At 42.3% G+C, this 60948-nt stretch overlaps 2 protein-coding genes across 2 annotated transcripts; both read left to right on the forward strand.

Annotated features, from left to right (window-relative positions):
- The first annotated feature begins 33678 nt into the window (after positions 1-33678).
- si:dkey-191g9.5 (rap1 GTPase-GDP dissociation stimulator 1) lies at positions 33679-50319 on the forward strand. The gene is given in 17 exon segments (XM_034131950.1): positions 33679-33898; positions 36429-36533; positions 36819-36941; positions 38111-38236; positions 40210-40338; positions 41528-41653; positions 42150-42293; positions 42561-42692; positions 43426-43442; positions 43444-43488; positions 43490-43565; positions 43636-43756; positions 44308-44371; positions 44373-44453; positions 44537-44666; positions 45187-45315; positions 47921-50319. Coding segments are annotated over 17 exon segments (1689 nt in total). The 5' UTR covers positions 33679-33885; the 3' UTR covers positions 48049-50319.
- Positions 50320-51017: 698 nt separating this feature from the next.
- Positions 51018-60555, forward strand: galm (galactose mutarotase). Its single transcript, XM_034131981.1, is given in 10 exon segments — positions 51018-51096; positions 51414-51606; positions 52294-52448; positions 54254-54367; positions 54697-54789; positions 56248-56329; positions 58873-59023; positions 59113-59212; positions 59214-59285; positions 60180-60555. Coding segments are annotated over 9 exon segments (1032 nt in total). The 5' UTR covers positions 51018-51096; positions 51414-51419; the 3' UTR covers positions 60258-60555.
- Positions 60556-60948: the final 393 nt, after the last annotated feature.

A 60948-nucleotide genomic window follows, 5' to 3' on the forward strand; every position in this document is an offset into this window, starting at 1 on the left:
CAGTCTGTGGTCTGTACAATACATGTTTAACTTTTGTACAGTTTCTGAACAGATATGAGGATCTGTGTGTGCTAACAACTAACGGCTGATGTTTTGGTTTTCTGATTCAACGTCAGTGACGGCAGGCTGAGATCCTCACCGCTGATTGGCTACCGCGCGAACGCGGTGTGAACGCACCAATGGTCTATGCACGGATAAAGAATGTTGTTAGAATTTTGAATTTGTAAGAATTGTGTTAAAATAACTAGTTTTAATGTTAATGTTAAATGTTGCACTTGCATGACGCTTCAGTGGATAAGCCTCACAGTTAAAATGGCACTTTTTGTTATCTGCTCACTGCAAGATGTTATTTTTTTCTTTGTTGTTGTTGCTGTCAACAAAATAATGTTCTCATTCACTCAAACAAATGGAAAATAAGCTACATACATTTATATTTAGGATTGTAATGAAGGAATTAATTCAACTTAAAATGATAGGTATGATGTAAATCATGGGCGTCGCAGCCATTATATGAGAGTGGGACAAGTCCCGCCCACCTTTTAAAATGATTAGTTTAGACCAGGCATCCTCAAAGTCCGGACTCCGGTCCGGATCCGGACCAAACCACAACTGTCTCTGGACTCTGAGCAAATTATACTTTTCATATGTATTATCTGTATTATCTGTGTTATCTGCGAGACATCGCCACAACGCAACGAGTCAAAATTCTCCGCTATGTCCACTGCATACAGCGCTCTGCATGTCAGACTGTTCCACACTGTCTGTGTGTATCCACCAAAAGTCTGCGAATCAGAGGCACAGTAGGGCGGGTCTTCGCGGAATGCGGGTGGGAAAAATGCGTGTGTCGTCTCTTTCAACCTGTCTGAGATTCTTCCCGTTAATCTGGTGCTACACATTAATAGTTTCATAAATGTTAAGCCCTGAGACATTATCTCGAAAAAAAAAAACGGTGGGAGGGGTCCAATGGGGGGACTGCCGTGCTCAAGAGGTTAAGGTGTGAACAATCAAAATGGAATGGTTCAAATAACCGTCATCAAAAATACAAAAAATACTTTGGCTGGTCTTCAAACCTAAAAGTTTTCCCTTGTGCATAACTTCTAGTTTTAACATTCAATATCACTTTTCAAAATAGCAGCAATTAGCTTGGTATCAGAACATTTCTTTCTCCCTCCTTTCACAGAAACCATTCTCATACCGCATTCAGTGTTAAGGCACTTGTTTTACAAAGTATAAAGAAACATACCATTTGAGAATCGCATCAATAATAACAGTATAAAACATAAAAGTTAGAAACTATTTTAGAATAGTGCAAAGTAATACCACTTTGTAGCTGGTTCTTCATTCTAATGATTTCATCATTTGAAGTATCACATCATTTGGACATTCTTTGAACAATCACATCATTTATCATCCATATCATTTAACATCATTTACACACTGTCATCATTTTCATCAATATCTGTATATGGGTTGGGTCGTCTTGTTCTGCTAGCAATTGAAACTGTTCCCTTATGAGAAATGTACCCTCCCTCCTTTCATACCTTTTAAAGTATGAAAGTAATATGTTCTCTAGAAAAGGCTGTGGTGATCAATCGGTACGTTAGGGTGCGGGTACATGGAATGGAACTACAACATCTAGCACTCCCCTGGGCACCCCTATGCTATCCTTCTACACTGTGGAGCCTAAACTCTCTCCTTTGACTGGTCTCTTAGCCCTACTGGTTTTGGGGTGTTTCGCCATGTTGATTAACTGCCCCACTGTCATTGGTACTGCATATAAAACATCACTGGCTGTACAAGTGCACAGGTCCCAGTCTAATCCTGTGGCAAAAAAATGCGTGTGTCGTCTCTTTCAACCTGTCTGAGTCAGAGCGAGAGTTTAAAAAAAAAAAATCAGAGCGAGAGTTAACAGCTCATCTAGTTGCATCTGTACTGTAGCTAGTAGCCTAGTTTCACCTACCGGGGTGGCATGGGGTGGTAACTGCCACCCTAAAAATAGGCCTTGCCACCCCAGCTGCCACCCCAGTTGGCAGCTTTGTTTTGAAAGAAAAGTTGTGGCTCATCTGACATTTATTAGAGAAAGTCTCTAATGTCCGAGTGCAAGTGAATGCAGCACAAGATGCACGTCTTGTAACCCCTCCCCCGTCCCTGGCGCGAGCGTGGAAATATGATTGGTGGCGATTTCATTTGAACGGGACGGCGCAAAACGAGAAGCATTCGGACCCAAGTACTGAAGGAATGAGGTATTTGCGGTCTACAATGACAGAGAAGAGACTGTCAAGTTTGGCTGTACTCAGCATTGAATCAAAACGCACTAAAGCTGTTGATCTTAATAAGTTTGTGAGGCGTTTTGCTGAACAAGATGGTAATCGCCGCATTCAGCTGTAATAGACATGTCAACTTGATGCTCTGCTCACGGATGAGCATACAAAACTGTTAAGATGATGACCTTACGTGTATATATTTTTTTCTTTGTGGGGGTCTGCCCCCAAAAAACAGTTTTAAGTCCTGAGAAAGTCAAATAAGACGGTGTGTAAAACTACACTGCCCAGCCAAAAAAAAGTAACCACTGTAGTGATCACTGATTGACATAATTCACGCATGGAACTACAGGTTGGGGGTATTGTTTCCGCACGGACATATGTGTTGCCGACAGTATTTATTGTGTGCCCTCCTGGCTTCTTTCTCTTCTTCCTGGGCTGCGACCCGACAACATGTCCGTTTCTGCTGCTCATTAAAGCACCACTTTTCACCTTCGATGCACCGCCTCCGACTCCTATCTTTCGGCACTACACCACTTTGATTGAACTAGGCCAGTAGGTAAGGACATTCCACTGGATAATAACTGAAGTATAAAAGAATGCATGACTGAAGTGATGGAGACCATGTTTGAAGGCAAATAAAAAGAGGAAATAACAGGTCAAATCAAGCAAATCCCCCTCTCAGATTCCACAGCAACCAGAAGAACATAAATACTGGCTGGTGATTTGATGAATCAGCTTTTTGATGGAATAAAAAATGCACAGTGCATTTCCTTAGCTGTGGATGAGTCCACTGACACCACTGACAATGCTCAGTTGCTGGTGTTTGTGAGTTTTTATGATGAGGCAAAGGGGGAGTTTGTTGAAGATGTGTTGGGCCTGACGAACCTCAGTGGACACACAAAGGGGCAAGACATTTATAAAGCAATAATGGGAATGCTGAATGAAAGAGGGTGCAGCTGCCTTTATTCATAACTGTGCAGCTCTTACACTGCGACTCTGAGGGATCAAGCACAGACACAATAACAATGAAAACTGCTGCATACAGATTATTTTTGTTTTTGCAACCTCGTGTTAAGAATCTTGTTGCAATTGTTGTAATAAACGGACCTTTGTCTTATTGAACATTTTTTTTTGGACCTTTAAGATTTGTATTTGAGTACCCCTGGTTTAGACCCCCTCACTTTTACTATGCGGAAAGTCCGTGAATCGGTCTATCCACTCGCCGCTCTTTGTAGAGCGCTGTGTCAGTGCTTCATTATCAAATCCATTCCACTTGCTTATTGTGAGAATGCCCAAATCAATGAAATTCCATACCATGTTTTCACTGCTACTTGGTACCAAGGCAGATTCTCAGAGCCGTAAACATGAGCCGTACAAATGCTGCGTTTTTTGTGTAGCGGTGTCTTTAGTTGTAAAATGATGCACGCCACAGTTTCCACGCTGCGAGGCTCCGGCGCTAACAGTTCACGAGCGTGCTCCACTAGCATCCGGATATAAGGCGCTGTTAGAGGTGGAGGGAGAGTCCTCTCCAGTCATACTGAGAGGCTGATAACTATACAGCTCAGTGAGTTAAAGGACTCTCTTAGGGCTTTCACACCAACGCGATTCCCATTCTAGCTCCGTGCTAGAGCTTTTCTGGTTCGGAACCGGTTTTTCTTTTCAGCCCCCGTTTTGTTCACACCGCCCAGAGCCCGACTGGTGCTGCCGCTGCTGCGTCATGACGCCACCGTTTACGGCGCTTACGGCGCTCACTACAACAACAACAACAATGGGGGACTGCGTCGGGTCGATGATCGTGTTGCTTTTAATCATACGAAGCCAGATTAAATTAAATAACGACTTCTCCAACCTTATACTTTTCTCCAGAGTGCCGTGGTTCATTGTTTATTAATGTGTTTCAGCGGCATTTACCGACCGCTGCAGTGCTGGCTGCACTTCCACGGGAGTTTATTCTCCCGTTAGCTCCGGGTTAGCTCACACGGCTCTAAAGTATTCACTGTCTGACTGTCACACAAGCAGCTGATACCAGAGTTCCCGTTAGAATATTTTTTTGCCGGTCAACATGTCCGTTAAAGTTGAAATCTTCCGGACAAAATTAGATAAGTGCCGGTTAAAGGTCTTCTTTGTTATTTATTGAGCTTTAAAACAAATTGATATGATTCGACATTAAACAAACTAATTATAGTAGATTAACTACATTATTCAAAAGTGTACAGTAATTTACAAAAACGCGGGAATAATAAACGGAGCGCTCTCTCCTTCTCCTGACAGCCCGTCAGTATCATGCAGCTCGCGGATCCAGTAATGAGTGACCCGACAGTAAAACTAAACATATCTATAACTAGTTTAGGTAGTTTGAGAGGTAATTAAAATAGCTACGTGTGATTTTCTAACCTGAAGTGTGTTTTGCTCTGCTCGCCGCTGCAGGGGATCATGCAGAGCTGCGTGTCGACTCGTCAGCAGCAGCCGATCTCTCTCTCCTGTCAGATTAGACTTTACTCGCATTTATGTCCATATCGATCAGATCTAGCTAGTTCTAGCTAATGATATGACTACCTGCTTGTTAAAAGACACCTAAACAATAAGCGTCGCTATGCAACCGGATGAGGCCACAAAGTATAGCGCAGCATTATGCATTTGTTTACATGCCCACCGGAACCCCGAGGCATTACCAACAGATCAACGCACAATCAACCCATACAGGACATCTCTTTCTCCACATTAAGTGTTAGACATTAGAATTGACAATTTTTGTCTGTCACATACTCTTTTGTCTGTCACATACTATTCTTGTCTGTCACATAAGTGGCGCAACTGATGCGGTATTGCGCTAAGGGAAAATTATTTTGACCGGACATTTTGACCGGAGAGATTTAGATTTGCCGGACTTCAGCATATTTTACCGGTCATTGTCCGGTAATTACCGGCTAACGGGAACTCTGGCTGATACATATCCCCAGTTCCCCTTAAGTGAATGTGTGTCAGTCTGAATTGACACTGTTTGGCATCACAACGCTGTTATTAAAGTTTCTCTGGTATAAAATGGGTGATGTTAGCATAGCAACCGAAGCTAAACTGAATATCTTGACTACTTGTTGTTGCTATCCTATTGTGGCATAAGCCGTTTTCTACAGGCACATTTTACGGGCGTATTTTTCATTATGATTCTACTTGTGATAGTCATGACAACCTGTGCAGCCCATGTATTGATTCCATCCGATAGCTGCTATAATACAAAACAAAACGTCTGCCTACTCTCCACAAGATCAATAACAGCGAACGGATGGTCAAAGTAAGGTACAAATAAACAGAATCACACGAAGCCTGGTTAGTGTTGCCTGACTTTATAAAGTGTGTTTTTTTTTTACAAGTGTGTGGTTGCGTTCTAGTCACTTTGCGCAGCACTACTGCTTGTTACAACTTTTATTTGCCGTACTCGCCTTTAACTGTTAGCTCAGGTTAATCTCGCCCCCCTCCGACGTAAGCATGACGTATGCGGTTCTTGCTTCTAGACCAAGCGGCAAACTCTGGGGAAGAGCCGGGACGCCAATACGGAAGTGCCACAAACTGCAGTTCATATATTGGCCGATAGGCGCTGACTGCAGAAAGGAGCAATTTCCATAGACCCCCATGTTAAAATGCCCAATTTTACAGCCTAAAAAAACATGTTTCTACCCATGGATCCAATAAATATTATTATAGATATAGTTAGATTCCACCTTCATGATTATGGATCTGTGAGTGAATTGTTTTCTAACATGACCCTTTTATTTATATTAGGTCTTAAAGTTTTTGCATAAATTAGGGCGTGGTCACATTGAGTGACAGCTCTGTCAAGTGACTGCTGCTGTTAGCTTCTTGTCTCTCTGCTAGCTGCTCCGTCCGTGAAGCTACAGGGACTCTGCCTGCTCAGTTCATCCAGGGAACACAACTTGACCCCGGCCGTGTTTGTTTGTTCTTCATGCTTATATATCGGACTATTGTGACTCGCTCTGCGGTTAAAACAGACGGTGCATGAATGCCGTTTTGCGGTAAGTGAAATTCGAGTACTTATTTTACGTGTTTTTAATCAGCTACGTAATGAATGTTAAGGCTTGGGTTAGCATGTAAGCGAGTGGTAGCTACATCGGTGCTAACGATGTTAATCGTATCCTCCAAGTTAACTTAAAACCATAGACTGTATATATAAAGGTTAAAATGAAATAGACAAGTGTTAAGCGTTAAGTGAGATAGTACTGTAGAACAAAAGGCTTCTGTTTGAGGTTGATAAAATAAGGTCATCCTTGTAACTTAGAGAGATATTTTATTATGTAGGTAGGAACTGTATGCATCGCTAAGGTTAATTTAAATTGGCTATGCTCAAGTATGTAGACAAGCTAACGTCGAAGTAGTGTATGTGAAATCAACCTCACAATAAGATGTGTGTATATTACAATTATTAATGTCATATTTCAAGATGATTACTTAGATATTACAATATGGTTGGTTGAGCTGGAGTTCATTATTGAGCTTACACGTTAACGTCACAGTCATCTGAAGAACGAACCCAAACCTTGTTGTTTTTATTAATTGCATTACCAAATTAGTATCAAATAAACAGTAAGCATTGGTAACACAACTTCCAAAGTTACAGTAAAATAAAAAGGACCCTGACTCGGGCAATACACAATCCAACATGTTCAACAGAAGAGAATAAGTTATATTGTTTGTACACATGGTTCTTTACATATATATTTGTTTGTTTAAAGTTTCCAGGTGATGCAGACAGGCTGGACCAGAGAGTGAGAGACAGAACTGGACTCCTCACAGCAGTGAACTTCAGCACAGGTACAAATACTCTTTTTTCATACTGTACAAAGAATCAAGAAAGATATTGGTTTAAATAAATGAAGTATTGACTTTAATACACTGATATACATTCCATTAAACAATATTAAATACTAGATCACCTACACATCAGTGAAGTTGAGGGTTTTTTCCATGCAAAGGGTTACATGTTAACAAGCAATATTACTTTGTCAGCTTTCTAATTTAAGGTATTGAAGGCAAAGCTATTAGTGAGAACTGCTACTATTTATCTCTCAATATTGTCTGTAAAAAACGTGGTAAAAGTTATGATTTCAGTGAGAGAACAGAGCAAGCTTCTACAGTTGCACTAAGTTTTGATAACAGTTAAATATTATTTTGATAATAAAATATATTTCAATGTTGATGAATGTCATACTGTTCATTCATAATCTGATTGTCTTTGTAGCTCACTGTTGAAATAAAATAAAACATTACAATTACAAAATAATTATATCTACAGCCCCTAAACACAAACACACCTCTTTCATAAATAACACACTTGTTCTGCAATAATATGTTTTATGTTTCCTGTAATTTCTGTTAGGAAAGGACATGCCTGAAAGACACGACTCAACATTTTCTCCTTCTCTGAGGGTCAAGAAGAACATCCAAGAGAAAAATTAAAAGCTGATGTTATGAGATTTTAAGACCAGTACAGGACATTCACTAAGAAACTACTTTTATTGTGAAAAGACAGTCAGCTGATCGAATGCACCTATTTCCACATCTACACTCCATCAGCTGATTAATTCTATTTGCCTCACTTTATGAGCTTCACAACACATGTACCTTGTACCGCAGAGATTGCAACGTCACAAATAAATGGGGCCAATCTTCAGTCAGATGTGAATGTGTAATCTAACATTTTCAGTAAGAATAATGGACAAAAGGAGTGCAAATACAAATTCAATTTATTGAAATCTGAACCAAAAGTTAATCAAACATGTTTTAAATAAAAAAGCACATATGGACAGAAGGTGTAAACCTATTAAATGTATAAGTAAACACATTTAGTCAAATAAAGTGACAGACAAGGCCTGTGCAGTTGGTATCAGCTATGCCCAGCATGGGCTCCTCCATCAGGCCTGGTCCTCCTCGCAGAGGAAAGACCCTCAGTCCTCTCCAAACCAACAGACAGGACATCCATCACACGGAGGTTTCTCCCTGAAGTCTCTGCAGCTCTCTGGACACCACGCTGTCTCAATCCGTCCACACTGAATATGAGTGGGGGAAAATGAAAATAATAAATGCTTTAGACAATAAGAAATATAAAGTTGACTGTTGAGTTGCTCAGTTTTTTTAGATTGTCAATACTATTACTGTATAACTAATATCTCAGGTTAAGAGGCACCTTCAAATAAAGATTGGTCTTTAAATACATTTTGTCTTTTGAATTGTTTGTCTAAAGTCAAGGATCTAGAACTGGTACTTATAGTTTTAATGATACAGTCTGGTTATAATGCTGTTTGGAGGAGGCCTCACAGGTAAGAGCACTAACTAGCTACCATCACATGTACTGTACCTTAGCTTGACTTAAATGTATTAAACGTATAATTAAGTGATAGCAAAATATAAATAACTAATGTCATGCAAACATATTCATTTGCTTGATTCCAGTGTTGCATTTAGCACATTGCATACAAACGTTAAGGGATTTTAAGATTCTGAAGTATTATGCTAAACACTCAATAATTTAGATTATTATTTATAGTTTTGCTGAATAGTTTCATGTCCGCTTACCTTAGAAACGTAAAATGTGACGGCAGTGTGCAGATGGGGAGCATGTTAGCTTAGCTTCTTAGCTTGAGCTAGCTCTGTTACTTCCCAGCTGGAGGCAGCAGGTCCCGCCTCGGCTCCGCCTCTTTGTCCTTATTTGGAGCAGGCTGGAGCAGGCGGGAGTTAGACTCAGACGTCACTGTCGAGCCGTTAGTGGCCGACTCCGCCTACTAAGGGCTTCTCGGCAACTCTGCAGAATCCTATGGGTGACGTCACGGACCCTACGTCCATTTATATATACAGTCTATGTTCTAGACAGACAATTTTTTGGTGCTTGAAACAAACCGGATTCCGGAGCTTAGAGCCGGCTCCGCTGCGGTGTGAACAGGAAAAAACTGTGCTTTTCAGGCTCTAGCTCCGAACCGGCCCTGGAACCGCGTTGGTATGAAAGCCCCAAGAGTATTTAGATAGTTAACTTTAGTCTAAGTAGTGGGTCTCAAACGGTTTGGTAATCATTTATGTAAATAAGTATTTCCAAGGCACACCTTTATATGATCATTATAGTTATAAAAAATAAGAGAATAACAGGTATGAAATAATTCCAACTCATACTATAGGACAAAAATACAGTTTAAAAGGGGAGGGATTTGTAAATTATGCATAAAGAAAAAGTAAATCTGTTTACAGTTCTGTTTATTGATGTGTGCTGATTCTCTCGCGTCCAGGAAGAAGTTTAAAGATTAAGAGACAAATTAGTCTCTGTAAGGGTTCAAATTGGTTACTTTAATTTAAGCAGCGTGGTAGTGAAACAAACAAAGGGTAGTTGGGGAGACAAAAGCAGATGTTGTCTCTCGGGAGGCTGCAGCGTAGGAAAGAGAGCGTGTTGTCCCCCGCGATCTGCTTTTATACTCCTCCGGTTCTCTCCCACTGTGTAGATAGGGGGACCGCCCTCCTCCGTCTTCAATGTTCGACATCGCGTGAAACAGAGGATTTCGACATTTTGTATTCATTGCTTACTTCCATAAGCCTTTTCTCCTCCTTATCTCTTTCATGACTTTTTATTTAATGCTTTATAACGGCTGTAATAGTTAGTTTAGTAATCCTAGAAGTACTTTTACGGTAACTCCTTCTGACGTCATGGCTACCTACGTCTGTAAACAAAACTTTACAATCAACTGTACCTTCATTTAATATTCAGCAGTAATAATATCTCGACGTCTATAGATGTAATGTTAAAGTCAGTAGGTTTTGGTGTGCAACACTCCGTGTCATTTTCACTTTACACTCACATTTCTAGAAAACGTAATATTAGCCACATGCTAAATGCTAACTGGAGATGAAGGATTTTCAGAATAAAAGCTTGCCATTGAGCTTTTAAACTGATGGTATGTTTAAACTAAATTATGCCATAAAACATTAATTTTAATTTCTAACAATCCCTCCTTACACACCTTTTAACCTCTTAAGCCCTGAGCCTGTTTTTCAGGTCTCAGGCTCGAAAATGCCATTCCCAGAACAAATGACCATATCTTCCCTTCTAAAAGGGTTAAATTAATAATCTTTATTCTCAAAGTAATGATAAACCTGTGAGTTGGATGTAGAAAAGTCAGAATCAATATAGATGTTTTTTATTTTAAAGAAAATTCAGATTTTACATAGTAAAAAACTGTAAATTATAGTGTCCGTCCAAACATTCTTTTTTACTTATAGTGAAAACTACCCTTGGATGATGGGTTAGTAGACTAAAAGCTTTAGGAATCCAAAGTACAACATATAATAAGTACCCTGTATCAAGATTGATGAAAAACAAGTGACATTTGACCTTTTTAGAGAGATTTAGCCAAAAAACCCCACTTCTGGGGTCATTTGGGTGGATTTGACCTATCTCTGGCCCCCCTTGCTCGATTTTGATGAATGAAATCTCTTTATAACCGCTAGAGCCAATGGAATCGAGGGAAAGTTATATACACACCAAAACGTTAACAAATAAGGAGTGAGAGTGACGCGTTACCAAAACCGGAAGCTGCATACACTCTGGTGGCTACCATTAGCAGCTAACTTTTCCGCTCCGATATTTACATAAAAAATGGAATTATGGATTATAAATAATTTCTTCAAAGGCACAGGTACATTATCAACCTATGGATCAACAGTTGTAGCATTTTTTTTTTTTTCGTTTTAATGCCATTGAACATGTCTTTTGACCTAATTGACAGCTACGGTGAGACGATCTGCCGTAAAAGCTCCGTAAAGGTACGTGTTGTGATGTCTGTGTTTGCTTCCCCTGTCGCAAGTTCGGATCGCTCAGTGATGATACTATACCTAAATAATCAGTGGAGTCTCAGCTTTAATCGGCTATATTGTATGTGCAGCTACGATAAGTAATAAGGGTATTTTTATCTTGAATTGTGTGCCGCAGTGCGTTAGAATTGTTTCGCTCAGGGGTCATTTAGACGCTTCTTATGAGACTTGTGTTTTGTTTTGGTAAAAATGGTTCATATCTTCAGTTAGCTGAGATTCTTCCCGTTAATCTGGTGCTACACATTAATAGTTTCATAAATGTTAAGAAGCCCTGAGACATCTCGAAAAAAAAAAAACGGTGGGAGGGGTCCAATGGGGGGACTGCCGTGCTTAAGAGGTTAAGGTGTGAACAATCAAAATGGAATGGTTCAAATAACCGTCATCAAAATACAAAAAATACTTTGGCTGGTCTTCAAACCTAAAAGTTTTCCCTTGTGCATAACTTCTAGTTTTAACATTCAATATCACTTTTCAAAATAGCAGCAATTAGCTTGGTATCAGAACATTTCTTTCTCCCTCCTTTCACAGAAACCATTCTCATACCGCATTCAGTGTTAAGGCACTTGTTTTACAAAGTATAAAGAAACATACCATTTGAGAATCGCATCAATAATAACAGTATAAAACATAAAAGTTAGAAACTATTTTAGAATAGTGCAAAGTAATACCACTTTGCAGCTGGTTCTTCATTCTAATGATTTCATCATTTGAAGTATCACATCATTTGGACATTCTTTGAACAATCACATCATTTATCATCCATATCATTTAACATCATTTACACACTGTCATCATTTTCATCAATATCTGTATATGGGTTGGGTCGTCTTGTTCTGCTAGCAATTGAAACTGTTCCCTTATGAGAAATGTACCCTCCCTCCTTTCATACCTTTTAAAGTATGAAAGTAATATGTTCTCTAGAAAAGGCCGTGGTGATCAATCGGTACGTTAGGGTGCGGGTACATGGAATGCAACTACAACATCTAGCACTCCCCTGGGCACCCCTATGCTATCCTTGTACACTGTGGAGCCTAAACTCTCTCCTTTGACTGGTCTCTTAGCCCTACTGGTTTTGGGGTGTTTCGCCATGTTGATTAACTGCCCCACTGTCATTGGTACTGCATATAAAACATCACTGGCTGTACAAGTGCACAGGTCCCAGTCTAATCCTGTGGCAAGACTGCGTACAAGGTTTTAGTTCCATGATACCATCAAACATCTACTCTGGGATACGGCATTTCAGACAGTCATTTCTGGGAGAAGATTTTGGTCAGTTACAACAGTTGGAGAATTTCATCACTTAAAAGTTCCTACTTCAGTACCTTTGGGTAGTCTGTACTAATGCAGTGATAAAGTTCCTTAAATGGTGTGAAAACCGGTGGAATATCAATAACTCATTATACTAATTTATCTTCAATTCTGGTCTGCTTAAATAACTATGCTAACCCCTTTAACAGTGTGTGGAACCTTGGGTGTCCGAGCATGTAACAGTTACTCCCTCCTTTATCAAGGATTTTAAAAACAGAAGTTATTTCATCAATAGTTTGTAGTTCAATTTAGGAATTTTCACTTATGGCGGATATGTTTCTACGTTAAATAACATCTCTAAATTTCAGGTCATCACTGATTAAATGGATGACCATTAGGAGGTGGTGGCGCTTGTCTTTTTAAAACTCATAATCTGGTGCCGTGCGCTCCCTGTGATGCTGCAAGTAAGATTTAAAACATCTGCAGGGTGGGTTGAGTGACCCCTTCTCCCTAAACGATATGGGTTGTCAAAAATATGCACCATGACAACCCATATCGTTTAGGGAGAAGGGGTCACTCAACCCACCCTGCAGATGTTTTAAATCTTACATTATCCATACAAATAAAGATTTGTCTGCTCTTATAGAGTGGTTACTAAAACGACCCCTTTATCTCACAGTACCCTCAGTGTGTTTTAGGATTATTTCCTCATTTTACTTTAATAGTTTCCTCTTTATTACTATTTTAATTTACCAATTTATTAATTCTTGGCTAATAAATCTTTTTGTCTTTACGTATTTATCAAGTCAATTCAAGTTTGTTTGTGAATAAGTGTGTTTATGTATAAACTCACTCATTCCCGTTTTCCTTTTCTCCTCCTCTTGTTGTCTCAAGCCACGACCCCCTCACATTCTGTTAGACCATGCCAACTCCTCTGGTTCTGTCTTCTCCTCTGGTTCTGTCTTCTCCTCAGTCCATCAGCTCTTGAATCCTTCCGCTGTTACTCTTTTCAGTGGCCCAACTGCTTTGCATTTCATCTCCTTCTTTACAGTCTCTTCGCTGTTGTATGAGGGCGTGTTCCGCTCTCATGTCCCACACTCTGCTCTTGTGCCAAATCTCGTGGCTCAGCTTGGAACTTCATGTCCTGGGTTAGGGACTGATGAGAGTATGCCTCTTTATGTCAGCATGCTGTTCTGGTTCTGGATGCCTCAGGTGGAGATGGTTCTGGATGCAGTCTTGTCGTTGTTGGTTCAGCTCTGGTTCTCTGTCTGTTCGATGGAGAAGGAGGAGGAGTCTCCTGTAGTGAGGTCTTTTGTCTGATAGGGGTCGTAGCAGTCTGACAGGCAGAGAGAGAGAGAGTCCAGGTCTCGGGAAGCATTACCTATAGAAATTCGAACACACTGAGGTAAAATAAATCCAACCTTCTCCACTCTATTTTCTAATCATACTATCTGTTTTAGTTGTTAAATGCCATCTAAACACAATTAATGTCTACTCATAATTGTACTATATCCCTAAACATTGTTTTCACCCACTGTAACACTATAAAAGGACGTCCCCATATATTCTCCAGTATTTTAAATCTCACTGTTACTTAGAGCAATAGTAACTTTTGTGACTGGATACATCTGTGCAATGTCGCCACAATCTGTTGGGGAATTTTGTTCATAGAGTTTGTACATACAGTTGTCCTCGTGGGTTAGTACCCTGTTTCTACTGTAATAACTTTTCAATAATTGTGCTCAGGTCACCAGTCGGTTGTCCATAGTCTTAACGGGGGGGTGTTTCTGGTACAGACTAAAACATGGATCCAGTGTATTTGGAGATTCCCCTAATTTGTAAATCCCCATCACTTAAATATCTCGATCACTTAAACTCATCTCATCATTTGGTACAAGGACTGCATATAGGGGGGGTGAATCATCTTGATTGTAACTTCCTCATCTTTGGGAACGAGTATTTCTAACTCCTCCTCTTGTTGCTCAACTGATCTTTTGGCTCTGGGGATAAGTGAACGTCTCTGAAACACAGCTGGTGTTTTGTTAGTGATGTGGGCATTTTCTATGAGTAAACTAATGGATCCATGTCTTACATGATATTGTACTCCCCATCCAACCAGAAAGGCGCCAAGTGTAATGAACACAATCAACAATGCTATTCTGACTCTTATCCTTAGGGGAACCCACAATTGCTTTGGCTTTGTTCTTGACATAATCTCTATTTTATCCATGGTTGTGCCAGTTACAGAATTTAAATGAGTACAAAAATAACGTATACAAAAATAGGAACAGAACGTGGTTCTTTTTCAGGTGTAAAACAAAAAATAGGTTTTCACTTTAGTGTACAATCTATACAAATCTAAAGACAATTCGTCTTTTGAGCTGTTGCTATCTTAATCTTATTTCTATTTATTGTTTTGTTCCAGCTCTGCCAAATCAGTCCTAACTTCCAATAATTCTCTGGAAGTTGCCAGTGAAGGGTGACAATGTGTGAAGTGGTGTCAATTTGCTCCTTTTTCTTTACCTTTAAACCGGAGCGCGTGTGAAGTTCGTTACAACTTGTCACGGATCCAACCACCGGGGATCAGCCCACTGTCTTTTGGGAACTTTCACCCTCACCCAATCACCTGGCCGAACAGGAGTCTCTTCTGATGTCTCGTCTGGTATCTGTGCAGTCTTTCCTAGCCTGTGTAGACAAAACTTGGATAATATTACTCAGAGCTCTGACATATTCATCCACTTCTATTTGTCTAATATCTAAAACTGGACCACACCCTCCTTGGAGGAGGCCCAAGCTTTGGTATACCTTTTGTTGTTATGCGACCTATTGTTGACAACATGTTATTATTTATTAACTACAACGTTACCGAAATCCATTATCAGACTAATCATGACCTTCCCTCCTTCGAGCATAAAATGCTCAATTAATATCACAATGATTACCCTATTATGAATAGGACATGGAAAACCCATAACGTCGTAGTAAATAAATATAAATTCTCTGTGTACCCACAAGGCGTACAAAGATGTTGTGTGATGTATCGTCTTCCAATGGTATAAATGCACATTGACTAAAAATCTGCCATTAGCACAAAATATAGTTTACTTGTTGTTAGTTCAATAATGGCTTTTGTCATGGTATTATGTATCAGTGTTGCTGCGAAAAAACCACACCCTTGGTGTTGCTAATGCGTCTTAATAGCTCTAGGATTAGAGGATTGGCTGACACTGCTGAACAAACAAATCATGACAAAATAATATTTCTTTAAATCTAGAGGGAAAATACGAACTATTCTCACACGCAGAAGAACATGAAGGGCTGATGTCCCTCACTTAAAAATAGATATTGCCTTATGCACTACTTTATAAATCAGCAAATTCACTTGAACATAAATAAATGAAGACTGATTCTTGAAACTGTTGTAAAAAACCTACAACTTCTTCATCCAAGCTCAGTGTTATGTTATTTAGTTGGCAGCTCATGCCTTAAAACAGAAACTTCAGACCGATTATAAAAATGTGTTTATGAGAGAATGTAATCTGACTCCATATATACCTCAACTAATAATAAATGAAGTTCCCCTTTGAACACAGCCCCGGTCTTCTGACGGGGTCTATCTATGTACTGGCTGGTAATGGTTGTGCCAGTTTCTGTCACTCTGTCACTGTTCTCCCGCTAACAGTCACTCTTTAGTTCTGCTGGGTTCTTGTTGACTTCTTCACTGGTTTGAGACAAGCGATCTTATTGAAACACCTCCCTTTGTAGCCAGACTTCACCACAGCAGAATCGAGTTTCTGTTTTCAGGTCTCAACAGCTCCACATCAGGTGTATCTTCGCCCCTTGAACTGCAGTCGATGTAAACAGGAGGACTTGGTAAGGACCCTCCTTCTTTGGCGAGGACTAGGCTTTCATCTTCATCTTTTGGGCGAAAACCCATCGTCTTGACCTCACTTGCTGTGTGGACAATAGTTTTCTGTGTGCGGGAACAACATCATTCGTAATCTCCGTCCTTCTCATAATTACAAAAATAGTCTGCTACTAATCTGTGGATACTTTATATTTATATAAACTACTCCTGATTTATTAAATAACATTCAACCTCTCCCTCCTGTGGTGACTGATATGGCTCTATGTAGCTGGATTTTCAAAATGTCCTTCTTGGCTGAAGATGCATCGCCTGGCGGTCTGGCCCTCTAAGCTTCCTCATTGTTGTGGATGATACCAGGCTGTCAGTGGCATTTGATTCATGTTTGGAAATCCTGTTCCTCTTTGACATCCCTGAGACCCCCTGCCTCTGTTGTAGTCATGGAAACCTCCCCTGGGGTAACTGTGTGGAGGGCCGTTGTTTGGTGCTTGTTGCTGATATTGTGGCGGGTTCTGCGGACACTCTCTGGACCAATGTGTCAGCTGACCACATATAAAGCATCCATCACTTTGGGAACCTCTTGCTGTTGGTCGAAAACTTCCTCCTCCTCTGCCCCTTCGTTGGTTCTGTATGTGAATCTCTATCTTAGCCGCCATCTGCCTTGCCGCTTTCTTGTTATTAGCTTTGGTATCTTCCTCAGCTACCTGTATTCTCAAAAGTCTTAGTTGTAGTGCTTTCATTTCTTCATCATTTTCCCTCTTTATTGTCTGGTATTTCATAACGTGGTGAATGAGATGTTGTTTCCATTCTTCAATGGGTTTAGTGTCTAATCCCACCTTGTCTTCCAGGCATGCCTGCACAGATCGGGGAAGGGCTTTAATGACAGCGTTCTTCCATAACATTTCAACAGATGGAGAAAGATCATGTCGTTCTCCAGTGCAGTCCTCCACACTCCTTCACATCTCTTCAAGAAGGCATGCATGTCTTCCTCCGTTCCTTTTTTCAGGCTGGGGAGGGCAGTCAAACTGCGTGTTGTCGGGTAGATGTGACGAATAGCAGCCCAATAGCTCGACCTGATTTTGTTGAATGAAATGTCATCTGGAGAGTTGGCGCATTGGGCCTTGAAATCTACTGCTCTTGCCTCTAGTCCTCCTTCTATCCGTCTTAGCAGTGCCCTCATGTCTCCCAAGCACAGGTCGTCTTGGACAGTGTACTTCTCCAGATCATTCACCCACTTCTGACCTCCTTTGGTGAGTGGAGGTAGCTTGGACACTAATGTTTCCATGTCCCTGTGAGTCCATGGTTGGTATTGAAATCCTCCTTCTCCAGCTGCTATCACCGGTAACATGTGGATTGTGCAGTTCTTGAGTCTTCCAGCTATAGCTACTGTTGTAGCGTCTTGAGATCCGTCTTCCTCTCTTCTTTTGAGTTCCTCCTTCAGCTGGTTGACTTCACCAGATAGCATCCTTACTTCATACTCCAAGTCTTTGACACGTGTAGCTGTGGGGAGTCCATCCAACTCCAATACTTCTCCTATAGGGGCTTGGTGAAAAAGGTTGTTCTCTGATATGTTGGAAAGAGACACTTCGGTTAGACTTGGATTCTGCTCTTGAGTTTGGATAACTGGAGCCTCTTCTGTTATTCCTGCTGTGTCTTCCTTCACTGGCAGATCTGCCGCTTCTAAACACATGTATGCTGTTTGTCAATCCCTGGCTGGCATATTTCAGATGGAGTAGGCAGACTTGTAACTGTCGTTTTTCTTTTTCAGCTTTGTTCATAGCGCTTTTTCAGGACCATACCAAAAGGGGTGTCTGGTGTTGATCCATGCTTCTTGCTGGTGTAAGTATCTTTCATTCTCATATGTACTTACAGCTTTTCTATGGGCTTTCGTTGGTCCAGGTTGATCATCTGCTGGAATCAATCGTCGTGTTTGCCATTGTTTCAACAATTCCTGTATTTTTTTTTATTAAAGTTTTTAGTAAAAAATGGATAAAGTAAAAAAAAAATTATGCAAATTTAAAAATCAGAAATGTAAAAAAAAAAATTGTACAGTGTATGGTTTTGACTTTGAAATATGAAAATAGAAATCTTGTGAAAATCTAAATCTACTGTGTATAGTGTATACTAAAGTGCATGAAATGATGCTAATGTCATAAACTGTGTTTACTTCAATTATATGGTGTTTGAATATTCTACAGTCTAGGTTGAAAGACTATTATGTAAGGTTTCTTATCTTAAAATCAGGAACCACCTGTGATTCTATCTATGTGTGATGAAGTATGTGTTCATCTATAACACTTGAAATTAAACTTCAGCATATAATTGTAATTTATGTGTGTTGTATTTATAAGTTTTTTACTCCTGTCTTGTGCAACAATTCTGTACAACCAGCAGAGTGCGCTGTTGTAATTTTCAGCTTCTTCCACCAGAGGTAGCTGTTCTAAAACTGACTTCTATGTAACAAGAAGAAGCTTATCTTTCTTAAAAAATACGTTTAAAATGGGAAGGAAATTCACTGTATGATTAAACAGTAAAGCATAAACAGCCAAAACACATTTGCAAGCACTAATATTTCAAAAATTAGATTTGAGCTTTAGAAAATACAATAATCCTTTTCTTCAAAGACCAAACTCCAACAATATAGTTAACCTGATTCAGCAAAATGTAATATCTAATTCCCACTGTGACTCAAGAAGAATGATTTGTTATTCACACTATGGAGGTCAGGAATATTGAATTAGCCTCATAAAGAACAACTGGTCCTCTGAATTTGCATTTCACAGAATGGCGACTGCCATGTGTTTGTTTGTCAACATGAGGTCAAAACAAGATGGCAACTGATTATTTCAAACTCTGACCTGCAGAACAAAGAGTTTTTTCAAGAAGAATGGCTGTCTCTGATGAGTTGAAATCCTGAGGTGTTGATCTCAACAAAGAAACCACATACCAGGCCAAACTTCAGAGCTGTATAACAGCAGAACGCTCTCAAAATGCTGAACAATTTAAACAAGTTAACAATACAAATAGTTAGATACCATCAAAACTATTAGTCTATGGTCGTCCGAGCAACTCTCACGCTATTATGCGACCAAATGGGAAGCCAGTCAAACACTATTAGAAGAATATTGTCTATCTAACGCACGAATACCGCATTTCTTTCCGTAATGCCGACGCAATGATTTCAAAGTATACTTCGGACTTCCACAGACTCTTATCACCAATTAAACAATAGACCATCTCACTTATTTGGGACTATGAAACAAGAAGATTCCATCTATTACTTGAGACTAAAAAAACGAGAAGATTCCATCTATTACTCGTAACAAGGAGCTTCCATCTTTTACTTGGGACAAAAAAAAACGAGAAGATTCTATCTATTATTCGTAACACAATACAATATATAAATACCGGCTCAAAAGCACCTTAATATATATCTGGCTTGGAAAACACACACATTAAAATCATGCAGAGTTAATTAATGAATAAACAAAGAAAAGGAAAATTCTTACCCTTGGTTTGTCTCAGAACAGCGCCACGTGATATGTATTTGGTATAAATGTGGGTATTTTAACATTAAACTAGGCAGTCCTTCTCAGGAGTCCAACTTACCAGACAGACACACACTCCTAATAATTTACTATGTAATCTATTGAAGATTTTGAATAAACAGGTACTTCTTTACCTTTCCTTATGGGCCCGAGTGTATGTCTGCTGGCATTGTTCAAGCTCCTTTGAAAACTGCAGCTGCTCTCCTGGTGAAGCGAATATCACGTCGGGAAGTCGCCAATCATTGATGTGTGCTGATTCTCTCGCGTCCAGGAAGAAGTTTAAAGATTAAGAGACAAATGAGTCTCTGTAAGGGTTCAAATTGGTTACTTTAAAGTGGACCTATCATGCTATATTTAAATGATATATTGTAGGGCCATACCTATATAAGGTATATTTATACGTTTCTGTTTTCAAAATACCAAACAGATCATGCATTTTAGCCATGCCTCATTTTGCTCTATGTGCTGTTTGCTGTCTACTGGGCTGATTCTATGAGCTGCAGCTGACCACGCCCCCCTGCAGGAGAGGGTAGCCGTGCTCTGATCAAGTCAAGAGGGGGAGAAAAAAAGATCTCCGTCCTCCGTGTCTTATTATATTGTTATAGGCCTATAGAGTCGTTATTCATTTGTTTTAAAGCTCAATAAATAACAAAGAAGACCTTTGACCGGCACTTTTCTAATTTTGTCCGGAAGATTTCAACTTTAACGGACATCTTGACCGGCGAAAGAAACTGAAACTGAAACTCTGCCGCACGGTCCCCTCGTTCCTTGGAAGAGGCGGAGAGGTGGGTGTTTGTCATCTGCTGGTGGACTAACCGGAGAGAATTACAGTGCTTGCCTCGACGGGGAGGGATTGCATTGAATTAAAGCAGCAGAAGGAGCAAACGCTTGCCTCGGGGAGGGAGAAAAAAAGCCACAGCGGAGAATAAACAGAAGGGTAACCATGGTAACTATGGGCGGGAAGTCTTCTTCGCTGCTTTTGTGGCAGACTACAGCGCCACTTACAGGCCTGGCATATGTACTACAGCGTCTCCAGCGCTTTCGAGCTGGCAATGGCCGGCCGTGGCCCAACCCCACATTCCCCTGATAGGTGGAGAGTTGGCCCAATAGCCGTAGCGCCACTTTACTGACGTCAGTAAAGTGTTCAAATCTGGATCAGTCTGTATCAGATCCGTTGCAGCCCCTTTTTTAGAGATTTGGGTATGGAGGAAAATAGAGAGGGTTGTGTTTTCTGACACTTGGTGAGTTCCCTGGAACACCGGGGACACATATTCATGTATAAAAGACGTACAAAAGTGCATTTTGCATGATAGGTCCCCTTTAATTTAAGCAGCGTGGTAGTGAAACAAACAAAGGGTAGTTGGGGAGACAAAAGCAGATGTTGTCTCTCGGGAGGCTGCAGCGTAGGAAAGAGAGCGTGTTGTCCCCCGCGATCTGCTTTTATACTCCTCCGGTTCTCCCGCTGTGTAGATAGGGGGACCGCACTCCTCCGTCTTCAATGTTCGACATCGCGTGAAACAGAGGATTTCGACATTTTGTATTCATTGCTTACTTCCATAAGCCTTTTCTCCTCCTTATCTCTTTCATGACTTTTTATTTAATGCTTTATAACGGCTGTAATAGTTAGTTTAGTAATCCTAGAAGTACTTTTACGGTAACTCCTTCTGACGTCATGGCTACCTACGTCTGTAAACAAAACTTTACAATCAACTGTACCTTCATTTAATATTCAGCAGTAATAATATCTCGACGTCTATAGATGTAATGTTAAAGTCAGTAGGTTTTGGTGTGCAACACTCCGTGTCATTTTCACTTTACACTCACATTTCTAGAAAACGTAATATTAGCCACATGCTAAATGCTAACTGGAGATGAAGGATTTTCAGAATAAAAGCTTGGCATTGAGCTTTTAAACTGATGGTATGTTTAAACTAAATTATGCCATAAAACATTGATTTTAATTTCTAACATGTTTCACATGGGTGTTGTTGAGAGATGTATCCATAGATTTAGTCCCTAATGTTGCTCTCAAAGTGCAGCAGATTGATGCATTTAACTTCAACATTTAAAAAAAATCTTCCCGGGGGAGCATGCCCCTGGACCCCCCTAGAGGAGGTGAGTTCCACCACCCGCCCACACCCCCTGTCAAATTGTCCCATCCACATTGAGGATGCTTCCTACGCCCATGATGTAAATATATTAGGGCTGTCAAGTTAACGCGTTAAAAAAAAAAATTAACGCCACTAATTATTTTAACGCGATTAACGCATGTGTATTTTTTGTCCTCGGCCGCCCCGTAGTTTCAGAGCGCATCGAGTTTAAAATACCATCTACAAGCTGATGCTGACAGCCCCGCTCCTGCCGCCCGCTTGTGGCAGACCACACTTCCACGCTCACCGGCAGGCCCGGACTGGCCATCGGGAGGACCGGGAAGGTGTGTGTATGTGTGGCGCGACTCGAGCGAGGCACACCTTACGTGTTGTTGTTGTTGTTAGCATCTGGTGGTAGCTAGCTGCACTAACGGATATAAGGAGCTGTTTCAATGAAAACAGAGGAGCGACATTTCGCCGACAACTGCGCCGAGCACTTGACTTTATGCAGGTAGCCAGACAGTGGGACATTGTACGAAAAGTCAGCACACTCAGCACGGATAGTGCGCGCAACATGATTGCAGCGTCCAGGCAGCTCCCGTTCGAGCATATATGCCTTGAGCTGCACATAGCTCCAACGATCCATCACAGTGTCTGCACATTCACACACACACACACACACACACACACACACACACACACACACACACACACACACACACTTTGTATTGTATTATTGTATGAGAGAGGTTCCAGGTTGAATTGAGGCGAATATTTGTAATGTTCAGAGATTGTTGTGTTTAATATTCATGAGAATATTTGTCATTGTTCAAATGATAATAAACAAACATATAAAGCATATTTGTCCACTCATATGTTGATAAGAGTATTAAAAACTTGAAAAATATCCCTCTAAGGTACATTTAGAACAGATAAAAAATGTGCGATTCATTTGCGATTAATCGCGATTAACTATGGACAATCATGCGATTAATCGCGATTAAATATTTTAATCGACTGACAGCCCTAAAATATATATATTTATCCTTTTTGACATGTTAGTTATGTTGTGTTCTTGGTTTAATCAAATTGGAAGTTGCACCAAATGATTTGATGTAATTCAGATGCAATTAGCCTACATAAAAGGCTTCAAATTGGAAGTACTGTCTGGGCCGTCTTTTTCACTAAATTCTGCAATAGGTAGATCTTGCCTTTCACCAAGGCCGAGGTCGGGGATCTTGGGCTTAAAAAGGTTGGTGACCACTGCTCTAGATGATAGGAAAGGAGGTTTGAAACTTCCTTTATAACCTCCTTTAGCTTAGGAAACAACGGATCTTCCTTTACGAAAGAAAAGGAGAAAAAGCTGTCCCACAATGCCTTGCGGCCGCAGCATTTACCGTCACACAACATTCGGCCATTCACGGAAATAACCGATTATGACCGAGAAATTATATCATGAAAGTTACGGTGCTTATTAAGCATTTTAAAATGTCTGTGGTAAGTTGCCAAAGTGCTTTGTTTGGAACGTTCATCAGTATTATAATCAAAAAGAGAAATATGAACATTAGTTTTTACTGAAATGATAAAACAAAGTCAACATTTCATTACATTACATGTTAGACGCTTTTATCCAAAGAGACTCACATACTCAATACTGTGGACCAGGGGTCGGCAACCCCTGGCACGCGTGCCACCATTGGCACGCGGCACCGTTACCAGTGGCACACTAGGAATAAGTGGAATAAATGTGCAAAATATTAAAAAATTATTTTCGGATCCTGAACGAGACCGCCGCCAGAGCGCGTCTCCCCGTTACCTGCAGAAGGAAGCCAATGCACGCAACGCAGCCCCGCTCTCTTTAACTCCAGGCGACTTTCTGCCGCTTTCCTCCGTGGTGCAGTGCTGATCGTTTCACCACAGAGGAAAGCGATGGCAAGCAAAGACAACACACAACTTCACTTTACGGAGCCAAAACGGCAAATACGTCTTACCTTTGCTGTTTTCTGATCAAAAGTTGTGTTCAATGGCATTAAAACGCATATAAACGCTGCTGAAGGTTAATCCAATGTCTCTGTGTCACTTTGAAATGATTACTGATAATCCATCATCATATTTATGGCAATAATCGCATTTTTCATACAGAGTGTGACAGAGCTTCCGGTTTTGGGCAAGCTGCGTGTGCATCATTCTAACTCCTCAATGGAAATGTTTAGATGGATTGAGGAACTTCCTCTCGATTCTATTGGCTCTAACGGTTAAAAAGAGGTGTCAATCACCAAAATCGACCAATGGGTTTCAGATAGTGATGGGAATTCCGGTTGCGGTCGAATAGTCCATTTAGCTTAGGAGCCTTCCTAACGGAGTGAAATTACCCGGAAGTCCCTCAGTGGCAGCCATGATAAGTGCCGTTCGAATTCTCTAAATGAAAGGAAAGGAGGTTTCAAACTTCCTTTATAACGGCCCCTACACACGGCGGCATGCATTGACGCTTCAACGCTTCTGTCCATTCACTTTGAATGGGGTGACGTCACGATTCGCCGAACTGCATTGTGGGAGCAAAGCGTAGCTTTTCTCGCGGTGCTCGCTGCAAAAGTAGAGCAATGTTCTACTTTTGAAGCTGAGGCGGAGGCGTCAGCCAATCAAATCCCGCGTATGCAAATCTGCCAGTACAAGCGCTAGCCAATCAAACCGCGTGTATGCTGGGAGAGCCAGACCGCAGTTCATTTCCTCATATGCCAAAAATGGAGGAGAAAATAATCGTAGCGGTAGGGAATCACCCGGTGCTTTCAGTCCCTGTTCACCTACCGGGATACAAACCGGAGGAGCCAGGCATGGAGGGAGGTGGCAGAGACAGTGGGTGAAACTGGTAGGTTTTCGCCTGTTTGGGGAGTTTATATCCAGTGTACTTCGTTTGAATGGACAGCTAGCAGGCATAGACAGTATTTAGCCAGCATGGGCTGTTGCGTAAAATAGCACCATAGACATTAATGTCATAAATGTTCATCATATAAAGTGTGACATGTAAAACCTTTTATGCAATTGACAGCAGAGATTCATGTGATTGGTTGTTGGTCGCGTTGCTCGCATAAACTCCCCAAGCTCAAGACACGCCCACCGCCAAGCGGCCGGCAACGCAGGCCGCCGTGCGTAACCTCCTTTAGCTTAGGAACCACTGGACCTCCCTAACCGAAAGGAGAGGAAAAAATACTGCCCCACAATGCCTTGCGGCCGCGGCATTTGCCGTCACACAACAGTCGGCCGTTCACGGAAACAACCGATTATGAACGAGAAATGATATCATGAAAGTTACGGTGCTTATTAAGCATTTGAAAACGTATGTGGTAAGTTGCCAAAGTGCTTTGTTTTGAACGTTCATCAGTATTATAATCAAAAGAGAAATATGAACGTTAGTTTTGACTGAAATGATCAAATAAAGTCAACATTTCACAGTCTTTACTGAGCTGTGGGGTTTGTTCAACTTTTAAAAGATGTTTGAATGGTGATATACACAGTGATAGATGTTAAGGACTAACGTTTATAATAAATACATTTGTATTGATTTTAAGATCTTTTCATACAATCATACGTATTGGGATCATTTGTATTAATGTGGACCGGAGGGAGAGGGTGACATAAGTTTCACTTTCCTTTTTTATTTCAATTCCAACTTTGGTCATGAAGAATATGTTTCTCTGTTGTCCACGTTCATAAAGCATAAAACAACAGCATCAGAGCACGGTGCAGAGTCTCTAGATGAGTTTACAGTAGTCCCTCGTTCTTATTAAACATCCATGTTGTAGTCCGCTGTATAGAAAACTGTAGTTTCCATAGTTTCACCACAGCAGCAGGCGCACATTTATGACGTCCGCTGGCGCATCATAAACACGTCGGATAGTGAAAGTGCAGTCGGATTCTCTAAAGTACCGCAGTGAAGTCCTTTTGAATTCTCCTATCCACTATCCCTTAACCCCATGACGTTTCACTCAGAGGTCAAGGAATAGACGATAGGGTTAGAATTTAGGAGCTGATTTTTGGATTATTCGACCGCAACCTCCGTCTCTTTTTAGTGAGCCGGATCATCATCCGGAAGAGTCGGCTCTTTCGGCTCCCAAACGGCTCTTCATTTGACCACATATACCTTTTATAATTCAATAAAATGTAGCCCTGTTTTGACAAATGATTTATATGTGTACACATATATCACTAGGGATGGGTATCGTTAAGGTTTTAACGGTACTACTACTTTTATCGATACCGCTTATCGATCCGGTCTTTTAACGGTACTCTTATCGGTTCTTTTGGAGAAAAGAATAAGGTAAACTAACTAAACAAATTGTGAACAAAACTAACATTGCTTTTTATTTAAATTAAATACATAATATTTCACATCAAAACAATGTTTTAACAAATCGTATTAAATAATCTGATGACAGAATTGTAAACAGAATGGCTGAAACTTTAACAAAATAAATAACTCAGTTACCTCTAATCATTAGCCCATGTTTGTATAATTGTGTTAACTCTGTGTGTTGCTGCTAGCATACATAACGTCGGGTTACGTATGGTAACCCTTGTTATATAAGCACAGCGGAGCCCTCTACTGGACTCTGGGTACTCCCCCGTATCCTATCATGCACGCAGTGGCGACTGGTCATTAGGGGCAGGTGGGGCACAGCCCCACCTAGTGTCAGCAGAAAGTATTACAAATAATGATTACAAAAAAATGCAAAAGATAAATAAAAAAATATATAAAATATATTTTAAGATCATGTTTAATCATCTGATTCGTCTGTACATTGCTGTTTTAGTCTGTGTTCTTCTAATTAGTGTCTACAGTGTGTGCCTATTGAGCTGTTTTGAGCCATGTGGGACAAAACCTGATCATGCCCCTCCCTCTCACTGTCTAAGTGAATGGTGACTGTAAAAACTACACTGCGCATGCTCAGAGTATTTTCCTATTTAATGTGTGTGGCAAAAAAATAATGACCATAGGGGCACTGAGCTGCCATCCCCACCATACGTCATCTCACATAATTCAGAGCTGATTGGCTGTAAGTACGTGTGCCGCGAAAAGTGTGGTGTGTGAAGAGGAGACGAGAGAGGTGCAGTGACGCGTCCTAAAACCCGGAAGTAAGCTGCGCATGGCTTCCCTCGACAAAAAGCAATGAGATTTCTCCATAGGATTTTAGAAAATAGCTCGATATAAGATCTGTGGGAAACGTACCTGTTAGATAAATGCACGTTTTGTTCACCCGGATAATATCCACATGTCTACCCTACTTTTATAATTTTAGAACTTTTGAATTCGACTTTTGATTTGATTTTGATTCGACTTTTGAAACTACAAGAAGATAAGGAGGACTTTTACAAAAAAGTCATAGAGATTTTTGTCCAGAAGGATAGGCAAATGGACTTCATCTTCAAGTCAAGGTAAGACCGCAATTGTATTGAAAATGGGATCTTACTAAGAGAGAACAATTCAATATTTAAATGATAAAATTACATTTTTTGGGTATCCTTTTGTTGAACTGTCTGTTTAAAATTAATCGAAGCATCAGACAAAAAAGCTTTTGAAAATAATATAATATTTTGATTTAGGTCAAAATATAATATTTGTAAACCTGAAGAGTCAGTGCCAGTGCCTCACCAGCCATGAACCTCACTGCACATCACTGCAGAAGCTTATATATAGACATCTACGTTTTTTGTGCCCCACCACTTTTGTACATATAAAAACGCCACTGCATGCACGCATTCCTTCACTGAGACTTCCATAGGCGTAGCCGGCCCCTGGGCGGGCCTACCTGAATACGCGCGCATCCACTGCATAAGAGGCGGCCTCGCGCGCTCACTGCTATCCCTTTACTTTCTCTTCAGCTGAGTAGCATAGGACAGCAGTGCTTCCATAAGTAGAGGGCTCCGCTGTGCTTATATAACAAGGGTTACCATACGTAACCCAACGTTATATTTCTCACAGGCTCCGCCCTCTACTGGACTCTATGGGTACAGGGGCGGAGCCCGATGTATACCAGCTCTGCTGTCTCGCGAGAACACCGCTCCATCACCCTGTTTTGGACCGGCTTTCTGCTTAGCAGCCGCTGCGCCTCCCTCACCTCTCCCTCGGTCGTAACCGAGGAGAGAAAGAGGCTGCGGCTGGCCGAGCACACCCTGACGCGCTTACCCCGCGGAGGTGTGCCATAACGTAGAGGATTTCCTCCTCCTGTCTTAATGCAGGGGAAAAAATAAACCTCCAGCCCCTATGGGCCCATGTGCGCGTTACGTCCCCCGGGGCCGGGGGCCCGGGAAACGTAAGCAAATTACTTCCGGGGAGGGGGTCAGATGCCCACTGACCCACAGCCCCCCTCTCCCTCCTCACCAGTCCTGCGTTGCCCCAGCAAGCACAGACGATGAAAAGGAGCCAGACATGTCCAAGAGATCAAACTTAACGAAGGGACCTGGTGTTGACCAAGATGCCACCGTGCATATGTCCTCCACACTTACGCCATTAAATAAGGCTGTTGACACAGCCATGGCTCGTGTAGAGTGTGCACGGACCCCCGTGGGGAAGGCTCTCCCCGCCTGTCCGTAGGCATGTGCAATGCATTCACAAAGCCAGCCTGCCAGGCGTTTCTTGGACAAAGCTTTTCCAGTTACTCCACCGCCGAAACACACAAACAGCTGTTCTGTGTGTCTAAGGGCAGCCGTGTGCTCTACATAACATGCTAGCGCACGCACCGGGCAGAGGAGGTGCAATTTAGCCTCCCTCGCCCCACTATGGGGTGGAAGATTAAAACCCCCCAACTGGATAGCTTGGCTGACGTTAAGGCAAGTAGCAACGCTGTCTTCCATGACAGTGCTTTCAGGGAAGAGAGCTCCAGACAAGGCCAGATTAGTACCTCCAGGGGCCCCTGGGCACTGAGCGCTCATGGGCCCCCCCCAACCCACGTACCAACAAGTAACACCACGCCTACCCAATCCTACCAACATGACCAATATTTAGAATTTTCAGTCAATCTGGCATGTCAAATCGCACACCTATTTGTCAAAAGCAGGGACGCAGCTACATAGTTCAACCAAAGTAGGTCTAGCCTTTTGCCCTTTCAGTCAAAAATCACAAGACAAGGATACAATGGATAAGATCTCAAGACAGTGTATGGCTCAGGAATACCTAGGTAATATCACTCAAAACCTCAGAGCAGCACCCCACTTCAATTGCCAAAATATGACTGGCTGGCTGTACAAGTACACGAAGAGTTCTATTTGTCACCAACATCGAGAGTTACAAAAGTAAAACATGTATTGAAATGGTGTGGTTGCTCAACTAAGTGATCAGTATATGTGATGGAAGAGTGTGTGTGTGTGTGTGTGTGTGTGTGTGTGTGTGTGTGTGTGTGTGTGTGTGTGTGTGTGGTGTGTGTGTGTGTGTGTGTGTGTGTGTGTGTGTGTGTGGGGAGAGAGAGAGAGAGAGAGAGAGAATGAGAGACAGTGGATCTTACCTTTTAGAAGTGTTTCTTTCTTGCCTTTCTCTTTGAAAAGTCTGTGATTAGGTCATCAAAATCCAGATCCCTCACAGGATCAGACTCGATGGCCATCAAAGAAAGGGCTGAAAGTCTCTTCTGAGCCATGGTTGTCCTAAGTTCATTTTTGATGCGTTTAAGCTGTGAAAAGGACCTCTCACCCTCGCAGTTGGTTACAGGCAGTGTGAGAAAAATCCTGAGCGCAACAAAAACTTTGGGGAATGTTGTCTGTAGTCCATGTTTAAGCACCACCTGCAGTCTGTTTGCAGGAGTTATATCTGGCTCTGTGCTGACAAAAGCCCTAAACTGGATCAGCTCATCTCCTAATGACTTATCCAAGTCAGTAGGATATGACGAGGAGAGAATATTGACCCGTCTGCGGAGATCAGTGTCATCACAGCACATGTCAAATAGGACTCCAAAGTGATCATTTATGTCTTTGTATGCATCCAGGCGTTTGCTAAGTCCTGAGAGAGCAACCTGTCAATAATTACATTGAATGTCTCAACCTGGAATCTTTTACTGCCAGTCAGTACCACCTCGCTGTCTCGTCATCAAATACTCCTCTTTTACCAACACGGTGAGTCTCGTGCTGGTATGTCTGTGTCACGCCGGTGACGGCCCGGGCAGATGTCTCAAAGTCTGAAAATGTCCCTCGTAGTGATGCAACATAAGTGCGCAGCGATTCCAAAAGTCGCACAGCGGTCAATAGGTCAATGTCTTTCTTTTGCAAGCCAGTGCTCGTAAGCTTGAATTGGTGCAGTACAGTGTCCCAAAATATCGTCAGCAGAGCAGTCTCTAGTTTCCCAAGTTTGCCACACAGCGCAGAGGCCTCTCGCCGTGTGTCCTGATGCTCTCCGTCATCAGCCGCCAACATTTGTAAAGCCCCTCTTATTGCAGTGTAATTCTCACAAAGAGCTCTTGTGGAGTCTCCTCTGCAGCTCCATCTTGTACAGGAGAGAGATTTTAGCGTCAGTGTGACGTTTTCAGTGAACACTTTATTCCATCGGTGGGTAGAAGCAGAGCAAAAAGCATAAAGTGCTTGAAGTATATCAAAAAACTGGCTTGCTTCACGACAACTATTTTCAACACAGTTGACACCAACCAAATTCAAGGAGTGTGCTGTGCACGGAATGTAATGTATGAGTGGGTTGCTTTTCTTGAGATAAGCTTGCAGCCCATTATATTTTCCTGACATGTTGGATGCGTTGTCATAAGCCTGGCCACGGCAGTTTGAGAGATCCAGCCCCATATCAATGACCATCTTCATCACACAGTCAGCCAGACTTGACCCAGTGTGACTGTGAATGGGTTCAAATCCAATAAATCTCTCAATAACCTTTCCTTTCTCACTCACAAATCGGAAAACAAAAGTTAATTGGTCGACGTGAGACATGTCAGGTGTAGAATCTACGATGACAGAGAAATACCTTGCTCGCTGTAGTTCTGTTGCTATTGCTTCCTTTGTTCTGTCACCCATCAAACCAATAAACTCCTCACAGATAGTTGATGACAAGTATGAAGTCCTACCACGTCCCTTCTGGCCAAACTTCTGCAAATGATCCTTTAAAAATGGATCAAACTGCGCGAGCAGCTCCAGGGTTCCCAGGTAGTTCCCGTTATGTGCGGATCCTAAAAGTTCGTCTTTTCCCCGGAAAGGAAGCCCCCTCTCTCTCAAGAATTTAATCACCGCAACTACACGTCTCAATACGTCCTTCCAGCACTGACTTTCTGTGTCGACCTGCATCCCTAGAGAAGCATCCACAGTGCCCATGAGTGTAGTGCCATGCATAAGTGAAAGTATGCATTTTCTGTGCTCACCACTCGTCTCATGTTCCTTTATCCTCTCGGGATGCTTCCAATCACTAAAGCCGAGAACAAATGCATTGCTGTGGCTGTGAGTGGATAAAAGTTTGCAGGCAAAACAATAAATTGCTCCGGTAGATGGAGAATAAATAATCCAATCGCGTTGAACGATTTCTCCATTGTGAAGCTGTCTGGTCAGCATATCGTTGGTCAGTGAGCGTGTCTGGCCGCTAGCATCGGTCTCCCTCCGAGATGCTGGATACTTCGTTGCCCGATTATGAAAGTATGAAACCGCTTTCATCAAAGTCTCTTCCCGGACATTTCCAGCAATTAATCCCCATTGTGCAGGGTCCTGAGAGACACAGGGAACTTCCGATGAACTCGAACCTTCACCCTGCTCTGTGACGTCCTCGTCACAGAGCTGTACCTCCTCTTCTACCCGCTGCGTTAGCATGCTAGGTTCAAGGCTAACATTGCTCGCTAGCTCAACAACATCCTCCGTGACCGCCGCCACTGTTCCTTGCGGTTGTTGCTGGCCTATTTCGTCACTTTTTGCTTTTTTGAAAAAGCTATTTATTGTTGGCACATTTTTTAATGCAGCCGCCACTCTCTCTTCTTTTTCTTTCTTTTCTTAGCCCCGCTGGGCGTTTGGCTACCGGCACCATCCATTTTTTCTGCTCACGTGACAAAATGTGACATGAGTGAGGGTGGGGCTGTGATTCGGCTATACACCGCCGCCGCGTAGTAATAAAGTTGAGCGCATACATAGTGAGACCTACAGTACAGAGACGGTTTAGAAAATATATGAATTTGACCCTATAGAAAAGCTGTGTTATTTATGGCGAAGAGTGAGTGTCATTTAAAACAATGTATGATGAGTGAGGTTGTGCCCGAAAAGAATTTTAAATTCAAATATTTTTTCTTTTTTTTTCATCTTGTCACTGAGGGCCCTCTTTGCTCAAGGGCCCCTGGGCACTTGCCCAGGTTGCCCATATGGTTAATCCGGCCTTGGAGACTGTACTGGACACGTTTATGTCTAAGCACACCAAAGCATAAAACTAGGTCCGGGCATTACCCCAAACAGGACTGACGTCACACACGTATCCCTACGCCCTATACATTATAAAATAGTACCATTACAACACACACACCAAGAGCAGGAACAGAGGTCTGTGTTCAGAACTGTCCTTATCACATTTAGGATTTGTGCTGGGCATAAATTAGGTTTGTTATTGCTATGTGTCTATTATTTAGAGTGCATCTCAGGTGATGTTACAGAGTAGTAGATGTACAGTAATATAACTAGTAGTGTTTACTATTCACTTTCAGTAAAGTCATTTAGTAAAGTAAGGCATTGCTTTTTTTCAAGTAACTAGTAATGTGTAATTCTTTCATTATTTTGAGTACTACCCCAACACTGAGTATAACCAGTTGAGCCAGTATCTAGCAATAACCTAATGAACTTACTCTTTAATACCAAAATATATGTTTGCAAAGCAAACAACATAACGTACAGACAATGCTTACAATGGATCCATTTAGAAGATTGCAACAGATTAGGAGAACTATGTTGATCAGCTCCCATGTCCTACTTTTACATTCATGCTGCTGCAATACCACATCCATCCAGAGAGCAATGCTAAAGCAAACCAGAACCCTTCCCCAGCTGGCTGGAGGGCAGAAACAGTAATTACCCACATATACAGTCTATGTAATTACCCCCCACGCACCTGAACCTCCTGACTAAGGTGTACTATCATTGTTTGATCGATAACAAACCTACCGGAGAAAGCACTGGGGGGTTTGAGGTTATCTGTTGCTTTTCTTTTGTTCTTTTTGTTCTCCTCTGATACGGATGATTAAGGAAGAGGACAAAGGAGTTCCTTTCTTTTTCCACTTTTGCCCTTGACTGTCAACAGGGCAGTCATTGTATAGGGCTTGTACTGTATGCTACATACAAGGGGGGGTGAGGGGCATTTATCTAAAGGTGCTGGGGTCTGGAGTGGAGTAAACCCCCCAGTCAGACTCAAGAAGTGAATAAAATGACATCCAGGTAAAAACTCTTTCTCCACAGAGCCTGCCGTCTTTATGCAAACAACACATGATTTCTTTAATCTAATGTGTGAAATAGAGGCTTGTTTTTTTTCCAACTATTTGAAAATAAGGTTTCTTAAAATATAGTGAGAAAAAATGTTCCACTTAAATACAATAGTGTATGTGTGCGCAATTGTAGGGATTACGTATTATTTTATTATTGGTGTTATTATTATGATCTGGTCGTCACTTATCATCACACACGTATATACAGCAGATGATAAGTCCAATACATCTTGCAGTCTGAATGTCAGAGAGGGAAACAGCTAGGTGGAAACAGAGAGCAAATGAGCAGAGACAGAGAACGCAGGCGCAGTGTGTGCAGGAGGGGGGGGGGCGGTAGAGATAGTGTTGAGTGATAATGGGATTGAGGGAGCGAGAGCGAGGCAGAGAGAGAAACGACAGACAGAGTGGGAGACAGCATTGGGGGACACCTGACCTTAAGAAAGGAGTGTAGCTCTCTGCTAGCCAAACAAACACACAGATATATACACACAGACACAGAACCACACACACACACACACACACACACAGTTCTTACCGGCAGAGGCGGTGAGCCAGCAGAGAGGAGCCTGTCGACCAGCAGCCATGACAGACATTGGTGAGTAGCTGCATATTGACATCCCTTAGTGTGTGTGTGTGTGTGTGTGTGTGTGTGTGTGTGTGTGTGTGTTGTGTGTGTGTGTGTGTGTGTGTGTGTGTGGTGTGTGTGTGTGTGTGTGTGTGTGTGTGTGATGTGTGTGTGTGTGTGTGTGTGTGTGTGATGTGTGTGTGTGTGTGTGGTTCCATATAATGTAGGTGATGACGTATGATACATCTGTGGTATGGTGTTGATGGCATCACAGTACCAGGCATGAGTGTGTGAATGTGTGTGCATGGATAAGGATGTTACAAGAGTGAAGGATATCTTAGATAGTATAGATAGATAGTCAGATAGATCGATAGATAGATAAGATAGATAGACGTAGATAGATAGATAGATAGATAGATATGATAGATAGACTAGCTAGATAGATAGATAGGTAGATAGAGATACATTATTATAATCAATAGCACAATTTCCCAGGCATATTGGCAGCTATGATTGCGTCTAGCTTGGTCCCCGTAGTTACAATTATACATCATAGCTCCCGCCTTCTCCACAACATAGCCATATCCACCCTTCAGTGGTTTGTCCCCAGACCTCATTCATTTAGAATTATTATTTTTTTATGCAGAAGTTGGCAGTATAGGCACATGAAACAAAACTGATTATATGTCAGATTTCACTGTTCGAAACAATGTTGATTAATATTTCAGCATATGAATTAAACTGCTTTAAAAATGTGGTTGAAATGTTCAACCTAAACCACATTTAGTTTCTAAGAGCGTCACTTGGTGTTGAATTCATTTGTCTTGAGAAGGGACAGTTCCAACATTCATACAATTCAAAATAAAAAAAACATTAATTCCAAACATAATTTCATGGACTTAGACAATGTCAAATGTTTTTATATTTTGTATGTGTCGTTGTTCCTACACAGACAATGCCAGAACACCCAGCTGTTTGTCTCACTGGGCAGTAAGAGTGCACTGTTTAGCTAGAAGCTATTCAGTCATGCATTGCAGGCTGAGGACACAGCCTCGCACAACAACACAGCCTCATCTGAAGCTACTGCTACTGTAATGTGTCTTTTAAAGTGTAGATCAGAGGCCCCCATAGGCAGCATCATAAACATACAGATATTAAGTGATGGGGGAAGGTGGACCATCAGCTTTCAGACAGTCTGACAGTCAGTGATGGGATTTATTGCTGGACTGTTGTTTTGGAGGCTTGCAGGTATTGCTGACATTGTGTCAAGCCCCTGCATATACTGCGTATGTCAATACACAGGCCTTTATGTTGTTTAGTGTGGAAACATACAGTGTAATTGCAGCATTTATAATAAGCACCCTAGGGACTCCCTCGCAGCTCTCTGTGGGACTGATTTGTAAATTGCCTACTCTCTTGTCAAGCACTCAAAGTAGCCCACATACACACAAACGCGCACACTCACACACACACACACACACACACACACACACACACACATACACACACACACACACACACACACACACACACACACACAACACACACACACACACAGAAGGAGATTGGGGTTGGATCTTGACGTACAGTAGCAGGCTGTGTTTCAGCCCCCTCCACGCAGGCTATTTTCATTTGACTTAGTAGGGATTATCCTGGGTGATTACCATTTGCAGGTGTCTCCTCCTTTGTGGGTGTGTGTGTGTGTGTGTGTGTGTGTGTGTGTGTGTGTGTGTGTGTGTGTGTGTGTGTGTGTGTGTGTGTGTTTCTGTTTTTACTGTATGTAATGAATGTAAAGGATTGTGTTGTATGTGTATGTGTGTTGTTTAAGCTGTGTGTCTGAGCTGTCTTCCATGTAGCAGTAGATGAGATACTGTAGATGTTTCAGGTTGAATGATCCTGGGGCTAAAGAAACTGGGATCAGTTTATTCAACCCTTTCACCAACAACAACCTTGTAAACCTCCAAGTACATACACTCTACAAAACCCTGGATGACCGTCATTGACAAGATTAAAACTTGGAAAGTCGAGCAATAATGCTCGTCCACCCTTAACATATAAACTGTTACAGCTATAAAAATGTTTTAAATATACATTATCCATGGAGTGAAAATGGCTTTGTACAGGATTTTCATATCCTTTCCTAATCTCTAGAACATACAAAACATGAAGGACGCTATGGTGTTGTTGACAGGCATACCCAGAGCACAGACTATAAAAGAATATATGGTTATGCTTTAATACACTCTTAGCATTCACAAATCATTTGAAATACTGCAATTACTTTTAAGAAGTTGAACATAAACCACGTCCATCTGAGGGAGACGCTGTTTTCAATTAAACTACAGTCTTATGTTCATGTGTTAGTTATATAAAGTGTCATAAAGAAGCATAACTTAACTTATGTTGTTGTTGTTGTTTTGGGGTGTGTGTGTGTGTGTGTGTGTGTGTGTGTGTGTGTGGTGTGTGTGTGTGTGTGTGTGTGTGTGTGTGTGTGTGTGTGTGTGTGTGTGTGTGTGTGTGTGTGTGTGTGTGTGTGTGTGTGTGTGTGTGTGTGTTGCAGACTCTCTGAGCGGGGCTCTACAGGCTCTCAGTGTGAGTACAGAGCTGATTGAGGAGGAGCTGAAGCTTCCTCTGGAGACATTGCTGGCTGCTCTTTTGGAAAAGAGTAAGTCATGTAACACACCCGAACACACACACACACACACACACACACACACACACACACACACACACACACCACACACACAACACACACACTATATTAGAGCAGGTTGCAAACAGTTCAGATACCTTGTAGTTCCTACAGTTATATTATGTGTTATATCTATTGAAGTCAGGACTGGGCTTTACTGTGCACCATTAGCCAACACTAACTCTGCATGCTAACAGTAAATGCTGTGATGGGATATCCTGTCTTTATTGCTCTGAACAAATGAACATGTGTCCACAGAGAAGGATGCTGCTGTGGAGATAGCCAGCAGTGGGGTCCTGCCCTCCCTGGCCCAGGTCCTACGGAGCAGAAGCCCCCTGAGCTGCCAGGTGGCGCTGCTGGTGGCAGAGATGGCCAGAGAAGGTAGCATACTGCTACAGGTGTTAGCACCTCTTTTTGGCTTGGATTATATCAAAGAAAATAACATTAAGGATTTTTCAGCTGCAACTCAAAGACAGCAGGAAAGTCATCATCTGAATACATCTAGACACTTTAGGCATTGATGCTACCACAACTCATCCTTATGCCACCATATTGTTGACAAGAGGTTTATTCAGTAGCTGTTCCAGAGCTTTCCGTTATATCACACGCTCTTCCTGAGCAGAGTCAGTTTATCCAGTTGCTGTTATGTGGCTCATTGAAAAAGCAGGCTTGAAACAGGTAGCACAACTGAAGAAAGACAGGTGGGAATCAAAGGTTGTGCTGTCTTGAATCAAAAGACTAAACAATCCGACAGCCTACAAACAGGCTGGTATAGTGTTAGATGAATAAAGGAAATGGGGAGCAGGTGTGTAGTGGGGGAGTGCAGGGGTCAGGTGACTGCGCAGAGGGGATCTCTGAGGACAGGAGGGGGGGTGGAGCCGAGGGGAGGGGTAATGTTAACATCCAGCATGGCACTAGCATGCAGGGTTGGGAGGGTTACCTACAAAATGTAATCCGTTTCAATGAATAGTTACCTGTAAAAAGAAATGTAAGCATGAACCTTATCTTTGTATCAACATATAAAAGTAATGTAACTTTCTGTTACTTTTGGATTACCACAATGTCAAATGCATTGAAAATCAATACAATTAAATATGAATAAGATGTTTTTAATTATAATGTAAGACAACAGAACAATGTGACCTTAGAAAAGAAGAAACCAAGATATTTTAGGATCAGAAATGATTGTATTGACAGGGAAGCCTGTCTTTCATGAAGCATGTCCAGGCAGCAGCCTACACACCAACACTGAAACACATGAGCACATACTACAGTTTAAAAAAGCAGAAATCAAATCTGAGCTGACAGAAAATGCTCCGTTTTAGTTTATTACACACAGTTAAGCTCACACACACTATTTTATGAAAATATAGGTTCACCTGCTGAATTAAAAACAGAACAAATAAAGCAAAGGCAGTAGATTCAGGCAGTTATTTTTGTGTGTAATACAGCTACCTTTTAAAAAGAATCCTGATGTAATCCGTTACTCCCCAAGCCTGGTGAGAGGATTCAGCTGAGAGACAGGTGATGGTGTTCCTGGTGTGTTGCAGCTGCAGTCAGAGAGCCGTGCATCGAGGCCGGCCTGGTGACGGTGCTGCTGCCCCACCTGAGCAGCACCGACCAGGAGATGCTGCTGAACACCGGCAGGGCCATCGGACGCATCTGCTTCGACAACTGTGAGTGTCTCTCTTCACTGGCTACCTGTCTGTTCTTGAATGATTTTAAGGTTTTACTGATTACTTCTAAAGTTCTCCTGATGACCTCACTGACTTGTCGTGCCCTTACGAGCCTGTGCACAGTCTCACACCCTCGGGTAGGGCTCTACTGGCTGTTTGAGTATTTATTCCATATCCTTGATATCAGACGGCAGTTGCCACACTAGTTGGCTCCTTGTTAGCACTTGTTAGATATATGGTCACAAGTTTGGCAAACATTTTACTAGTCACTCTTTTTCTGAAACTAGTGGCACTGTTTGACAAGTTCCTACATAAGCCTTACTAGTGACGCCAGGAGCGGCACTAGCTCACAAAGTCCCAAGTAGTGGCCCTCTGACCGTACTAGTGACACTAAAAGTCTTACAAGTTAACTAGTGCGCTGCAAACGCTCTGACATCTTACTTAGTTAAAAAAGAAGCAGAAAATGAGCAAACTAGTTCATTAGAAATATCCAAAATCACTCATGAGTTAACTAGTGGAGCCAAAAGGTTCACTAGTTAACTGCGTTGACGCCTCTTTTGACCTTAATAGTTAACTAATGGGGCTCAAAATGTCTACTAGTTAACTAGTGAACCTATGCCTTTACTAGTTAACTAGTGAACCTATGCCTTTACTAGTTAACTAGTGAACCTATGCCTTTACTAGTTAACTAGTTAGAGACTAATGTTTTTAGGAATCGGAACTTAAATACACTGTGTTTGGAAATACAGTCATATGACCATATTTACAAAAATATAAATCAAACGTATTTTTGTAATTATGACTGTATATCAAATTAGGTAAGAACATTGAAGACTTTCTTAAAATTAGAAAGTTGCCTTAGGACTGCAGACAGGAATATAGATCCTCTTTAAAACATTGTATTAACTGTGAAAGGTGCTTGGATTAGCATAGCACTGTGATAACAGAGTGACATCAGATGGATAGAAAGAGGGAATAACCCTCTTCCAATCACAACTTTCCTGTGAGGCCGAGAGATCGCTGTGACTTTTGTAAATATTAGTCCAAGAAAAAAGAGAGGTTGTTTATTTTCATCGAGTATCGTTACCCTGACTTTAAGTTCTGTCCAGTGTTTCAGCTGAATTCATTTCATGAGCACTGCTGACACACACACACACACACACACACACACACACACACACACCACACACACACACACCACACACACACACACCCACACACACACACACACACACACACCACACACACTGGAGCAAAGCAGAGTCCAGAACCATGCTAAGGGCTGCTGAAAGGAAATGGTGGAAATCAAAACACCTTGATGACCTCCGATCCTATCAAGCTCTCCTGTCCTCTTTCTATTCTTCTATTTCCACAGCCAAACACACTTTCTTTCAATCTGAAATTCAATCCTGCTTCTCCAAACCCAAAAAATTATTCTCCGTCTTTCCCTCTCTTCTTCAACCCCCCAGCCCCCCACCCCCATCTTCCCTTCTGCCGTGCAATTTTGTCAACTATTTTGAGAAGAAAATAGATGACATCGCTCTTAATTTCCCAACTTACCCACTGACACTTCCTGCTCACCTTCCACATCTCCCATCCACAGTCTAACTTCCTCCTCCCCCCTTTCTCCCAATGAGGTTCACCTGCCTCTGGACCCCCTCCCCTCTCACAGTCTACTGCTCCAGACATCCTTCCATTTCTTACCCATTTTATTAATACTCCGCTAACAACTGGCTGCTTATAATACTTGAGTAAATGTAGTTAGTTACTTTTCCACCACTAGTGACTGTTAAGGTGAAACTGCTATATTTATGATTACCAAACGTGAAATTATCTTTTATTTTTCTATCTTTTACACAGATTTATACTCAGTTTTCATTTCCATATAAGGTAGAGCAAACCTTGAGACCATGAGATGAAATCATGAGCTTGAAGTTAAAGGGAAGTAAACTGACTGCCTCTCTTTGGCCCAGCATTCCAGCAGGACCAGCTGGTGCAGAGCGGGGTCATCCCCAGACTGGTGTCCATCATCAGGCAGTATCCGGAGAACGACCCCCTGGTCAACGTCTGCCTGCTGGCCCTCTGTAACCTGGCAGACATGGGTGATTATTTAGTAACTGCTTTTTGTCAGTCATTTATTATTAGTTAAACATGATTTGTAAACTATCAACCAGTCTGAGCTGGTTGATGTTGCCAGGGAAAGGGAAGTTTGGGGCCCTCTACTGGAACTGCTACCTCCACGATCCGACTCGGGTAAGAGATAGAAGATGGATGGATTTGTAATTTATTTAGACATGTCGCTCTACAGCTTAAGGGTTATCTCTGAGTTATGTTTAAATGTTCTCCATGCTCTCCTAGCTTCTCCTTGTCAAATAAAACACAGACTTACAAGTAAACAGGTCCAAGAAATGCTGTTTGTGAGAAAAAAGACCAAACAGACAAATCTGTCATTTTCTCAACTCAAGGAGAGGAAAAGCAATGAGCCAGAGCTTATACAGCTTACGTTCAGCTACGTACAGCGTACATTTCAATTAATTCCTTAATAACTATACTGGCATCACTGAACCCCCCTTCTCAGTTATCCAGCAACATAAACACCTCCATACGGTACATCTCAGGACCACGATGTCAACAAGTTGTTGTTTGTGTATTTCTTTGTGTGAAACTGAAAAATACACAAACAAAAGTACTTGTCAATATCACTTACATGACTCAATAACAACACATACATAGCTATACACAAGGACAGCATGACATTAGGCCAATGCCACAGTATCAATGTAATATCTAGGCTATATTGCATACACAAACAACAACACAAATGTTAGCTCAGATAACTTGTCACAACATATGAAATATGAATATGCAAATACAATATACGTCATTGCATTGAACTGATATATGAATACTTAAATGTTTGAATGCTAGAACACATGTATGAAATTAAACGTGCTCAATCTCTATAACTCGCTGCATCTAATCACAAGAATGCACTCAAAGTAAAGAAATATAATGTCACAACATAAGAACTTACACATAAGGCCTTCTCAAGGGCTACGAACGAAGGATGGCACAGGATGAACAGACATCAGCTTCACTGGAGCACACCATTTCAGAATTACTAACTAACTATAACTAATAACTAACTTCCTGTCACATGGAACTAGAATTAAATACTAAGCCAGAATAATAACCATTTGTAAAAGCTGCAGATGTACGATGGCTATCAGTGGTGGTCAGGATGACCAGGTGCCTGCACACTGTCACATGTGTAGAGCCGTGTGTTTGCAGACTCAGCGAGGGAGGCCCTGGCAGAGCTAGGCGTGGCAGAGGTGCTGACCTTCCAGCTGAAACGGGCGCCTGACGGTGAACGCCGACATGTCATCCTGGAAATACTGGGGGCTTTGGGCGAGAGTGGTAAGAGCTCAAGGTTGCTTCAGGAAGAAGGCTTGGAAAATATTGATTTGATATTTCTTTCTAGAACCATTTCTAAACCTCTCAAAGAAGGTTTTAATAAAGTCAGGCTTTACCATGAGCCATCAGAATTGGGGTGTGTTAGTCAGGCTGTTGTGGGCAATACAACCAATCAATCAGTGATCACATTGATTGTACTAACTGGACAATCAGCTGTCGTGCTGGAACTGTGCTATTGCCAAATCCCCCCTTTGATGAGACTAGTTCCACAGAATCGACATACAGATTTCAAAATAATCTTCCCCAGTGCGGCATTAGCATGGTTGCTAATTTTAGTCAAGGGCTGTGTGTTTTATAATGTCCGGGTTTCCATCATAAGGTAATGCTAAGGACCATCTACCACCTGGGGCTGTCTTTTGTTTTGTAAAGATGTTGTACCTATTTTGGAAGATATTGTAAGCTGTTACTAATGATCAATTAAACTGCGCTGGACCCCCAGATACACTGAAGCTGCAGTTTGCAGAGTCAGGAGTACCAGAGGCCTTATCAGAGATGATTCGGAGTCTGCAGGGAGGATCTGACCCCCACGACCTCTGCAGCATCAAGATCGCCTCCAACCTCATCGTGTCTCTGCTGTTAGGAGGTGAGCAATGCTGATGTTACACCTGAACATCTGTGTAGCAGCCACTGTCTCAGCGTAGACACCTGTTTCCTTTGTTGTCGTTCTGACTGAAGCCTCTTTCTGCTGATCAAAGTGTTGAGATGAGGTAATGTTTGCTAACTGTGTGTGTGTGTGTGTGTGTGTGTGTGGTGGTGTGTGTGTGTGTGTGTGTGTGTGTGTGTGTGTGTGTGTGTGTGTGTGTGTGTGTGTGTGTGTGTGTGTGTGTGAGTGTGTGTGTGTGTGTGTCAGATGAGTCCATGCAGAAGTGTTTTGGGGAGGGCTCTGGTGTGGTGTATCAGGATGTTCTGTCCTGGCTGCAGAGCTCCAACACACAGCTGCAACTGTCCGGAGCCCTGGCCATCGCCAACTTTGCCAGAAATGGTGAGACATTTTTCAGGAAAGATCACCCATGTGGTTATGAATGCACAATTGACAATCAAGCAAAACATACCCCCAGATTACGCAGCAATTTTCTTGAAAGTTGCAATGACCAAGTTTATAACAGAAGCAGAAAAGCACGGACAGCAAACCCAAAGAGAATGTTCTCTAACTCTGCAGCTCGCTCAGCTCCACTGAGCCTTTTAGCTTCTTTCACTTCATGTTTTGTTTTTCTACGGCACTCCACTCTTTCCACTTCACCACACTCACAGTGTCATTTCCAGCAGCCGCAGACACCTCTTTTCAGTGGAAAAGTACACTACCTGCTCAACAGCAGACAGCACACTGGTGAACGTTGTGGAGCTTTTAGCAGCTAATGGACTCAGGATTAAGGCTAGAGGACCATACAGCTCACATTAATCAGGTGGACACCAAAGACTCCCAGTGATTGATCTAGGTTGATCTGAACCTGCTTGGATGTACAAGTGCAGTATAACACTATACAGCTGATGTGTTTCAGAGTTTAGTTTTATTGCTTGTTTTTGCTGCCACCAAGTGGCCAAACAAACGATTGTTTAGATCTCAGATCTAATATCTTTTTGAAACAAATTGTTATTTTAAATAATACAATGTTTATTGTCAAGCAATAACAATAGTGCCTGTGTGAGAGTTGAGGATTTTGAAATGTATGTGCTGTAATACAGAACATGTGTGTTGGCCTGCTGTGTTTTCTCAGATAGTAACTGTGTGAAGGATGCTGGACCTTGGGGTGGTTCCTCACATCCTGACCTTGTTGGATGCAACATGTGGACGAAGGAGATGTGTCTGTTCAACACGCCGGACATCTGAGCGCGCTCAGAAACCTGGCCATTCCTGGTACTGATCAAAGGAAACAGTATGTACGCTGCTGTGACATTTCAACTGACAGGGTGCTCTGTGTCTGCAGCACTAACAAAGTGCGGATGCTGGAGGGACGGAGTGACGGAGAGGATAAAGAGCCTGCTGCGCTCCGACATGCCGCCGGTGCAGTTCAAACTGCTGGGGACACTGCGCATGATGGTGGACGGACACGGTTAGCACAGCACTTTATAGTTACACACAGGGAATGTTCAATGTAACAGACATAATGCATGAGTGCCATGTTCCACAGAATGAAACCTTGATATATTCCTCAGGTGCCTAACAGACACATTTTACAATAGGCAAATGAACAGACAAACAAACAGTGAGGCAATAACTATCAAACAAAAATGAGTATAGTTTGATCTGTCTGAGGAGGAAACTAGACTGAAAGGAAGAAGAATGTAAAAGAAAGAATAACAGGGATTATGATCATTTGTCCTTTATGTGAGCCGTCCCACCCAGAACAGAATAACCTTTCCAGTTTTTCTATTTTATGCAGTTTTCCCTGGATTCATTTACATTCTCACTTATCCCTCTGTCCAGTCCAACATGTTGATAACATTCAGTTCCACAGGGGGATCATTTACTTCATTCAAATATGAATCACTCTTAATAAAACGGTTTCCTTAGTGAAGGGTTCCCCACTGCTATCTTTGATCTGACAGCTTCTCTACCGACGTCTTCAATCCTAATTTCTCTTTTTCTGTGCTGCGCTGCAGAGGATGGCAGCTTTGGTGCTGGGGAGGGACGCTGTGCTGCTGGCCCGGGTCATGGAGTGGGTGTGAGGCCAAAGACCATGCAGGGGTCCGGGGGGAGTCCAGTCGCCTCCTGGCTGCCCTCATCAGACACAGTCGCAGCGCAGTGAGACCTCTTTCTGCTGGCTCATCATTCCTGTCTGTTAACGTCATGACCGTGCAACACTGAACATGTCCTCTGTCTGACAGGAAGTGGTCCATGCTGTAGCCCAAAGCAGATGGGGGTTCGGCACCTTATCTCCATGGCAACAAAGTGAACATGTCATCATGCAGAACGAGGCCCTGGTTTCCCTGGCAATAGCATCTGCCATTGACATTGGTAAAGCATTTTGAGACACTTTAAGTCAACAAAAAACCTTCATTGCATTACTATGCAATATATAGTTTTGTATGTTGTTGCAAAAACGAAGAAAAAATTATTCCAGCCATAATGAACATTGTAATACATAAATATTGAAATTGTCATTCGGGACGATGTGGTGTAAACAGTTTGATGGAGCTGTAGTCACTCAGCTCCACCACTCTCCCACCTGGTCTGTGTTGGTGAAACTGCTCTGTTGAACCCTAAACATGAAGTCACTCAAATATTCAGGAAGTTGTTTGATTCCAACTCAGGGACATGGGGAGAAATAATGGTGCGCTTCTGTGTGTGAGTAATGATCAGCTAACCTCTGGCTACACAGGGTTTATGATCAGCCCAATACTAAAAATAGTGTGTGTGTTTGTGTGTGTGTGTGTGTGTGTGTGTGTTGTGTGTGTGTGGTGTGTGTGGTGTGTGGTGTGTGTGGTGTGTGTGTGTGTGTGTGTGTTGGTGGTGTGTGTGTGTGTGTGTGTCACAGAGTCTATGAAGGAAGCGTTTAGGGACTCTGAGCTGCTCACCATGCTGAAGGAGATGTTGGAGGATCCTGTCGGGGCGATCGAAGTCAAGTTCAGTGCTTTAGGTCTGATCTGCAGCCTGGCTAACTCCAGTAAGTGTTCCACCTCACAAGCCCCATGATGATTTATCACATTTTTAGCAATATCTCTGCAGCCTGCAGTATTTTCAATCAAGCTCTTGTACTGTTCAGTTTCCACCTTTCAGTCACAAATCTACGGTGGCCCTGAAGTGCAAGACACTACAGCATTTCAGAAAACACTACAGCATTTCAGAAAACACTACAGCATTTCAGAAAACACTTCAGCATTTCAGAAAACACTACAGCATTTCAGATTGGACGGAAAGGGTATTCCTTTAGGGAGAACACTTCTTGTTTGTGATTGGACAGAGCCAGAAGCACTGCTGTGATTGGTTGTTTTTGCTGCCATCAAGAAATGACGCTTCGTGATTGGTCAGCACCCCGAGCGCAACATGTCCCAACACATCAACCGTTAGCTGTTAGCACACACTCAGAGCTCACAGCTCCTCATATCTGTTCAGAAACTGGACAAAAGTTTTCAATTTCATTTCAAACCTTTATTTAACCAGATTGGTCCCATTGAGATCATAGATCTCATTTTCAAGGGAGACCTGCACAAGTTAAACAAGTACAAACCACAGACTGTCTATGTCATGGCGAATACAGTCGCTGCTTTATTTATGTCTGTATGACGCTGTTGTGAGTGTGGACGGAGCAGCTACAGGTTAGTTTAGCCTGATCGATCCGATTCCATTCAGAAAACACGCATTTTAAAAGCTTTTCGCCTGCCGTCTTGTCTGCAGACTTGTCAAAGCATTAATTCATGGTTTTTACTAACCGGTATCAGTATGTAGTTACTTCGGCATCACTTTGAAACGTGTATTACAATTAAATCACGGTCAAATATGTTCATTTTGTTGTAGTTGGTATCTCCCATAGGATTTACATGGACATACGCCCCGCCCCCTCTCCAGCGCGTCCTGTTTGAGTGACAGGAGCAAACACAGCTGACAGCCGCGGTGAAACTCGAGCGATAAGAGCGATGCGAATATTGGGTAGTCTACCATAGTATTTACATGGAGATAAGCCCCTTAAAATCCATGAATTAATAAAGCATTAATTCATGGTTTTTTCGCATCGCTCTAATCGCTCGAGTTTCACCGCGGCTGTCAGCTGTGTTTGCTCCTGTCACTCAACAAGACGGCTGGGAGAGGCGGCGGATCGATTCAGGCTAAAACTAACCTGTAGCTGCTCCGTCCACACTCACAACAGCGTCATACAGACATAAATAAGCAGCGACTGTATTCGCCATGACACAGACAGTCTGTGGTTTGTACTTGTTTAACTTTTGTCCAGTTTCTGAACAGATATGAGGAGCTGTGAGCTCTGAGTGCTAACAGCTAACGGTTGATGTGTTGGGACATGTTGCGCTGTCGGGTGCTGACCAATCACGAAGCGCCATTTCTTGACTGGCAGCAAAAACAACCAATCACAGCAGTGCTTTCTCTGGCTGGCTCTGTCCAATCACAATCAAGAAGTGTTCTCCCTAAAGGAATACCCTTCCGTCCAATGTGAAATGCTTGTAGTGTTTTCTGAAATGCTGTAGTGTTTTCTGACAGGCTGCCGGCGTTTTGTGAAATGCTTGTGGTGTCTTGCACTTAAGGGCCACCGTACAAATCATCAAAACATATCTGCAGTCACACAGCCGGTAGGGGACATACAGAATTATTTGTGGACACTAGGATGATGCATGCAGATGTTTTATCTTGCTGAACACTTGGACTCGAAGACCCTGTTTTTTTGGGTTATCAGCATCTTTTTAATAATGATTTATTTGTATTGTTGGTTTTTATATTTACTTTTTTTACACCGTAGTTATGTATATGTTATGACAATAAACCTTTGAATCTTGAATCTAGCAGCAGCCAATAAAACTACCAAAACATCCCCGAGCATCTGGTATTTATGAACTACTTTAGGAAACAATTCTGCTTAGCCAAGCGGGGCGCGGTGGCACAGTGGGTTAGTGGGTGACCCTCAGATCAGGGGAGCAAGGGAGCACCGGTTCAATCACACCTTGACCCCCACTGGGGTCAGTATGTCAATGTGTCCTTGGGCAAGACACTTCACCCCAAATTGCTTTATTACATTATATTCCATGTCTAATTTATGTAATGTAAAGCACTAAAGCGTTAAAACAGATACCCTGAAAACATAAATCTCGAGAGGTGATCCCCAAGCACAAGGCTCTAAAACTGCAGTTTGTCCAATGCCCACTGCGGCAGAGGTACCAAACAAATGTGTCATTGATACAAGCTTTAGAAAAAGAAAAGTGCCTAAAACAAACATAAATCATATAAACTTGTCCTTTTTTCATCAATTAAGACTGAATGTGTTACACAAGTCTCCAGTCAAAGCCTCTGCACAAGCTGAGCAGAGCTATGTTTAAAATCGCTGTAAAACCAGAGACCATGTTTAGATGGGATAACTCCAGGTACTTCCTGTTATGGTCCGTGTCTCCAGGAGCACATTTTGTCATGATGATGCTGAAATCAGTGGATAAAAGTTGTCCTCACACAGGTGCAACAAAGTCAGCGTGAGAGGCCTTCTACACTCCCAGTTGTAATCCATCTCACACTGATTCCTCTGCTCTCCCTTCCATCCCTGTCTGCTGTAGGTGTGATGAAGGAGGAGCTGCACTCTGTGAATATGAAGGAGAGCCTCAGTAAACTGACAGAGCACAGCAACAGTAAACTCGCCTCACAGGCCATCTCCATACTGGCCTCTCTGGGTGACAGCAGCTAAAGCAGAACAAGTTCCGTCCGGCTTATTCAAATGTATTCAAATGATCCTACTGCTACCTATTGAAATGGCTTGACAAAATGTATCCTGTTGTTTGGCAATAATTACTTATTTTGGATAAGCAAGACTTAAAACTAAAGGGGTTCATCAACCAGGAGCATGAATGTGTGTCAATCTAGCAAATAGATTATGAGAAACATGTGCTAAATTGACATCTTGGACTGAGAGTGGAAGTAGAGGAAAGTTGCCAGTGTCCACATGTAACCTCTCCATTGTTTTGACATTTCTTGTAGGCCTAGAAAGGAGAAAGTCAGATAGAAATGACTTCCCATGAGACAATGGCACTAAAAGGGAAGTTCAAGAAGGAAACCAAAACATCTACACATTATTCTGTCTGTAATCTGGCCTGTAGTTGTTGTGGTTTGCTGCCCTGGACCATGGTTGGTGGATAGATGAATGAACTGACCTCACCTTCTTTGAGATGTACTTGTCGTGATGCTAGCCCATGTTAATATATACTGTATACAGAAATGTCATACTATCAAACGTTTAATGTTGATATCTATAAACGTTGACATTAATTAAATGTAATATTAAACAGATTTCACATAATTGTATTAGGTTAGTTGAAAGCAATAATATTAAGTTGAACCTAATATTGTTTATTGAACTTTCAACTAACCTAATAGAGTTGTGAAATCAGTTGACATAATACACAAGTGTCAGTTCTGGCCAAATGTATTGCATGAAGAGCCCCACAGATTTCTGAAATGAACCACAATGTATTGGTGCACCCAAATCACGAAGAGACAACCACAAGGTGGAATTTTTGTTAAAAATGGAAAAGAAAATGTAATCTCATAGCCTCAATCAATGGACGGGGTTTGACATGAAACTATGCGTAAAGCAAAATACCTATGAACGTTAAAAAGGATCTGTGCAGCAAAATTGTTGAGTTAAAATTATTTTTGAATGAATTTCAATTTCAATGACTTCAGTTACAAATAAAATGAGTGGCTAATATTGTTGATATCAGACTGAATGGATGCAAATCAACTGCATACAATTGAGTTCAAGACTGAGATATTTCTTACAGGCTTGAACCTGGTCTTACAGGCTTGAACCTGGTCTTACAGGCTTGAACCTGGTCTTACAGGCTTGAACCTGGTCTTACAGGCTTAAACCTGGTCTTACAGGCTTGAACCTGGTCTTACAGGCTTGAACCTGGTCAAGAGGACCAAACCACTGTAATTCACCACTGTCATTCTGAATACAGAGTAAACAGAGCTATTAATGTATACTCACAAACAACACAACTGCATGTGCTCTAGTAATACACACTGACTTTTTCTAGTGGTGAAACATTATGACTTGAGTTTTACAACGACTTGGGTAAGCTAAGAGAGGTGCTGTTGTCATCTGGAAGGAAACAACAAGCTGTGTATCGTTGGTCATGGTTAAACAGATTCTGGTACTGGCTTTAATGCCATGCAAAGAAATGATGCTGTTTGTGTTACAAATATACTAGAAAAATCGGTCTGTTATGTATATACAGGATCATTGAGAAGAGTGCAGGTGCACACCACACACACAATAACTGAGTAACAGGAGTGATGCACACCATAGGTGTTTTACAGGGATAATGGGAATAGATTTTGGTAGGCTGTGTGAGTGGGGGGCTAAGAACCTGCAGCACATTAGAATGAAAATCCTCATTAAAACTTCATGGTGACAGGTGCATGGACATCTTCATTGAAACTGTGTTTCCATCAACAGTTGAAGGGAGATCTAACCCAATGATAGGGGGATGATCAAAAGCATTACTCATCAAACTGCCTGCACATGTGGCTGCAGTGTGACAGCAAAATCCACCACTAACACATTCTAAATAAAGCTTCCTGTTGATGATATATCGCAAACATACATTTGTAATCCCTCAGAGGGATCCTAGAAGCACAATGTGAAGAAGACACATGCACAACATATCTGAACTGCATCCATTATTATAATACATAACAGTGTTACAGTGCAATAAGCAATGCAGTGTACATTTATAGTTTGGTAGTGGAAATGATGAGTGTCTGTTCTATTCAATCATGCAGCGGACAAGAGCTTTACTGTCATATGTTATGTTATATTTGTATCAAGATTTATTTCTCTATACATTAATATATAACACCAACATTTGTGAAAATCTGTATATTTCAAAGTAAGGGAATATTTATCATTTTTTAAGCTTTGTTATAGAAACAGCAGAATAAAGATATGCAATGTCTTCCCCCACATGATGTCTGTTCATCATTTTTCTCTTTCATTTGCCACAATATATTAGCAAAGAGTATACAGAAGAATGGCTTTCTGCACAAACCCCATTTTATTAGAACGATATTTAGAAATGTGATGAGTCGTTTGGTATTTATCACAGATACAATTCAATCCATTCACTTCATTTCAGATGAAATGTGGCCAAAAACGACATTGATTTCCTTGTGCCCTTCATTAGGGAACAGTGTCCGACCTAAATTAAATGTTTCAACATGTCTATGGTTTAACTCTGCTGCTTCAAGTTTATATTTTAAAAGGTGTAAAATGTGCAGATGTCAAGTAAGAAATACAGAGAGGCACTTATCAGTGATTTATTATCAGTGCTGGTATCTTTACCATGAAAAAGAGCAGATATACTGAAATCTATTATTTGAGTATATGAGCACACTCATGGAAGTGTAAGGGGCACACTTTAAGAGTGGAAGAATAAATGGGGTGTATGTGTAGAATATTATAATGTATCAGTATTGAGGATGGTAAATAATAATTATAAGGCTTTATTTGTGTTTGTGAAATCTACTGGGAGATCGTTTTTCTTTTTACTGAGACTATATAGCAATAGCGGTCTCTGGTCCGCACTCCAGTTTAGTAGGTGGTGCTAATGCCCCTCAAACCATGCGTTTACTGCCGCTATTAGAGCAGGAGAAGAAGAAGGAGAAGCCGGATGTAAACAAGTCCGGTCCGAAGTCTCTTCATGACCGGGGAGACTTTATAAAGAGAGGACAGGTGAGCGGTGTGTGTGTGTGTGTGTGTGTGTGTGTGTGTGTGTGTGTGTGTGTGTGTGTGTGTGTGTGTGTGGTGTGTGTGTGTGTGTGTGTGTGTGTGTGTGTGTGTGTGTGTGTGTGTGTGTGTGTGTGTGTGTGTGTGTGTGTGTGTGTGTGTGTGTGTGTGTGTGTCATATTCTACATTACCATGTTTTATATTAATATTATTCTATTCAAATGTTGTTTTATAATTTTCTGTTAATGCTTAATGTTTTACTAAGATCTTTCAATTGACTTTTGTTGAAATGTGCTATATAAGCCGTGTGTGTGTCTTTGAAGCCCACCATGACTGATGTGAGTGTGCAGCAGTGGGGGGAGGTGGGGGGCCGGGGCCCCGTGGACCTGTGGGTGCTGCAGTCGGCCCAGGTGCGGGTGGAGGTCCTCAGCCTGGGGGCCATCCTCAGGTCTGTGTGCTGCAGAGGGAGGGAGGGCCACATGGAGGACGTGGTGCTGGGCTTCGATCACCTGGAAGGTAAGGGGAACCTTCCAGAGGCTGAGTCCACTGAGTCAGGTCCCTGGTGGAGATTGAAATATAAAACGTTTACATTAATATTGGTGCTGTTAAGAGGTATTTCAGGCTTAGGTTGTTTCTCCAATGTATTTATTCTTTGCACGTCATTTGTTTTGATGATCACATTCAATTCAATCACATTCTGGTCAATAATGTTGTGGGCTAAAAACGATGAACATTTAGCCTAGTTGTATTTATCTCTTATACCTTGTGTTTCCTTGTAAAGAGCATTCACAGTGGAGGAAAATTAAGATGTACATAATGAAGGGAAACTTGTTTTTATTTGTGCATACGATAATACATATGTTACCTAATGTGAATGGTGTTAACATGGGGTCATTGTGGGACGAAAAGATGGGCTAAATGTTTTATGTGAAACCTGTGGGAGAGCTACACTGATTATAGAGGGGCCAGCAGGGTGTAGATCATTCATGGGAAAAGGTTTTTTTAGTGGTGGAGTTTGAGCTGAGATAAGTAACATTGAATGTTTTGTTGTTTTAAATATGACTAAAAACATGCTCATGAACATTGTGTTTTATATTATGCTATTTGAATTTGCATGTGATAGAGCAGCAATGGGTGATGTTTCTAGGTGGAGCTCAGAGGAGCATGTCTGTGGTGAGGCTGAGGATCTCTGTTGTGTCTCAGGTTATCTGTCAGATCAGCGCTACCTTGGAGCTACGGTGGGCCGCGTGGCCAACAGGATCGCACGGGGGCACTTTGTGGTGGAGGGGAAAGAGTACCGACTAGATATCAATAATGGACCCAATGCACTGCATGGAGGGCTGCGAGGCTTCAATAAGGTAAGACAGGAAGTGGATGAGCATCCGTGCAGACAGGGCATTTCTTGATAATACTCATCTGTTTTTGCTGTACTGTAATATGACATGTTATTACTGAGAACACTGCTCACTAAATGTTGCTTTCTAACTGTGAAATGAGCGTCACAGACATTCTGCTGGGTCTCATCTATTATCAGGATAAATGTTCATTAATCCATGTGGAACAAATGTGCTCCCTATAACTTCAGACTGAGCCATATAGTCATTTATTCATTTTATTAGTCAGGTATGCTTACAGCGCTGTTAGGCTGTAATTATACCTCCGGGGATTCGGTGCACATCAAAGGTGCCAAGCTGCACACCAGACAGAAGAGGACAGTGTCCCCATCAGCATCTGAGAGCACACATGAGGGGGGGTCCATGCAGCTGCTGGGGCTACTTTGGCTTTATCAGGGAAACAGAGGAACGCACAATGTTCTGTGAGTGTGTTGAGTGTATACATTCTTATGCCTCATATTACTACAAAACTAAATGACTGAACTAAAGTTACACGTACATCCACTTAAGTGAAAGTTGAGTTACACACAGATTAGTGTCGTATTCAATTTTACAGGTGTTTGTATCCCTTGATCCGGCTGTAGCTTGCAAATCAGCCTCTGCAGTCAACATGTCCAAGTGTACTTAGCGCATTTCCACTACACGGCCTCGCTCGGTATGGCTAGGCCTCTTTAGGACTGGCTCACTTTTTTTGGCGCGTTTCCACTGCAGCGCGGAGCTCGCTTTAAGCGTGCCTAGCCGTGCGGGCCCCGTTTTTGGTTGCGTTTCCACTTGGCCTAGTACCGGCTAGCGGGTCCTAATTCACAGTTTTTCTGGCCCCATAAAATTGTGGTTCTAGGGCCTGTAATGGAAATGCGCCATAAAGTGAGCCAGTCCTAACAAGGCCTAGCCATACCGAGCGAGGCCGAGCGAGGCCGTGTAGTGGAAATGCGATGGCGCATTTCCATTACAGTTTAGGAACTGGGGTAGTAACTATAGTAACGCAGTGTAGGCGGAGCCGTGACGTCATCTTCAATGAGAACCCCAGAAAAACAACACAGCCGTTAGCTGTTAGCCCTCAGAGCTCACAGCTCCTCATATCTGTTCAGAAACTCGACAAAAGTTAAACAAGTACAAACCACAGACTGTCTGTGTCATGGTGAATACAGTCGCTGCTTTATTTATGTCTGTATAGGCCGTTGTTGTGAGTGTGGACGGTCGGAGCATATACTGCGTTAGCTTAGCCGATCTCCATTTAGACAACGCGCATTTTAAAAGGTTTTTCGCCTGCCGTCTGTCTGCAGACTTGTCAAAGCATTAATTCATGGTTTTTACTAACCGGTATCAGTATGTTGTTACTTCGGCATCATTTTGAAACGTGTGTTACAATTAAATCACGGTCAAATATGTTCATCTTGTTGTAGTTGTAGCCCCCTTGCCAGCGATTCTCTTTAGCAAACTCAGCCCGACTCAGCCTGGTTGTTCCTGGCCCTAGAACCACAATTTTATGGGGCCAGAAAAACTGTGAATTAGGACCCGCTAGCCGGTACTAGGCCAAGTGGAAACGCAACCAAAGACGGGCATCGCACGGCTCGGCACGCTTAAAGCGAGCTCCGTGCTGCAGTGGAAACGCGCCATAATGGCGCGTTTCCATGACACTGAACCCCAAATTGTTCCTGTAGGCATGTCCACGGTATTGAGTGTATGTATGTAAGGTGCTTTGGATTGGGCCATGTAATAATAATAACTTCCCTTCATAATGCTGTATGTGTCTGTACATATCTCTTCAGGCGATCTGGCTGGCTACAGCAGTGGAAGGCGGAGTACAGCTGAGTCTTACCAGTCCAGATGGGGACCAGGGTTATCCTGGAGAGGTGCAGGTCTCTGTCTCCTACACACTGCAGGTGAGCACATCTGACCCCCCCCCCCCTGCATCCCCAACACTTCTCTATTTTTCAACACAGTGTGCAAACAACTTTGGAGGAACAGGATGTGGAGGAATGATAGTATTTGTTTATAAAAGTAGGAGGAAGACCTCTAATTTCCTCAATACATTTATCTTAGACATAGCAGAAACCATCTTACATTTGTATTTAGTTCCACTAATTAAAAAAGAAAACTTGTTAGACTTTATATTTAAAAGATATGTTTTAACCCACACATGAAATTGGTTTGAATTGTGAACCAGTGTTTTGAAGAGGCAAGCTGAGTAAGGTTTGTGTTGTGTGTTCAGGGGGAAACTCTAACTGCTGAATACCAAGCCCGCTCTACAAAGACCACCCCCATCAACCTCACCAACCACTCATACTTCAACCTGGCGGGACAGGTGAGACGCATGATCAGCTGAATGTCATCCCACATACACTATCAGTCATCATCATTCTGATCATCTGTTATGTGATGGAAACTTCTGAAGCAAAGGAGACGAAACTCAGAGAGACACGAGGAGAGCAGGAACTTTGATGGCAAACACTGATGGCTTATTTGGAGCTTCGGCCGGAGAATTCACAAGTGCCACGAGTTGACACAGTAGATGCCAAACGATTCTGAAGATCTCTACCCCAGACCTATGTATTTAGCTAGTTCTGAGAGAAGAATCAACATTGTGCATAACAAGATAGAACCAGCTGACGCTAGCAGGCAGGAATAGGGAGACAAAACACTGAGAGGGCAGCTGTGCTCAGCGAGGGCAATACAAACTGATAAACTGGGTCAAAGTTAAGGGCCTTGGAAAATATTTCCCCAACATGTTAGAATGAGGAAAGTGAAGCTAGAGGAAGGCAGCCGTAAAGGAGGTAGGCTGGGAGAGATGAGGTCAGTAGGTGGTTCAGATCCAGATCTGCTGAGAAAGAGAAACCTGAGAACAAACAACACACAAGGTCATATGTTGACACACACACACACAGGAACTACATTAACATTTGACCTTTAAAGAGAAGTAAACTACACTTTTATATATTCAAGTAAGAACTCCTCTATCCAAACTATTCTTGATATATTATAACTTTCAATTTGTGTATAACTTCATCAATCCCTGCAAAAGAGGATCAGCACTTAGTTTAAACCCAAACCAAGGAATCAATCAAAAATACTTCATTAGTCCCAGGCAGGAATTAGGTTTTGTGACACTTGCACCATATTAGAATAAAACAAATTAAATATTTATATAACGTAAATCGAAGTAAACATGTGCATCTGAGACTTTGTTTTCTGACCTGTTCGTCAGAATGTCATATTGCAACAAATGTCTAAATGTTAAAAATGAATATTGATTTAAAAATAAATAAAAAAAGAAAAAGAGATGTGTGTGTGTGTGTGTGTGTGTGTGTGTGTGTGTGTGTGTGTGGTGTGTGGTGTGTGGTGGAGTGTGTGTGTGTGTGTGTGTGTGGTGTGTGTGTGTGTGTTGTGTGTGTGTGTGAGTGTGTGTGTGTGGTGTGTGTTGTGTGGTGGTGTGTGTGTGTGTGTGTGTGGTGTGTGTGTGTGTGTGTGTGTGTGTTGTGTGTTGTGTGTGGTGTGGTGTGGTGTGTGTGTGTGTGTGTTGTTTGTTTGTGTGTGTGTGTGTGTGTGTTGTTGTGTGTGTGTGGTTGTTGTGGTGGTGTGTGGTGTGTGTGTGTGTGTGTGTGGTGTGTGTGGTGTGTGTGTGGGTGTGTGTGTGTGTGGGTGTGTGTGTGTGTGTGTGGTGTGTGGTGTGTGTGTGTGTGTGTGTGGTGTGTGTGGTGTGTGTGTGTGTGTGTGTGTGTGTGTGTGTGTGCGTGTGCGTGCGTGCGTGCGTGTGCGTGTGCAGGCTGCAGCAGATATCTACGACCATCAGGTGTCCATCAGTGCTCAGTCCTACCTTCCTGTGGATGACTCATCGATTCCAACTGGTAAAGGATTGAACACTGAAGGACCTCTGTGATGACTAAGTCATTTATTTAGATGAAGTGTGATTTATGTAATAACTTCACAGCAGTTGAATGCACCATGTATAAGTACGTATAATTAATGTAATGTAATATAATACATTATCTACAATGCTCTTAACTACCACAATAAGTTCATGTTTTGAACAAAAATAACAAAATGATTCCCCCTAAACAAAAAGAAAAGTCTACTATGCCCATATGTTTTATTATTAAATAAGAGGAAATAGACTTTGTGAGTTTTTGTTATTTAAGTAAAGATTAGTGACATTTTTGCAGTTTCATTATTTATGTGTATCTGTCATTGGGCTCTTTAACTTCTGCAAACTACAGCTCGGTGGAACTAGCCAATAAAAAGGGCAGATGGCGCTAAACAATCTGTAACATCTTGCATCCGAGCTTTATAGACGAAGATGTTATATCAAAAAGTTTAATCATATCAATTATACATTTAATAAAATACAATCAGTCTGTGTTAACATGTAGATGAAGACACATGGTCTGAAGAAGTGTCCTCTATGGCTGGACTGTGGGCAGTTGTCTCAGTGTGTTCATTAGTCTCTAAGACTCTTTCATCATGTGTTTATAGTGGTTCCATTAATGCTAGTTTTTGAAGTATCATGGATACCTGAAGTCCCACAGAGGATTGTTCACGTCTTTTGTTTTTGAAGAGCAGCGGCCAATGTGTGAACATTAAACTCGAGCGACCAATGGGGTCCCTTCATCAGTCCCTGAGGCGCTGCATGGGGCTGGCCCTGCTCTGCTGTGTTCCAACAACTGCAGCCACAACTATCACTTTCCCCTTTTCCACCGAGGCACTTCCAAGGTCCATTTGGAGATGGTGCCCGGTGGCAAACCAGGTTATGTGTGTCCACTGCAGCAGTGCCAGCTGTGGCTCTAAAGTTGGTTCAACTCGAGCACCAACTATTTGCCGGCCGTCACCAAGAGCAAACTGTGGTGGAGCAACAGCTCAGTTAGTGACACAAAACGCTGCAACTAAGCTGGCAGAGGAAACACTTTGACTGACTTTGCTTCCTCTCCATCTTTACTTTCTCCTCTAACAACCATCCCTTGTCCTATTCTCCTTAACTCAGTCCGTATACCCTGTATTCATGTTCAACCATCACCCTGTGCTCTGCACAGTATCAACTAATTACAGTGTTTTTGCCACTGCTAGTACAGCAGTGTGGAATCACTTGTTCTTTTGTGTTGGAGGGTGTTCCTTCATGCTCTGTCAGACACACGTTCTCATTCCCCTGCAACTAGCTCTGGTTTCCCTTGGAGACAGAGGAGCTAATGACTGTTTATATTTATCACAGAATCTGTGTTAGAATGGAAATCCACCTCCAGGGCTGAATAAGAATCACATTTAAAAATATGGAAGCAATTCTGTGCCATGCAGAGGTAAAGTAGTAAGCCTGCCTACTTTCTCTGTGCTCTCTGCAGATAAGCAGGAGGATAGTGTGAGGATGAGAGAGTTTTCTTTTTCCCACCCAAAAAGGGAGCTTCTCTTAAGCAGTATCAATCTGATAATGGCCTGGTGTCATTCAGTGTATTCTTTTACAAATCAATGAGGTAAGCTGCCCACTGAAGGTCTGTGGCAGTGAAGTTAAGGAGGCTGTCCGTCAGAACCAGTACACAGTCTCACAGGGATGATAACATCCTGATGCTCCGCTGCGGCAGCAGGAGGGTGTGTGTGTGGCTGGCTGTGTGTGAACCCTCGTCCCAGCTGGGGGCTGTGTGACAGCAGGGTTAACAATTAAATGGTATGTCAACTTTCTTGGGCGCAATACAGTCTACTGCATGGGTGTCCAAACTTTTTACCGAGGGCCACTCACTAGAGGTTTATTACCTCATAAGTTCAGTTATAAGTTGGAAAAATCAATCCAATGTAGGTAAATTATTCTTGATAGAGGTACTTGAAAATGCTTTAAGAAAAAAACTGCCGACATCACAGCTCTCCAGAGGGTTTCATTTATTTTGTTAGCAGCTCATTCCTTAAAACAGAAGCTTCAGATTGCTGATAATAAGAGGAAATATGAAGGGTATATTTCAAGGTTGTTGTGAAAATAAGTTATTGGGCTTTTTTCTTATCAACTTAGATTTGTTGGAACATGTTTTCAACTTTAATTGACTGAATTTATTTGAAAATTGGGCTTATTAACACATGAATACTGTGTAATATATTTGAACATATTTAAGAAGCACAATATAAGACAAGCAGCAGTTTATTATACTTAAGTCATTATACTTTTTGAATTTGCTGAGGGCCGATTAAAAATGGCCACCGGGCCGCATTTGGCCCCCGGGCCGTAGTTTGGATACCCCTGGTCTACTGTATGTTCCAGTTTGGACGTAACACAAGGCTCTTTGGCTAAGAAACACTACCTGAATAACCAATGAGTCCTGTGATGTTGCTGAGGTTGCTTCCTTTCAGAGAACAGAAGGGTCCTGTCGGCTTTTCTCCAGCGATACACACTCTCTAACCATATGTCCTCTATCTGCAGGAGAGATCCGCCGGGTGAAAGGCACACCCTTTGACCTTACCACGCCTGTTCTGATTGGCCCTCGGCTAAAGGAAGTTCCGGGTCCTGGGTTTGACCATAACTTCTGCCTGTCGTTCCCTGGAGACAGCTGGACAGAGAGAGGTGCTGCCAGGTTTGCTGCAGAAGACACATTGACACACACTACACACACACATTTGTCTTTAGTGAAGTCTAGCAGGAATACTTCTTTCTTCATCTCAGAGTGTGTCACCCAGCTAGTGGGCGGGTCCTAGAGGTTTCTACAAGCCAACCTGGAGTCCAGTTCTACACTGCCAATTTCCTGGATGGTCTGACAGGAAAGGGGGGGGGTGATGTACAGGAAGCACAGCTCCTTCTGCCTGGAGACGCAGAACTGGCCTGATGCCGTGAACCAGGTGAGAGGGTCCTCATCCAAACACACTGCATGTTACTGAGAGGGTCCTCGTCCAAACACACTGCATGTTACTGAGAGGGTCCTCATCCAAACACACTGCATGTTACTGAGAGGGTCCTCGTCCAAACACACTGCATGTTACTGAGAGGGTCCTCATCCAAACACACTGCATGTTACTGAGAGGGTCCTCGTCCAAACACACTGCATGTTACTGAGAGGGTCCTCATCCAAACACACTGCATGTTACTGAGAGGGTCCTCATCCAAACACACTGCATGTTACTGAGAGGGTCCTCGTCCAAACACACTGCATGTTACTGAGAGGGTCCTCGTCCAAACACACTGCATGTTACTGAGAGGGTCCTCGTCCAAACACACTGCATGTTACTGAGAGGGTCCTGTTGTATCGGTTTCATCTTGTTTTATCCGTTATAAAGGCTACTGTGTTAGGGGTGCTGTGGAACAGGTGGAACAGGTGGTACAGGTGGTACAGGTGGTACAGGTGGTACAGGTGGAACAGGTGGTACAGGTGGTACAGGTGGTACAGGTGGTACAGGTGGTACAGGTGGTACAGGTGGAACAGGTGGTACAGGTGGTACAGGTGGTACAGGTGGAACAGGTGGTACAGGTGGTACAGGTGGTACAGGTGGTACAGGTGGTACAGGTGGAACAGGTGGTACAGGTGGTACAGGTGGTACAGGTGGTACAGGTGGTACAGGTGGAACAGGTGGAACAGGTGGTACAGGTGGTACAGGTGGAACAGGTGGAACAGGTGGTACAGGTGGTACAGGTGGTACAGGTGGTACAGGTGGAACAGACCGAATAGATCGTAACCTTGGTTTCCACAGAATCATAATGTTGTATAATGTTGTGTGTGTGTGTGTGTCTCTCTTAAGGCTCCCTTTCCTTCCTGTCTCCTGTGTCCCGGTGAGGACTACCATCATGTGACTCGCTTCACCTTCACCACTGTGTGACCTCCAGCAGGACAGACAAGAAGAAATCTAGAGAAGGACGTCCAATTGTTGATTGTACATATAATTGTTTGCAGTATGATCAGGAAGCATAGTGTTCATCAGACGGTGCCTTTCTCACTTCCCCTCTGTGTAACTGTGTCATTTCATGCAGATGTTTTGAATGTGGATGATTTCAGTGCAGCGGGCTGTGATGCAGAGAGGGACTCTGACTATACTCTGTTAGTTATAATGATTTATCATCCTGTGCCATACAATTATTACTTTGAACAAAGAATACATAAAGAGCCTTCTCAACCAAGCTGCTGTTGTTGTTACTATTGGTTGTAATTTGTTCTTTATAGCAACAGATTGGTCCCTGTCTATGGATATATTGTGGTCCAGTATTAATAATTAGAGGGCCATCATTTCTGTTAGGAGCATTACCTGTGTTCAACATCCTCCACAGGCTGAGCTATTCCTATAACATCAAGTGAGGAGGCGGGTTTGGGTGAGAGGACATCTTACACTGAGAGAGACATGCTGTGTAGCTATGGCAACATACGTAATCTATCCAAGAGGCTTAAATAAAATGTAATGGTCGGTGTGAGCCTCACTGCCACAGAGCTGATCCAACCAGGGAGCAGAGAGACCCTGCCGCTGACCCCCGCTGCACCTCCCGCACTTTACTGCTCCAAGGACACTGTGTAGTTAT

The sequence above is a fragment of the Trematomus bernacchii genome, unplaced genomic scaffold (assembly GCF_902827165.1).
Source record: "Trematomus bernacchii unplaced genomic scaffold, fTreBer1.1, whole genome shotgun sequence".
NCBI classification, from domain to species: Eukaryota; Metazoa; Chordata; class Actinopteri; order Perciformes; family Nototheniidae; genus Trematomus; species Trematomus bernacchii.